At 37.3% G+C, this 72,089-nt stretch overlaps 3 protein-coding genes across 6 annotated transcripts; 1 reads left to right on the top strand and 2 right to left on the bottom strand.

Annotated features, from left to right (window-relative positions):
- The first annotated feature begins 24,418 nt into the window (after nt 1-24,418).
- On the top strand, nt 24,419-25,833 carry LOC112732584 (probable WRKY transcription factor 29). The gene is made up of 2 exons (XM_025781336.2): nt 24,419-25,001; nt 25,096-25,833. Exons 1-2 carry the CDS (start codon nt 24,625-24,627, stop codon nt 25,607-25,609), a joined length of 891 nt encoding a protein of 296 aa, XP_025637121.1. The 5' UTR covers nt 24,419-24,624; the 3' UTR covers nt 25,610-25,833.
- Nucleotides 25,834-36,101: 10,268 nt separating this feature from the next.
- On the bottom strand, nt 36,102-44,178 carry LOC112732583 (uncharacterized). Of its 4 annotated transcripts, none has more exons than XR_011869858.1 (9): nt 43,700-44,178; nt 40,973-43,579; nt 40,607-40,710; nt 39,919-39,988; nt 38,963-39,715; nt 38,082-38,273; nt 37,421-37,544; nt 36,933-37,139; nt 36,102-36,704 (listed from the first exon to the last, which is right to left on the bottom strand). XR_011869858.1 is itself a non-coding variant. In XM_025781334.3 (9 exons), exons 1-9 carry the CDS (start codon nt 43,838-43,840, stop codon nt 36,561-36,563), a joined length of 4,353 nt encoding a protein of 1,450 aa, XP_025637119.1. In that variant the 5' UTR covers nt 43,841-44,130; the 3' UTR covers nt 36,102-36,560. The 4 variants fall into 4 exon arrangements, 1 of the variants encoding a protein (XP_025637119.1); XR_011869857.1 differs by having other exon boundaries at nt 38,082-38,301; nt 43,700-44,157; XR_003168060.3 differs by having other exon boundaries at nt 38,099-38,273; nt 43,700-44,157.
- Nucleotides 44,179-49,136: 4,958 nt separating this feature from the next.
- On the bottom strand, nt 49,137-53,051 carry LOC112732580 (serine/threonine-protein phosphatase PP1). Its single transcript, XM_025781332.2, has 4 exons — nt 52,359-53,051; nt 50,422-50,981; nt 49,822-50,034; nt 49,137-49,516 (listed from the first exon to the last, which is right to left on the bottom strand). The coding sequence occupies exons 1-4, from the start codon at nt 52,534-52,536 to the stop codon at nt 49,496-49,498; spliced, it is 972 nt and encodes a 323-aa protein (XP_025637117.1). The 5' UTR covers nt 52,537-53,051; the 3' UTR covers nt 49,137-49,495.
- Nucleotides 53,052-72,089: the final 19,038 nt, after the last annotated feature.

Genomic DNA, 72,089 nt, shown 5'->3' with positions numbered 1-72,089 from the left:
AGAATAGAATAATTTAACTTCCCATAATAGGTTCAAAAATATAAAAATATTTTTTTAATATAAAGGTGAGATTCGGATTCAGTGGATTTTTCTGAGTGGGAAAATATTTTCTTTTGAAAATTTTTGCGTAAAAATGCGTACCGGTAGATTCGCCGGCAGTACCGGCTTAAGTCTATCCAGTACTGCGTAAGAGAGAATACAACAGTAGAAAATCTTAGAAAAGTATTTGAAATAACAAACTGGACACTCATTCTAAAGGTCTTGGCCCAACCAAAAATACTATGCGGTTGGACCGGGCCCAAGTTGGGCCCAAGCCCAACATATATAAAGTCTTAAATGAGCCAAGAAAGCTCATTTCAGCACAAAGAGGGAGAGAGGAACGTGAGATTGAGAGAGAAGAGTGTCCACCATTGACACTATTCATCATCTCCTTCTTTGAGCCATAACTTGAGCTACGGTGCTCGGATTGACGAACGGTTTACAGCCATGCGAAGCTCTCGCCGAGCTCTTCTTTTCTAAACCATCAAAGTTGGTAAAAACTCTGATTCCAAGCTCCTTTTCTCGACCCTATGTTATTTTTGAAAATAGCTTTTGGATTGTTGAGTTTCTTTGTATTCTTATTGTTTAGGTGTAATCTAAATTGGGCGAGTAGTGGGTTTTATCCCAAAACTTGTTGAACAAGGTAAGATATCACTAAAATCTTGTGTTTAGTTATATGTCATAAACCCTAGCTTTGATTCTTGTTGTTTTTCATGATATAGAGTGTTCTTGGTGTTGTTTGGTGTTGAGTGAAGGCTTGAAAGCTTGTGGTGAAGTGGTTTTTTACGTGGAGGGTAATCGGTCAAGGTATGATTTTGGTTTTCTTTATGTAGTATGTAATTTTTCGTGAACCTTAGGCTAGTGACCTTAGGATAGGATTAAAATGGTTGTTGATGATTGTGGATTTGATAATGTACGGTGAATTTGATTATTGTGATGATTTTGATGATTGATATTGATTAATGATGTTATTAAGAATTGTTGATGATTGTTGAGTTTGATGAGTATTGAGGAGGATATATATGTGTGATGGTAAATAATGCTTGTGAGGGATTGAAATTATGGAAATTGTTGGAGTTGTATGTTTGGAATTGAGATTTATTGGATGTATGGATTTATTGAGTGGAAAAGAGGAAATATTGAGTGAAATGGTTAGAAAGTGATTGAGGGACTTTGGGTCTGGATTTAGTATGTTTTGGTATTGAAATGGTTGAGTTTGGATTGTTTGGGTGGGTTTGGATTTGGTTTGGTTTTGGAAGTTTTCGAAACTAGAGAATTTGCAAAACCATATTTTTACTGAAATTTGGCGGATCATAACTTGAGTCTTGGACATTGAAATTGAATGAATTTTATTTCAAACTAAAGATGATTTCAAGAGCTTTAAAATGGTATGAAGTTTAAGAAAAATAGAATTTTATATACGGGTTTTAGAAGACGGTGACATAGGCTTGGTATGTCGGTTGGGTGGATTTGTCTTGTGATTTAATAGGGAGCCGGGTTGATGATGAACTTGAGATATTGATGATGGATGATGAGACTGGAACTTGAGAATGAAGGATTATGGTTAATGGAATGTATATAAACGGAATTGTGCTATGAGCTGTGCTGTATTACTAAATTGCTATGTTTGGTAAGTCGCTATGCGCCTCGGGCAAGGGCTGTGACATTCTCCCGTTTGTCAAGGTAGCGGTGCCGGCGTAGGGGTCGAGGCAGTCTCCCGCATATGTTAAGATATGAGAACTGTGGCAGTCTCCCGCTCACATAACCTTTCTGCCGCCAGAATGATCTCAGGTACAATAACCCGAAAGAGTCTGTTGGGCACTATAACTCACAGAGCGCAAGATAAAGTGCTGGGCACTAGAAAGAGTGAGCAGGGCAATATAACCCTAGTCTTGGCAGAAAGGCGACATCCTGGGGATGTGTCGTCTTGGTATTTTGAACCGACAAGTAATATCATGAGCCAAATAGGGTAGACATTCATCATATGCCTTTTCCATCTGCTTGTTTGCTTTGATTACTTGAGTTATGCGTATTTGAATAATATGTTTATATGCTAGTTGATTAAATTATTATACATGGATATTAATTGTGCTTTACTTGTTTGCGTTAAATTTGGTTTACTGACATTGAGGAGAATCGGGAGGCTGGGGCGACGGGAACGCACTGAGGTTAGGTTGACAAAGGCTGTGGGATACAGTTGTGTGATTAGTATTAGTCAGGAATCCACTAAGTTTAGATAATATTGTTTATGGCTTATGGTTTAAGTTATTTATTTTGTTAAGCTTGAATATTTGTGATGTGGAGTTCTAGGATTGCCTTTGGCGTCCCAGAACCTTATATCTTATATATTGGGCACTGTTACCATACTGAGAACCTCCGGTCTCATACCATTTGTTGTTGTTGCTTTTCAGATGCAAGTCGCAACTCACCTCGGTGAGTTTGCGGATAGTGACAGAGCGGAGGATCTTTTCCTATCATTGTATTTTGGTTTTTATATTGTAGTTCTCTCACTTTTGTTATTATACTCTGTTGCCTTAGTGGCTTACTTTGAGAGATAAGTTGTATAAGTTGTTTTAACTCAAAAATTCTGTATTTTCTATTGTAACTAGTCGGCCTAAACTCCACAGGATACGACTAGAGCCCTTTTGTTTATCATACTTATATATATCTATCTTGATTATTATTATATTACGTCTCATGTCTTATCTTGTGCCTTTACGCTCTTAGTTATTGTGTGTGAACGCTTCGCGCTTTGTAATTCCGCTTTATGCGATTTTTGAACTTTTATTCTTTCATTGGGCTTCTAGTATTACTATTTCATTCTATATTTATTACTGTATGAGTTTTAGAACTGTCGTTATGCTTCGTTATCCTTCGCTTTATGGCTAGAGGTAAGGCTTAGGGTAACGGGATGTTACATTTATGGTATTAGAGCAGTTCATCCTCATGAGCATGATGGATGGACCGATTGTGCTTCATTACATACTTTGGGTCAATTTTCTTTCATGCTATTTAGGTTATCTGCTTGATAAGCATAGAATGCTTGTTTGTGAGTACTTTTGGGATAATTGAAGCACTAAGCTTAAGATATTGAGACTGATCACCTTGATATCGATTGTTTGGTGTGGACAGAAAATTCAAATGGCGTCTCGCAAGCAAGGTCGACTACGTACTCGTGGAGAGAATGAGGGAAACCTGCCAAATGATAATTATGCTGAGTTTATGGCGGTGATGACTAACCTAGCTAACACCATGCAACCGAACGCTGTTGCGACTGCTCAGGCTATGAAGAGGATGGGACATGGGAATGGTAACGGCAATGAAAATGGAGAAGGTGCGGGAAACGGCTTGGGCGGTGGTGTTCCGATGAAGTTAGCGACCTTTTTGAAGGTTAACCCGCCAAGTTTTAAAGGATCGACAGATCCTACTGAAGCGGATAACTGGTTTCAAGCCATGGAGCGTGCGCTGCAAGCTCAACATGTTCCAGAGATTTAGTTCGTGGAGTTTGCAACCTATCAGTTTGATACGGAAATAAAAGATAAATAAGAAAATAAGGATTCAAACTGAATAAAAAGATACATTGAAATAAAAATAATAATAAAAAGGATAGATTGAAATTGAGTACAAAGAGAATCACTCTACTTTCTACCCAATTTCTTGACGCAACAAGAAAGGGACTCCTCAACCTAACTTGTCAACGCCATAGTTTGGAAATTGAATCGAAGGGACTCCTCAACCTTCTACTCAATTCCCCGATGTAACAAGAGAGGGACTCCTCAACCTCAATTGTGTACACCATGGTTTCATCACGAAACCGAAAAGGGGTTTTGAAACCTCTAAAAATTCTATACTATGACTACAATAGCTAAGGAGGTATTTATAACCTCTTATTAGGTTAAAACAAATAAAAATCCTAAAGCCCATAAACATAAGGCCCAATCTAGTAATTAAATAAACAAAATCAAAATACATTAAATTAAAATATTCTAAAAATATAAATTAATATCTTCTAAATAATACTTGAACTCTTCATATCTCGAACATTTGAAGCACGTATCATTCTCCTCCTCTTCAAAAAAGATTCGTCCTCGAATCTTGTAGGTGGAAAAAATAATATATGAAAAGGACAATAATTACAAGGAAGATAATTTCTTTCTTTTTTTTTTCCTTTTTTTTTTCATTTTATGCTTTTTTTTAAATAATAATGAAACGCAAACGAAAACAAGAACACAATAACTTAAAGAAAGACGCAACATACATTGGACTCTTTTTTTTTTAATGATAAAAGAAGAACAAATATAGATTAATAAGAATTAATCTAATACCTGAGCTCTAATACCAAATGATAAAGAAATAAAAAGATAAATAAGAAAATAAGGATTCAAACTGAATAAAAAGATACATTGAAATAAAAATAATAATAAAAAGGATAGATTGAAATTGAGTACAAAGAGAATCACTCTACTTTCTACCCAATTTCTTGACGCAACAAGAAAGGGACTCCTCAACCTAACTTGTCAACGCCATAGTTTGGAAATTGAATCGAAGGGACTCCTCAACCTTCTACTCAATTCCCCGATGTAACAAGAGAGGGACTCCTCAACCTCAATTGTGTACACCATGGTTTCATCACGAAACCGAAAAGGGGTTTTGAAACCTCTAAAAATTTGTTGGGTGAGGTACAGCACTGGTGGCAAGGGGAGTGCCGATTGATGTAACTTTAGAATGGGGACATCCCATGGGAACTATTTCAGACTCTATTATATAAGAAGTACTTTCCGGAGTCGATGAGGGAAGCAAGGGAATTGGAACTCATGCAGCTGAAGCAAGAGTCTATGACTGTGGCACAGTACACCAGCAAGTTCGAAGAGCTTTGAAGATTTTTTAGGGTATGTCAGGGAGCTTCTGAGTCCTACGAAGGATGAAAATGCATCAAGTATCAAAAAGGACTCATGGATGACATCATGACCGTTGTGGCTCCATTGGAGATTAGGAGATTCTCGGAGTTAGTAAACAAAGCAAGAGTTGTGGAAGAATATGCTAGGAAGGTAGATTGTTGAAAGATGCTCGTGGAAGTAACAACGACCGACTCTGTGGGGAATTCTTTCAACGAAAGGGGAAAAATTTCAAGAGGAACGGGCATGCACCTCAGCGTCCTCAGACTCAAGGCAACTTTAGAGGAGCTAACTATGACCAGTGCCGTCAAATAAGGGGAAGAGGTGTATGTTTTAACTGTGGACTACCTAGATATATTGCCAATGATTGCTGTCAGGGGAGGAATCAAGATACGGGTTGGAATCAGCAACCAAGTCGGGTGTTTACTATGGTTGCACGTGATGCGACAGGATCGGATCCTCCGATGAAAGGTAAGCGTATACTGTGGGTATAATATGTTGCTTGGACGTAAGGGTAGCTTAGTTCTATCTTACGGAAAGTCATCGTTAAGACTGCAAGAGCTTAGGGTTTTGTTGGAATAAGCCACGGGAAAGGAAGATTCTAGTGGATGTAGCTGAGGAATTTGGATTCGTGATGACGAACGATCGGGGTGACGCAGCGGAAGCGTGGTGGTTAGCATTTTCGCGGGCGAAAATCTTTTTTTTTTAGGAGGAGAGGATATAAGAAGCGGAATTTTTATGAAAAACCACTTAAGTAGAATACAATAATTTAATTGTCCGGAATAGGCTCGAAAATATAAGAATATTTTTTTAAATATAAATGTGAGAATCGGATTCAGCGGATTTTTCTTATTGGGAAAAATTTTTTTTTTGAAAATTTTTGCGTAAAAACGTCTATCGGTTTAAGTCTGTCCAGTACTGCATGAGAGAGAATAAAACAGTAGAAAATCTTAGAAAAGTATTTGAAATAGCAAACCAGGCACTCATTCTAAAGCTTTTGGCCTAAAGTTGGGCCAAACGAACCAGAAATGCTACGCAGTTGGACCAGACCCAAGTTGGGCCCAAGCCCAAAATATATAAAGTCTTAAATGAGCCAAGAAAGCTCATTTTCAGCACAAAGAGGGAGAGAGGAACATGAGATTGAGAGAGAAGAGTGTCCACCATTGACACTATTCATCATCTCCTTCTTTGAGCTATAACTTGAGCTACGGTGCTCGGATTGACGAACGGTTTACGGCCACCGAAGCTCTTGTCGAGCTCTTTCTTTCTAAACCATCAAAGTTGGTAAGAAACTCTGATTCTAAGCTCCTTTTCTCTGTCCTATGTCATTTTCGAAAATAACTTTTGGATTGTTGAGTTTCTTTGTGTTATTATTGTTTAGGTGTAATCTAACTTGGGTGAGTAGTAGGTTTTACCCCAAAACTCGTTGGGCAAGGTAAGATATCAATAAAACCTTGTGTTTAGTTGTATGTCATAAATCCTAGCTTTGATTCTTGTTATTTTTCATGATATAGAGTGTTCTTGGTGTTGTTTGGTGTTGGGTGAAGTCTTGAAAGCTTGTGGTGAAGTGGTTTTGTACGTGGAGGGTAATCGGCCAAGGTATGGTTTCGGTTTTCTTTATGTAATATATAATGTTTCGTGAACCTTAGACTAGTGAACCTTAGGATAGGATTAAAATAGTTGTTGATGATTGTGGATTTGATGATGTATGATGAATTTAATGATTGTGATGATTTTGATGATTGATATTGATTAAAGATGTTAATGAGAATTGTTGATGATCGTTGAGTTTGATGAGTATTGAGGAGGATATATATGTGTGTTGGTAAATAATGCTTGTGAGGGATTGAAATTATGGAAATTGTTGGAGTTGTATGTTTGGAATTGAGATTTATTAGATGTATGGATTTATTGAGTGGAGAAGAGAAATATTGAGTAAAATGGTTAGAAAGTGATTTGGATTTAGTATGTTTTGGTATTGAATTGGTTGAGTTTGGAATCTTTGGGTGGGTTTTGGTTTGGTTTGGTTTGGTTTTGGAAACTAGAGAATTTGCAAAATCATATTTTTACTGAACTTTGGCGGATCATAACTTGAGCCTCAGACATTGAAATTGAATGATTTTTGTTTCAAATAAAGATGATTTCAAGAGTATTAAAATGGTATAAAGTTTGAGAAAAATATAATTTTGTAGAGGAAGTTATGGGCGTTTGAATTTCGGTATGAAAATCTGATTTTCTGCAGCTTTATAATTTTTCTAATTCTGATACAGCATGCGTACGCGATACAGTGCATGCAACGCGAGCATTCTCCACTGCCTGGGGCTCTCGCGTACGCGGGCACTTGCGTGCGTACGCGAGTATGTAATTTCAAGGCATGCGTACGCGAGAATTTAACCTGCGACGTGAGCATCCTATTCGGGTTGGGACACTCGTGGACGCGACCACCCATTTTTAACCCTGTGCGTACACACCACAAGGGTATGCGTACGCATAATCCTTGTTTTGCTGAAAAATAATTTTTCTTCGTTTTCAAAGGATCTCTAGCTTTCCCAACTTCTTTAACTTTTCCTTAAGACTTGTGGCTAATAATTAAGCCCTAAGACTAGTATAGATGTGTTTATGTTTGAGATTAATAGATTTATATATGGGTTTTTTAAGACAGTGACTTAGGCTTGGTATGTCAGTTGGATGGATTTGTCTTGTGATTTAATAGGGATCCGGGTTGATGATGAACTTGAGATATTGATGATGGATAATGGGATTGGAACTTGAGAACGAAGGATTATGGTTAATGGAATGTATATAAACGGAATTGTGCTATTAGATGTGCTGTATTATTGAATTGTTATGTTTGGGAAGTCACTATGCACCTTGGGCAAGGGCTGTGGCATTCTACCACTTGTCGAGGTAGCAATGCTGGCATAGGGGCGGAGGCAGTCTCCCGCATATGTTGAGATGTGAAAACTGTGGCAGTCTCCCGCTCACATAACCTTTCTGCCGCCATAGTGAACTCGGGCACTATAACACGAAAGAGTGTGCCGGGCACTATAACTCATAGGGCGAAAGATAAAGTGCTGGGCACTAGAAAGAGTGAGTATGGCACTATAACCCTAGTCGTGACAGAAAGGCGACATCCCGGGGATGTGTCGTCTTGGTATTTTGAACCGACAAGTAATATCATGAGCCAAATAGGGTAGATATTCATCATATGCCTTTTCCATCTGCTTGTTTGCTTTGATTACTTGAGTTATGCCTATTTGAATAATATGTTTATATGCTAGTTGATTAACTTGTTATACATGGATATTAATTGTGCTTTACTTATTTGTATTAAATGTGTTTTACTAACGTTAAGGAGGATCGGGAGGCGGGGCCGATGGGATCGCACGGAGGTTAGGTTGGCGAAGGCTGTGGGATACAGTAGTGTGATTAGTATTACTTAGGAATCCACTAAGTTTAGATAACATTGTTTATGGCTTATGGTTTAAGTTATTTATTTTGTTAAGCTTGAATATTTGTGATGTAGAGTTCTAGGATTACCTTTGGCATCCCAAAACCTTATATCTTATATATTGGGCACTGTTACCATACTGAGAACCTCCGGTTCTCATACCATATGTTGTTGTTACTTTTCAGATGCAAGTCGCAACCCACCTCGGTGAGTTTGCGGATGGTGACAGAGTGGAGGATCTTTTGCTATCATTGTATTTTGGTTTTTATATTGTAGTTCTCTCACTTTTGTTATTATATTCTGTTGCCTTAGAGGCTTACTTTGAGAGATAAGTTGTATAAGTTGTTTTAACTCGAAAACTCTGTATTTTCTATTGTAACTCCGCGGGCTACGACTAAACCCGCCGGGCCGGCTCGCGTAACCCGCCAAAATAGGCGGGTCGGGCTGGAAAATTGGGACCGCCAAATAGCAAAAGCTCGCTTAACCCGCACCGCTTAAACCGCTGGTTTTGGCGGGCTTTGGCGGGGCGGGGCGGGCTTCCCCGCCGGGCTTAGTCTTTTTTTAGCAAGGGGTATTTTTATAATTTTTTTTACCAAAACCCAACTTCCCCAACCCAACTTACAAGAGAATGAAGATGAAAATTGGGTGTTTTAGATTATGTTTGTTTTGTTTTAGAGACAATATTGTTAATTATGTTTTGGATTATGTTTATTTTGCTTTGGAAACAATATTTATAATTACAAAGACTTTAATGTTTGTGAATACAAAAATTATAATTTGTTTATACTTTTAGAAATTATAATAGTTAAAAGTAAAAAACAAAAGAGATTTTTTTTATATCTTTATATATATTATTTAATAGTTAAAAGTAAAAAAAAAAAAAAAAAAAAAAAGAGGATATTTGGCGGGCTTAGCCCGCCGGCCCGCCAGCCCGCCGTTAGGCGGGGCGGGCTAGGATTCTGGGACCGCCTCACTAGGCGGGGCGGGGCGGGCCAGCCCGCCAAATGGCGGGCTTCTGGCAGGGCGGGGCGGGGTGGGGCGGGCTTCCCCGCTTGCCACCCCTATCTGGTGCTATAGGCTGATGATTTGGCGTTTAGCGCCACTATGGCAGCAGCTAGGGTGTGAGTTTCTCTTATTTTTTGTCTTCATAAAATCTGCTCCTTCACCCAAATGCTACCTAAAATCAACAAATCAAAACAACTCAAAGTAATATATACTAGGATATAATTTACTAAAATTCTCTGACAAATCAATAAATTATCATCTAGATCATATAGAAAATATATTTATGATGCTCATGTATCAACCAACAATATCATTTAGAAATTAATTTAAAGATCAAGTTATGTTTTAAGAATGAATTTGAATATCAATCCTATCTATTAGCAAAGAATTCATAAATTTTAAGTTATAAGGGCAAACATATAACATATAAGAATAATAAAAAAATTTCCTATAAATATATCAAAGTATATAAAATTTAATAACATAAATATTAAATATTAAATATTAGATATTTATTTATTTATTATAAATATTGGTATACTAATAGATACTAATGCGATTATTAATTTATTTGTTAAATTCATACAATAATGATAAATGTATATCAAAATGTTATACAGTTTAAACCAAACATTTTAAGATTAGTATTTTTAAAAAAAATAATAACTTGTAAAGATTTAATCACAAATTTTTATGATAAGTGTTGAGAGAACATTTTTGTTATTTTAGAGACAAGAAATAGAATGATAATTTTGTTATGTTTAAGGATCTGAATACTAGAAGAATTATACTATGCCAGTTTTGGACATCAATGAGACCAAGAGTTCATCTCAAAAATAGTGGTGCCAAAATGGCGACGACTCATAAGGTCCATTGGGCTAAGCGAGAACAGCAAGAAACCCAAAACGGTAATTCAAGTTTATTAAGAAGACATAAATTTGAATTTAGTTTGTTAGAATTATATTTGAATTGTTGTTAGTGATATCAAAAGATTTGATTTGATTTTGTTTTGTTTAGTAGTATTTTTAGGTGTTTTAAATTTAAATCAAATCTGATCAAATCTAATAAGATCACATATATATGATTTAAATTGGTTATCATATCTTTAGGATTTTAATTTAAATCAAATTTGATCTAATCAAATTTGATTTAAATTAGTTATTTTATCTTTAGGAGATTTATATTAAGTTATCTTATCTTTTAAACATTTTTGTGAGTCTTTCTAAATAACTTTTGATGAATAAAAATCTTTCGGTTGCTTTATGCACGTTTTTATTGTGATTAAGTGAGGTGAGTGATTTGTTTCACTTGTTGCATGAAGAAGATTGAAGAATCCAACACTAAGGTAATTCTGTGTGTTAGTCTCTTTCAATTTTCATTCCTCTGAACTAGATTTTCAATTTTCTATGATCTAAGTTGCTAAGAATAAATTTTTTAGAGGTTTAGTAGAAAAACCCTTCCAATGACCTAGATTGCTAAGAACATATTTTTTAGAAGTCTAATAGAAAAAACCCCTTATTTATTCTTTTATGTTTTTACTGTGTTTTTTTGTGTCGTCTTTTTCTTATTCCTGTGTCCTTCGTTCTGATTTTCTTATCATTTTATCTAAGGTTTAATTACTTTGTTGGTTCCTATAGTTTCACCAAATTTTTAATTAGGTCCTTATACTTTTTTTTCTTTCAATTGGGTCCCTACACTACTTTTAATTTTGTAATTACATCCTTTTCATGTTAAAAATATTAAAATTAACATAATATTTTTACCAAAATACATGCGGTCAAAGATTTAATTAAGTTTTTAATTATAAATACCTTCAATTTGCGAAGAAATGTTCAGTTAACTCTAATATTTTTTACACTAGGAAGGACTTAATTACAAAATTAAAGCAGTGTAGGGACCCAATTGAAAGGAAAAAAAGTATAGGGACCGAATTAAAAATTTGGTGAAAGTATAGGGACCAACTGAGTAATTAAACCTTTATCTAATATAAGAATTTAATTATAAATCTTTAAACAGTAAGGACTTAACTAAAAAATTAGTAAAATTATAAGGATTAAAAAATTAGATAAACTTATATATTTTATAGATTAGTTAATAATTATTCAATTATTTAATAAAAGAAACACCAAAGTTAATTTCTAATAATAATAATAATAATAATAATAAATTTAGTACATTATCAATATAAAAAAATTTTACACGTACATTTAATTACGTAACATTATTTTAATAAAAATAACTAATTTTTACATTGATTGCGTGAATAGTTATGTGAAAAAATTAAATAAATATGATTGAGTATAAACTTTTAATAATTTCTAATTCAATTTATGTTTAAAAATTAATTATTAAAATACAGATGCAGTAGAAAAATTTTCAATTTATTAATAAATATTAAAATTAAATAAAAAATTCAAAAATATAACTTCAACTAAATAATTTTTCTAACTGAATAATATCATAATATTTTATTTTTTGTTAACTTGATTTAATATATATTGTATTTTTTGATAAAATTTAATAAACAGATTTAATAAGAAAATTTTTACTATTGTATGAAATTAAATAATAAAATAAATTTTTTAACATAAAAGTTTAGCTTAATTTTTATTTTAATATGTAGGCAAATACAATCTTATAATAAGAATACATATATACATAAATATATATTTTCTAATACTTTTTAACAATGTTAGTGGGACACTTGCTCCCACAACATCATGAATAGATCCGTCCTTGCTATCCATTATCTATTGTTGACTTCTCCCAAAAGTTAGAACCTGGATTTTATTATTGGACACATTTTCTTAGTTAATTATCTACGTATCTCAATTGTATACAAGCAATGATACTTGAACAAACAGGATATAAGCATCTATAAAGATATTAAACATAAATAAAGGTATAAGAATAAAGATTAGTTCATCTTTAAACACTTTTACTGAATATATAAAGAGTATTTTGCATTTTTATTAATTGGCTAAATTTAACTGTTTATTTTGTTATGGTTTATATAAGTAATTAAAATTTAAAAGAGTAACTTACTGATTAGGTTAATCATATTTTAAAAAAAATTAAATAGGTTATATTTTAAATAAAAAAAATAAGAAATTTAAAGCCTATAACTTGCTATTTTTATTACCTCTAATAACAAATTATTTTTCAAAAAAAAAATTCACTCCATACTTTACTTATTTTCTCTAAATTTAAAATTTATGAATGAGAGGATAAAATCGCACCCAAATCACAATTTACAACTTTGTGAAATAAAAAAAAAATAAATATAAAAAATACTCTTTAAACACGTATATAAAAGGTATCAGATCTTGAAACTGATATAGAGCTTCAGCGAGAGAAAAGGGAAGAATCAGAGAGAGAGAAGAGTGTGAAATGTTATTGAATCAAGCCAATGTGTGCAGTTACAATTAGGGTATATATACAGTAGCTAAGCCTAACCAATAGTTGTTAAATTGGGCGTAACTGCCTAATAACTCTTTTTCTAATTTGTATAGTCTACATGCTCATCTATGTTGGTTATTGTGGACTCACATACACTATCATGCCCCCTCAAACACAAGGTTGGTGAGACAGCAACCTTGAGTTTGTCACGGTAATCAAGGAACAGTGAGGAAGGAACTGCTTTGGTCAGGATATCTGCAAGCTGAGCAGAGCCTGGAATATGGTTAACCGTCCCGAATGGTGCCCTTGTCAACATAATCCCGAACAACGTGGAGGTCTAACTCAAAATGCTTGGATTTAGAGTGCAGGATTGGATTAGCAGCCAGTAATACAGCACCTTGATTGTCACAAAAGAGTTGAGGAGTAGCAGTTAAGGGATATTGCAGCTCAGTTAGCAGGTTTCTGACCCAAAATACATCAGCCACAGCGACTGCCATGGATCGGTATTCTGCTTCAGTGCCAGAGCGCGCCACAACAATTTGCTTCTTGGATGACCACGAGACTAGATTAGGACCAAGGAAGACACAAGTCCCACTGGTGGACTTGCGATCATCAGGGTCACTGTCCCAATCTGAATCACAATACGCCATAATTGGCAGATTCTTCCCTTTCTTCAAATGCAGGCCGTGATGTAGAGTCCCACTCAAATATCGAAGAATGCGCTTGACCACCTTCCAATGGTCCTCGGATGGGGACTGCATAAATTGGCATACTCGATTGACGGAGTATGCAATTTCAGGCATAGTCATGGTCAGATACTGTAAGCTACCAACTACACTTCTGTATAAGGAAGGGTTATCAAAGGGAACACCCCCAGTGACAGTGAGTTTCAGTGTGGAGGGCAGTGGTGTGGAGTAGGATTTGCAACCTTCTAGCCCTGCTTTCTTTAGAATGTCCTGAATGTATTTTGTTTGTAAGAGGGAGAGACCTCCACCTGCTATCTTGATAACCTGTACACCAAGGAAATAATGCAGGTCTCCAAGGTCTTTGAGAGAAAAGTTGAGATTCAGCTGCTGAATGACTTGACTAATGGCAGGTTCAGAGTCACCGGTGAGAATTATGTCATCAACATAGACAAGTGCATATAGCCTGGACTGAGGGGTGATTTGTGTGAAGAGCGAAGTATCGGATTTGGTGGGGATGAAGCCCAGGCACTTGAAGGCACCCAAAAGTTTCACATACCAGGCCCGAGGGGCCTGCTTCAGACCATAGAGAGCCTTGGTCAGCTTACAGACCAGGGTCCCATCTTCCTGCTCATAGCCCTTTGGCTGGGACATATACACATCTTCAGATAAGTCACCGTGCAGGAATGCGTTGTTGACATCTAATTGCTTGATAGGCCAGGAGTGTGCAAGAGCAAGGGACAACATAATGCAAATCGAAGCGGGTTTCACTACAGGACTGAATGTTTCATTGTAATCCAGCACTGGTCTCTGATGAAAACCCTGGGCAACCAGCCTGGCTTTATATTTGTCAATAGATCCATCAGCATTGTACTTGATGCGAAACACCCATTTGCTACCAATGGGCTCCCGATTTGGTGGCAGTTTCACCAAACTCCAGGTGTGATTCTGCATGAGAGCAGAGTACTCAGCATCCATGACAGCCCGCCACTTTGGATCAGAAAGAGCCTGTTTCACTGAGGTAGGCTCGAGTTTAGCATGAAGGGCCCGGAGCTTAAAAATGCCCAATTTGCCTCTGGTAACCATAGGATGACTGTTTTGAGTCACAGGGTTGGTAGATGGAGGTAAGACATTTTCAAGAGACTGAATGGGAATGGGGACAGGCTGGACAGCCGGTGCATCTAAGAGTGTAGTTGCTGGGGGGGGTTAGATCCATACAATGAGGTATTTGTGGGTGAGGTTGTTTAGAGAGATGAGGGATTAGTAGGAGGTTGAGGAGTGGTGTGAGTGGATAGACTCTGTGTTATGGTGGAGGGTTGATGTTGTGCCAAGGGGTGAGCAAAAGTGGGGAGACGAGGAATGGTGGGGAATAAGGGATTGGCATCAGAGACTCTGGTGATTTTGGGTGTAGGCGGAAAGGGAGGAGTTGAGTCTTTGAAGGGAAAATGAGTCTCATTAAAGATCACATTTCTAGTGATCACAACCTTCCCGGATGACAGTAAGCACTTGTATCCTTTGTGCAAATTTCCATAGCCAAGGAACACTGCTGGTTCAGATCTAAACTGAAGCTTGTTGTGGTTATACGGCCTCAAGTGAGGATAGCACAGACAACCAAAGACCCTTAAGGCATCATAGGAAGGCTTCTTGCCAAACAAAACCTCCATTAGTGTTTGGTTTTGCAGTGTGGGCGTTGGTAGTGCATTGATCAAGTAGACAGCAGTTTGGAAGACTTCACCCCAAAATTTTGTTGGCATTCCAGCTTCAGCCAAGAGTGTGAGTCCCATTTCAACCACGTGGCGGTGCTTACGTTCAGCATTGCCATTCTGTTGAGGGGTATGAGGACAGGAGAACCTGTGAATCACTCCACGAGACTGTAAAAACTTTGACAAGTTAACATATTCAGGTGCATTGTCACATTGAAGCATTTTAAGCTTAGTATCTAATTGCAATTCTACCATTTGCTGAAAATGATTAAACACTGATTTGAGTTGAGATATAGATGTTAATAGGTAAAGTCAAGTGTATTTAGAGAAAGCATCAATGAAGTTTACAAAATAGACATTTCCATTAGAATCAGGGGAGGGAGCTGGTCCCCAAATATTCGAATAGACTAGTTGTAATGGAGCTGTGTACACTGTCTTAGAATCAATAAAGGGCAATTGATGTGATTTTCCTAAACAACAAGAAGAACAAACAGACTTAGAGAGTGGAATTGACTTGTTACAATTTTGAAGGACTGTAGAAAGAACTTTATTTGAAGGGTGGCCTAAACGAGCATGCCACAGCAAGGGATTACTAGCTGGTTCAATATTTGTAAAGAATGCTGCAGCTGCTTTAGCACTACTTTGAGTATTTGTAAGGTTGAAATTGAGAAAGCGGTAAAGACCATTATCAACAACTCCCTTGAGGAAAACTTCTCTAGTTTCCTGTGATTTAACACAACAACCATTATGATGAAATTCAAAATAAACATTGTTATCACAGCAGAACTTATAGACACTCATGAGGTTCTTGGTGATATCAGGAACATGTAAAAGTTTCTGCAATAATAGGTTCTTGCAACTCAAATAAGTTTTAATTAATGCATTTTCAACAAGATTAATATGCAAACCTGTATCGTCCCCAATTATGACTCGCTCATGACCTGCATAATCTGCCTGATCAGTCAAATTTCTTGCATCATATGTCATGTGATGAGTGGCTCCAGAATCAGGATACCAGTCTTGATCTTGAATAGGTGGTGAATTGGCCAGAACATTGCTTAAGTTGGCTCTTGGAGCTATGTTTTCTTGAGAGGCATATTTGGCATTGTCTGCCCCATCATATCTATACCAGCAGTGAACTGCAGTGTGACCTAGTTTGCTGCAGAGCTGACATTGAAATCTTGAGGATTGGCCTCTATTGCCTTCATATCCTCTTCCTTGCCTTACGTCATAATTTCTGATTTCACCATAGTTTCTATCATAATTTTTGTTTTTACCATAGCCTCGACCGTAGCCTCCTCGCATTGTTTTGCCACCATACCTGCCTCTTGAACCTCTAAATGCTCCTCTGAAATGCCCTCTAGTGCCTCCTCTGCCGTTGTGATAGGCCAAATTTGCTTGTATAAATTGCTCAGGCTTTATGTATCTCTCTAACATGCTTTCATGAGATAACAGTACTGCTTCCAATTCAGGAACTGTGATTCCTCCAGGTCTTGTTACAATTGATGTGATTAGAGTCACAAATTCTTCAGATAAACCGTGCAAAATAGCATTCACATGATCATCATCTTTTACCTGTTCACCAACTGAGATTAGGGCATCAACTGTGCTTTTTATCTCCAACAAGTACTCGCTCACCGAACCAAAGATCTTGATCGAACTGAGTCTGTTCTTGAATTGCATCACTTTTGCCTTAATGTGAGAAAAAAATGTGCTTCTAGTCGCTTCCAGACTTGATGCGTGAACACACACCCAACCATTCTTGTTGTAAATGGTTTGGTCATGGAAGCAAGCAACCAGGACTTCAACAGTGCATCCTGTCTCTTCCATCACGTATAGTCAGGATTGATAGATTCAGAACCAGCAAGATACATCGTTGGAATGTTCTCACCGGTGAGATGATCAAGGAGCTCGTTTCCTTCAATTGTTGATTCGGCTTGATCCTTACATTGTAAGAAGTTGTTTTCATCGAGTTTCATTGAAATTGGTACTCCTGTGAAAGTGTTTGATTGTGCAGCAGAAGCCATGTTATTCAGATCGAAGCTTTGATACCATGAAAGGTATCAGATCTTAAAACTGATATAGAGCTTCAGCGAGAGAGAAGGGAAGAATCAGAGAGAGAGAGAAGAGTGTGAAATGTTATTGAATCAAGCCAATGTGTGCAGTTACAATTAGGGTATATATACAGTAGCTAAGCCTAACCAATAGTTGTTAAATTGGGCGTAACTGCCTAACAACTCTTTTTCTAATTTGTATAGTTTACATGCTCATCTATGTTGGTTATTGTGGACTCACATACACTATCAGTATATAAAAATAATTATTATCATATATATATATATATATATATATATATATATATATATATATATATTATTTTACATATTTTTTTTTAAATAAAAAATTTAACACAATAAGATATAGCAAAAGAAAAGAAACAAAAATTTATAACGCTAAAAATAACAACTCCTAGTTATCTCTGGCATTGCCATTAACAACCACAATGTTCACTACTAATCCACTCATCGTAACTTGTAAAGGATCTGTTAATAATGTCCATCTCACTTGGACCTTGATTTTTGAATATTCTATCATTTTTTTTCTGGCCAAATTGTCCAAATGACCGCAAAAAAGTCAACCAACCACTGCTTCCGTTCCATCTTTCTCGCTGATATATCCTTCCAACTTTCATAGTGTTGCTTGAGCGTACTTGGAATAGTCCATATCCTTCCAAGAGCAAACAACCAAGCACACCACACCTGCCAAGTGAGCTCACAACCAATAAACAAGTGAAAAACATTTTCAACAGACTTATGACATAAAATACACATGTTATCATTTTGGCCAATAACACCTAACTTACACAGTCTTTCCCTTGTATTCACCCTACCAACCAATGCAAACCAAGTAAACAACTCAACCTTTGGCGGGACGAATCCTCTCCAAATAGTACTAGTGAAGCTATAGCTTGCGATATCCGCCGGAAGTACTATGCCTGCAATACCTGCATAAAGTAGTTAGTAGAATAAACACCTTTTTTTTTATCAAATTTCCAGACCACTCTGTCCTCTCTCTCTCAGTTGTCAGTTTCACTGATTGTAGAACTGCATGAAGTTGGTTTACTAGTTCCAGCTCCCATTGGAATAACTCTTATCGCCACTGAAAATTTCAAATCCACTCTAGCTCATTCTAGAATCCACAATCCCCTATGATAGATCCTTGAAGATTTGAGACCGAGAAAAATCTTGGAAAAGTAATTTTTAGAGCACCACAAGGTAACCAGCTATCCTCCCATAAGCAGATTATCCTGCCATCCCTAGTTCTATGGCTAAGCCTCTTATCATCTTCTCTCTTACTTGTGCCTCCCTGATTTGTAGTTGACAAATTTTCTTCCAATAACCCCCTCTTGTAGGTACAGTCTAATAACAAATCATCTCAGAATGATTCATGTTATTACAGGAACATACAATTTCCAAAGTGGACAATCCTCTTTCGAAAATCTCCACCACCAGTTGATCAGGAGCGCTGTATTCCGAATTACCGCATCACCAACTCCCAAACCTCCTTCCTTTTTGAGCCTGTACAACTTCCCATTTCACTAGAGGCATCCCGTCCCTCCTGTCCTCCTTACTCCACAAAAAGCATCTGTGTAAGGATATTATTTTTTCTCCTACTGCCTTCGGCATTTTATAGTAAATAGGTAGGCTATTAAGAAGATATTTAATGAGAACCAGCTTACCCGTATTATTCAGAGACTTTGCTTTTCACAGACTTAGCTTTTCTTCTACCTTGTCAATCACTGGTTTTCATGTCTTGACCAGCCTCAGATTCGCCCCCCGAGAAATGCCAAGATATTTGATAAGTAAATACGCCTCTTTATACTCCAACAGTCGACACATCTGTCGTGCCAAACTCTGCTCACAATTAACTGGGATCAAGTTGGACTTGTCAAAATTAATACTCAACTCTGACATCATCTCAAAGCAGCACAGTAACCTCTTATAGTTTCTGATCGTCTATTCTTCAGAAGGACAAAAAATCATCCGCAAACTGTAAATGTGACAACTCAATGTTATCCCTTCTAACCAACAACAGAGTAATGCGTCTATTCCCCACTGCCTCTCTGATCATCCTATGTAGAACATCCACAACAAGCACAAATAGAAAGGGAGAAAGAGGATCTCCTGTCGTAGACCCCTTTCCATTTTGAAGGGCTTAGAGAGAAGCCATTTATTAGGACCGACATAGACGCAGAACACACATACTTCTTTATCCACTCCCTCCATCTACGACCAAACCCCATCTTCTGCAAAACAATATCCATAAAACTCCACTTGACTCGATCATAAGCCTTTTGGAAGTCTAGTTTAATAATTTTCGAGCTCTTTTTCCTCAACTTCAGCCACTGCACATTTTCACATACAATCAAAGTCCCATTATGTATCTTCCTACCCTGCACAAAAACACTCTGTGTTTCTCCTACCAACCCTGGCATTATCTTCCGCATCCTCCGAACTAGGATCTTTGATATAACCTTATAAACACAACCCACCATACTCATTGGCCTAAGGTCCTTGATTTCTTTAGCTACGACAAACTTTGGCGCCAAAGCCACCCAAGTAACATTTGCATCCCTAGGTAAAACAGCTGACTGAAAGAATCCCATCACAGCTGCAGTGAACTCCCCACCAATAACACTTCTTAATGAAATTCATATTATACCCATCACTTTCTGGTGACTTAGTTGACTCACAATCCCAAATTGTATCCTTAATTTCCTCATTAGACGGCATCCATTCCAACTCTGCTTCCTCCTCCTCAGTTATCCGATTAACCAGCCCATCACAGAATCCTATCACTGGCGAGGTCTCCTGATGATATAAATTCTTATAAAAGTCTCTGATAGCAACCTTAATCCTTGCTTGATTTCTCACTATCCTCCCAAGAATCAGTAAGGACTCAATCCGATTGTTTCTCCTTTGAGCCGAGGCAAGATTGTGAAAATAGCGGGTGTTCTTATCCATCTCCTTGACATGCCTAGATCGCGACATCTTCTTCCAATGTAACTCTTTTCTGATATACCATTTCTTACAAGAGCTCACCAGCGCCCTCCTTCTTGCGTCCACAGTTCCATCAACAACCCCATTGCTAACTATATCATCTACTTTCTTTAACTCTTTTTCAAACTTCATCATTTTCATATTCATATCCCTAAAATTCTCCTTATGCTATTTACCCAACGGGACCGTCAAAGCCTTCAGTTTGTCAATGAATTGTACGTCGCCTAAATTCCTCCACTCCTCCTTCACCATCATCAAGAAACCCTCATGAGTAAACCAAGCATCCAGACTCCGAAAAGGTCTCGCCCCCCCCCCCCCCTCCCAATCTTGTAATATCCACTCAATGGATAGTGGTCTGATAAACCTCTCGGACATCGTCTAAGCCTTGTTTCAAGAAACACTTCCAACCACTCTAAACTAACCAGAACTCTATCAATGCGGCTACACGACTGACCCCTAAACCATGTGAACATACGATCAGCAAGTGCAAAGTCCAAAAGCTCCATATCCTGAATCCAAGATTTAAACTCAGCTACAGTCACTGTGAAAGTGGTAGCTCATTTCCTCTCTTCCACTTGAACAACCTCGTTAAAGTCCCCCAAATAACAAAAAGGTACTTGACAAAGCCAAGATAAAAAGCTCAGCTCTTCCCACACGACAAGCTTCTCTTCCCTTTGGTGCACACCATACACTAAACATAAAGCACACTTAAAATTATTTTTTAGCGCCACGCCATCCACACACAACCATCTCCCCTTCATAACAGTTGCTCCTCTAAAAAGCACCAAAAGCACCTTCCGACCCTACGTACTCGCATCCTACCACATTATTTTCCCATAGTTGCACTACATCATATTTGGTTACTACCTCTTTCTTTGTCTCTATTAAACCTAACATATTCAACTGAAATTTTCTCCTAAAACTCTTTACCATACTCAATTTTCCAACTCCCCCCAAACCCCTAACATTCCAAGAACTAAAAATCATTTTAAACCAACTGTACACACTTTTTTGCGATTTTTCGGCCGACTTCTTCTTGCCTTTTCCTTCTGTTTAGCTTGCCTTTTCTTCTGCGTAATTGCCTCATTTTGTGCTTTGAGTATAGTCACAATATCATCTTCCTCATTATACTGAACTGCTCCAGATTCTACTGCCAACTCCCGTGCCTTCTTGTTTTCCTGTATTTCATCATCCCATTTGGTTTTAGAGGATTCAGTCTCAGCTTCGCTGTCTTCAGATATTCTTATATCTTCCAAGTCCTTTACAACCCTCCCAGTCTCACCAATCCCTCCCTCCACCATATCAAGTCGTCTTTGTGTCGCATCTACCTCTTGGCCATCATCTTTTATCTCATTAGCTAATTCAACGTTTTCTGAACAACAACCTGGACAACTTTTTTTTGAATGTTCATCCCCATTATTCACGACACCCTTCTCTCATATGCCTTCCTTCAATAGCATCATATGTATCATACTTAACTGCAAAACCCACTCCCAGTCTGTCTTCTACCAAAACTCTGGTTGCCCGTAGAGAATTAGTGTCAATAGCCCTGCGTCCGCCCCTCCTACTATTGCTATTAATTTTCACCTCAGCCACCATCCCGGTCCTACCATAATCCCATAATTCAGTTCTATCCGAATTAGCATCCTTATTACTTGCTGCAAAACTCGATTGATCAGCCCTCAGCACACCTTAATTGATTGACCTAACTGTTGTTCTTGCTGTTTTCAAATTTAAAAAATTGTTTCTCCACTCATTTAAATCCTCATGTTGAATTACAACTTTACATTGTCGTTGATCCTCCTCCCTAACCGTCATCGCCATCAAAGCTGCTGTTGCATCCCATTCCGACAGTTGTGTATTACTGTTATTACCATCCCCTGTGATTTCCAGGCTCTCCCATAGCACATTTTTCTCCCATAGAAAATCCATCAGTGCCTCCCAACACATCCTTCATCACACAAGGCAGTAAGCCATCGACTTCAGTTTCCGCTTCCTTTATGAACACATCGAATCCAACCGTGCTTACAGTAATCTGTACCCATTCATGAATGACCTCGAACATGCATGTGACAATCTGCACTCGTCCAACACTAAATGACTGACATGATTTTGTTGTATCGTCACAATTCACCACCTCCCCACTGTTCACCGATTGTACAGAACGCAGCTTCTGTCCAAGTATGTAACGGTACTCCGAAGCACTCGAGGCACACCCTTATAGTTTTGCATCGTTCATTCTCCTCCCACTTCCACACTCTATAGAAAAACTTCAACAGTTTTTTCCCGTTAAGTACGAGCACCGCTTCCATACTGCGAATGCTATCAAAGGTTAGTAAGGCTTTGTATACTCCCATCTCACAAACCTTGATCACGTGAGGCCACTCCTTACTAGCTATCATGTTCAACAAACCAAAGTCTATAACTGTCATCATAATAACGATAACACTCTTCTGTAACCAGCTCAAATTAGGCTGTACCATTGAGACGTCCATCTTCTTCGTCCCACATTTTTCATGCTTACCCTTCTCAGTGTCCATGTTTTTCTGTTCTTCTGATTGTTCCCCCAGAGCACTGGTTTTTCGACGTTCCACAACCCCATCATTAGTCCACCTAATCGTAGTGTCCACAACCACCGCCTTCTTCCCTTGGTCAGTATCTTGTCTATACCTCGCCTCTCCCACAAAAATTTTCTGACCTCGCAATCGCATTCAATTCATTTTTGAAATTGCTTTCATAGCTCCTCTTTTTATGGTGTATCATATGAACACAAAAAGGTATACCGCACTATTTCTCATCTTCCTTGATAGATATATGTCAATGATCCGCCCTGTCCACTAAAATAAGCTAAATAATTCACGTTTCGATATATCTTCTGGTAACCATCCACAAACATGCTAAAGGATTTCTTCTCCAAACGGACGTACACTTCTCGGTTCCAAATCCTTGAATCCTTGACTTTGGATCATAACTGCCTAAACCTACCCCAACCTGTATTTTTCCAATCCACTTTCTCTAGCTCTCTTTCTCGTTCTCTCATGCTGATTAGAGTACCTAAAGAGTACCGGAAGTAAAATCTAAGAATAAGGTTAGGATTTTCGATGTTGTCACCAACTTTATTTTATATATTTTTAATATATATTTTATATTTTAATATATATTTTATACGAATAACAATTCAATGATTAATCTTCAATATAAATGGTTAAACAAATTAAATATAGTATAATTTTTGAAATTTAAGTTTAAACTTTAAACCTTTTAATTTATAGCCATCGCCGATAGCTAAAATTGACAGTATGGTAGTGGAATGGAATGCCCAAATAAGGGGAATTATAGTTTTAAATCTCGTGCATAGGGTTTAAAAGTTAGAAGCTTAATTATATTATTAGAACTAGTTACAATGATAACGCTATGAAATCCTATGCAAGGGTGAAGGGTGTCGTACATGTTATAGCCGTATAGGTGCGGTATGTAACAAACTAATAATTAGAATTGCCCACTCCACTTACAGTACAGTTGTTGGCTAAAACCATAAGCAATTGTCTTGTTTCCAACTCCCTCCCCATCCCTAAAAAGAAACAAAACCAGCCAATTTAGAAAAAAGAAACCCTCAAACTAGGATGCAACTCAGATGAATTGGAAAAAACCAAAAAATCTAACTATATTTCTCATGCATGACGTAACATAATCGTATAGTAATTAACAAGACTTTAATTTCCTTTTTAGTTCCATATTATTTTTTATGAATTTGCTTCGTGAAAGGAATAATAATATATAGCAAGAAGGCATGCAACAAAGTGAAATCGTACCTTTATTTATGATATTAAATTTGAAATTATTGTCCTCTTTACGTATGAGAAGCTCCAACCAAAAGCGTGGTATTGGCTTAATAACCGCGAGATTATTGATCCAATTGTCTTTGTTCTGATCTGGTGCCGTGTGATCGCCTACAATCCCAAACAAACATACAAGAAAAGAAAAAGGTCAGCACCGAATTGCTGAAAAAAGAAAAACATGAAGGCTTCCTCACTTCCACTTGCTCTCCCATATTGACTTTTTTTGTTAGTCAACTGAAATGAAAATGAAAATGCTATTGCTACTTTGAACTTTGAACTTTGAACTTTTGAATTAGAAAAATTAATATTAAATCACTGTGTGCTTCCATTAACATTTCACGTATATATATGACACACATACTGGTTGACATTTCTCAAAAAGCCTTTGCCAAAAAACAAAAAAAAAAAAATCATTGGATTAATTAATTCCTTTGCAATTTGTTTTGTTAAGGCATCTGGCCCACCACATCTTTTATTAATCTCTTCTGATTGGTGGCACCTTGATCTGATTTCTCCATAATTATTATCTCTGCCTACCTGACTGCTATTGATGGATGAGCTTGCTTGCTTCATGGACTGGGATCTGGAATCCATTGTGAGAGGGTGCCCATCAACTGCCACCACCATCATGGAGCACGATCCAAACCCTAATTTCCTTTTTCATCAACAAGATTATGACCTACTTTTCAGTACTAGTAGTTTTCCTGAATTCTCAGAAACCACAAGGGTCCTTGATGAATTGGACGAGCTTTACAAGCCTTTCTACCCAGTTTTCCACACTCTTTCCCCTCATATTCAAAACAATATTAATGAAGATGATAATAATAATCATCATCCCCTACCGTTACCAATAATCCCCAAAGAACCCGAAGATGCCATCAAACAAAACTTGCAGCAAGTTTCCACAGTTTCTAAACCTAAAAAGAGGTACGTTTATTCAGTTTATTTTACTTACTTAATTATGAGGTTAATTAATTAACTAGTTGTTGAACCCTAACATAATATTAATAATGATATGCAGCAAGAAGAACATGAACAAGAGGGTGGTGAAGGAGGTTACAGCGGCGGATATTGGAGTTTGCGACGCATGGGCGTGGCGAAAATACGGACAGAAACCTATCAAGGGTTCACCATATCCACGGAGCTATTACAGGTGCAGCAGCTCGAAAGGATGCGTGGCGAGGAAACAAGTTGAAAGGAACCATCTGGATCCAACGATTTTCTTGGTTACATACACCGCTGAACACAACCATCCCTACCCTACTCGCCGCAACTCTCTCGCAGGGATTTCACGCAAGAACAACTCCTTAACAACAACTACTACTACTACTACAACTTGTTCTTCTTCTTCGAATTCCTCGTCCATGGAAGAACATAAGGGATTCAAGAAGCAGCATGGACTTCTTTGTGAAGCTGCTGAGTTTGGTGATGTTTGGTTTCCAGACACAACAGACATCGATCATGAATTTATGAGGCTTAATAATAAACAAGAACTTGAATTTCATGCTGATGATTTCATTGCTGGTAATTATTAGTTCGTCAATCTTCGTCATTAATGAATGAATCTAACGTACTTAATTAGAGCAAGTTTTTACAATATAATCCCTAGTTCCTCTTTTCCCACTCTGATTTTGTAGAATTACTTTTCTTCTTTTTTGTTTTGTATGTTTTGAAGCTTATAGTTATTAATCTTCTGTTCGTCAATGTAAACAAAGAAGCAAAATTTCAATGCTAGATACCTCAGTTTCTTAGCTACCAATGGTTATTGTGGGCGATCTTATATTTCACCAATTGTGCTTAAATTACGATCCATTTTGTATTGCCGTATTGAACTATTTAAACTTAGAAACCAAATCTTTCAATTCCAACCATACAATATTTGATTTGAACTTTCAACAAATTAATTACCAAACATCATTGTTATCCAATTTTAATAGCTCTGAAATAATACCCAAACGAAAACTGTATCTGCATACCAGAGTTCGCTTGTAATAACTTTATATGCACCTATTTTTACTAGTGAATGCTATCTAACCTCTTCTAAAATAATATGTAAGTTACCTTTTATGATGGGTCAAATTTTAATTGGTCATTATCTTAACCATAGTTGAATTATTTTGTAATTTATTATTTAAGATGGGTAATAGTATAATTTATTATTTACGTCGTCGTCATCTACTATATTCTCACGCAATCTCTCTTTCTTCAATGCATCATTCCTTAACTACATTCTCGTCCTTCTTAGTATAGCTGGCGCCGATGTCATTGCTATTTCCCGTCTTCTCTCACTCAATTTCTCTTTCTGTTATGAATCACTCTTTATTAACATAATTAATGGTTAATTTGATTATTAAATTTTTTTATTAAAAAAATATATCTTTATTTAATTACATAATAGAACATATTTTCATATGTAAAATATAATATAATAAAGTAAATCTATTTAGAGTGCTAAAAATATAATTAAAATCATGAACATATAAATATAATAGTAAAATTTGTACTCTAGTAAACATATGCTTTATCATATATAAATTATTTAAAAAAATTGAATAAATTGTTAAAATTAATAACAAAAATTTAAAATGATAAAATTCAACTTTCTTATCATATTTTTTATAATATTTAATTTATTAGTACTTTATTATTTAATTAATGATTAAACAAATATAACAATTTAAAAAAGAGACCAATATAACAGTTTTAAAATAACATAAAAATAATATTTTAAATAAAAAATTCTTAATATTTAAATTTTTAAATACAAAAATAAATTGTATAAATATTTAACAGATAAATATAAAATACATGCCTAAAATAAATAAAATATATAAATAGAAGTAGTCTTAAGAAATAACGAATTATTTTTGTCTGTTTTATTTATTTTAGACATATATTTCATATTTATCTCTTAAATATCTATACAATTTATTTTTGCATTTAAAAATTTTAATATTAACTATTTTTTATTTAAAATATTATTTTTACGTTATTTTTAAATTGTTATATTGGTCTCTTCTTTAAAATAATACAAAAATAATTTTTCATGAAAATAATTTGTTTAATTATTAAGTAAATAATAAAGTACTATTAAATTAAAATTTAAAAGAATAAAAATATTATAAAAAATACTTGTAAAAAAGTTAGATTTTATCATTTTAAACTTGTGTTATTAATTTTAACCATTTATTTATTTTTTAAAATAATTTATGTATGATAAAAGATATATTTATTTGTTTAAAATACAAATTTTATTATTATATTTGTATATTCCTGATTTTAATTATACTTTTAAGTACTCTGAATAGATTTATTTTATTATATTATATTTTACATACGAATATATGTTCAATCATGTAATTAAATAAAAGTATATTTTTTCAATAAAAAAATTTAATAACCAAACTAACCATTAATTATGTTGATAAGGAGTGATCCACTGCAAAAAGAGGGATCGAATGAGAGGATAGGAGATAGCGATAAGGTCAGCACTGGTTATATTGGGAAGGACGGTAAAGTTACGATGAGAATTTAATGACGTCACGACGACGTTGGCGCTTCTTGTCACGACGACGATGCTTGGAAGGACGAAGCTACGCGATGACGAAAGAATGGAGGAGTTAAAAGGTGCTTCAATTAACGAAAGTGGGATTTTGATATTTTAAAAAATTATACAATTACCCATCTCAAATATGTACAAGATGTCTCTGGTACGGGTTGAGAGATGGATCGAGAACTTGCGGGTTGAGGCAGATGTTGGATCACTTGACTGGAGCAATGGGGAGAGGTACCTGCAAAGACACTCCGACGCTCAAGTCAGAATGGATCTGAGAGGTATAAGGTGTGAGGAATAAATGAATACCTGGAGGGACCTGGTTCCTCTATTTATAGGTGATGGTGAATATCTTATCTTATCTTATTTGGCTAAGATAAGGAATACATTTGAATTATCTTATCTTATCTTACTTGATTAAGATAAGGGAGACGTTTAAATTTGAAAGTTGGTTAGGAGCTCTAGTTGGCCAGTTTTGGGCCTTCTGGAAGGGCGAAGCGGGTCAGACCCGGGTAACCAGGTTCGGGGACCGTTCCGAGTATAGGATCCGTAGACCGGATCCGTAACAGTTGCTCCCGGAGCGAGAGAGTGAGGGTGCTCGGTCTCATCGCTGGAGGAACCTTTTCCTTGCCGTTGTGGTTTTGCAAGGAGATCGTTGTTTGGTTTTTCCGGTCGAGGTCGACGATTTGGGGAGTTCCTAGCCGTTTCATGGTCAGGCGAGGAGCGCGTTGTTTGGGCGTTTCATCACATGTCGGGTTTGATAACCGTAACAGTTGCCCCCGGAGCATGAGAGTATGCTTTCTTAGTCTCAATGCTAAGTTGTTGGAGAGTCTGATCCTCTATAGTTCGGGAGACTGTGAGGGGCCTGAAAAAGACGTGACGTCATCCTGCACCAATTGGTAGGATGTTGGTCAGTCTGACTTTCTGCGAGTTGGAAGACCGTCCTCATGCTTGTTTTGTGTGGCCTTTTTTTTGGGCCGTTATTGTGAACTTATTTTAGACCTCTTAGTGGGCCGATTTCAAAACTTTGTTTATTTAGCTTATTTGGATTTCCGTTTTGTTGGCTTTGCGGGTGATCGATTCATGAGTCATTATTTTTGTTATTTGGATATCCGTTATGTTGGCCTTAGAGTAATCGATCCCCGTGCTGCCATTTTTTATTTGGATACCCGTTTTGTTATTTGGATATCCGTTTTGTTGGCCTAGGGGTAATCGATTCCCGAGTAGCTGTTTACTTATTTGGATATTCGTTCTGTTATTTGGATATCCGTTTTATTGGCCTCGGGTGATCGATCCCCGGGCCGCCATTTTTTGTTATTTGGATACCCGTTTTGTTATTTGGATATCCGTTTTGTTGGCCTAGGGGTGATCGATCCCTGGATAGCCGTTTACTTATTTGGATATCCGTTCTGTTATTTGGATATCCGTTCTGTTGGCCTCAGGGTGATCGATCCCCGGGCCATCATTTTTTGTTATTTGGATACCCGTTTTGTTATTTGGATATCCGTTTTGTTGGTCTAGGGGTGATCGATTCCCAGGTAGCCGTTTACTTATTTGGATATCCGTTTTATTATTTGGATATCCGTTTTGTTGGCCTCGGGGTGATCGATCCCTCGGTAGCCGTTTACTTATTTGGATATCCGTTCTGTTGGCCTCAAGGTGATCGATCCCTGGGTGTCGTTTACTTATTTGGATATCCGTTCTGTTATTTGGATATCCGTTCTGTTGGCCTCGGGGTGATCGATCCCTGGGTAGCCGTTTACTTATTTGGATATCCATTCTGTTATTTGGATATCCGTTCTATTGGCCTCGGGGTGATCGATCCCTGGGTGTAGCCGCGTTTAGTTCGTGTCGTCGGATAAGGCAATGCTTTTGAAATAATGAATTTCATTTGTGGTTTGGGCCTCGTTAAAACCTCCCGATGTAGGTAGGAAAGAGTGCCCAGTAAGAAAATATACGATTGAACAACTTAAGCAATAAATGAAAGTGAAGAAGGCAAAATATAAAAGGTAAAGAGATAGTCTTAAACGACTTCGATCTTGTTGCTTTGGAAGCATGTTTCTACATATAGTAGCGCTGTAAGTTGGTGGAATTTCAGGATCTTGGGAGCTTGGTCCCATCTAGTCTTTCGAGCCTGTAGGCTCCTTTTCCGATTACCGTCTTGATTTGGTAGGGACCCTCCTAGTTGGGCGTGAGATTCCCTTTTCCGGGAGTGGGTAGACTGATGTTGTTTTGTCGTAAGACGAGGTCTCCTGGTCCGAAGTCTCGTCGTACCGTGCTGCCATTGTACCTTAGGCTTATTCTCTATTTTAGGGCTAGCTTCCGTAGGTGTGCTATACTCCTGACCTTGTCTGTAAGGCCCTACTTTGCTTCTTTGTCGTTTTCTCCCATGATTCTGCGTGGACTTTGGTGTGCATCGAGGTCGGAAAGGAAGATACCTGCCGCATCTCGGGATCTCTTGCGTAAGACTAGGCTGGTGTTGTCGTATTCTACCGCGGTTTCCCGGCCTCCGTGGATGGTTCCGACGGAGCCATCTTATGCCGTGAACTTCATTAGAAGGTATTTGGTAAAGATGACGGCGGAGAGGTCGTTGATTGTTTTTCTTCCAAGGATGACGTTATAAGCGATGGAGTTCTTGAGGACCACGAACTCGGACAAGATTGTCTTCCTCTGGCTTCCTATCCCTATGGTAAGGGGAAGAATGATGGAACCGTCTAGCTTGAGGAAGTTGTCTCCGAGTCCGGTTACTCCATTGCGGTGTGTCTGGAGGTTGTCGTTGCGGAGTCCGAGCTTGTCGAAAGCTCCTCTGAAGAGGATGTTGGAATCTGCTCCCGTGTCCACCAGTATTCTTCTTACTAGCCCGGTTCCAATCTTTGCTGAGATGACGAAGGGGGCGTCTTCTGTCGAGGTGCCATGCTGGCAATCCTCGGGGGAGATGTTATCGCTCTATTGGTGGTGGCGGTTGGGGTTTGGTCTCTAACTGCCAGGATCTTGAGATCCTTCTTCAGTGCTGATTTTAATTTTCCTGGGGTGTCTTTCCCTGTGATGACGTTCACGATAATGGTCGAATCTATTTCAGGGCTTTCCCTAGAGGCTTGTCTCTATGTCCTCGTGTTACGTCCTTCTTATTCTGGTGATCTGTCTTTTTCCGCGCGTCTTAGTTCCCTGATGATTTTGGCAAACTCGGGGAGTTTGCCGTCTCGTATGGCTTGCTCGAGGGCATCTTTTAGGTCGAAATAATCTTGTGTCCTGTGTCCGCATCCTCGGTGGTGCCGCCCATTCTTTCCTTGAGTTGTTGGGCCCTCGGGAGAATACCTTGATTGGCTATTTGGTGGTATACTCGGTGATCGGGGCCGTCAGAGGTGTGTAGTTAGAGAATTTTTCGATTCTGGGGGTTGGTTTACGTTTGCTGGTTTGGGATGTTCTTTATGGTTTTCTCTTGGTGGGGGGTTATGTCGAGGTGCTGTGCTGCCATGTCGTGTGCTGTCGTGATGCCGTTTATTGGCGGCTATGACTTGGCTTACTTCCTCGTCGTTTATGTACTCCTTTGCAACACTCTGGATCTCATGCATGGTCCACACCGGTCTGGTAGTGAGGTGTTTCCGGAAGTCTTCATTCATGAGCCCGTTAGTTTGGCAAAGGCTTGCGACTGAGTCCGTGAGTCTGTCGACCGTTAAACATTCATCGTTGAAGTGATCAAGGTATTTTCTCGTGGACTCGTCTTGTCTCTGGGTGACTCCCAATAAGTTGATGGGGTGTTTAGCTTTGGTGATTCTGGTGGTGAATTGGGCCATAAACTTCCGTGAGATATCGTGGAAGCCAGTTATGGATCCGTTAGGGAGGGCGTTGAACCATTTAATCGCTGGCCCGACTAGGGTTACCGAGAAGGCCCTGCCTTGGACCGCGTCAGCTGCCCCTTCCAGGTTCATCCTGGCCTTGAAGGCCGTTAGGTGCTCCTGGGGGTCCTTGGTTCCGTCGTACTTCATATCCGTAGGTTTGTCGAAACCTTTAGGGAGTTTTTCTTTCAGGATTCTTTCAGTGAAGAGAGTGGCTCCCATTATCACGTGGTCACTTCTTGTGAGTTTGGCCTCTCGATGTCGTCGGTTGTCGTCCGTGTCATGTTGATGAGCCAAGTTGCGTGAGACGCTGTGATCATACCTTTTGCCGTGTTGTCGTTCAGGCATCCTGCCGTCCGTGGTCACGGGAGATGCTGCGATTGTATCTCTTGGCATGTCGCCGTTCTGGCGATCCGCCGTGCCTGGTTTCATGGTGAGATCTTGATCTGGAGGTTGCGTGACTTCTGTTTTCGGCGTTGTGCTTTTCTTTGGGTGTAACTCGGCCTTTGAGGTCTTGCACCCTAAGGCACAACTCTTGGATTATCTGGACCGCCTTCTCTCCTAGGCCGTCGGGTGACTGGGCTTCAGTGGGAGGACGGTTGTCCTCTCTTGGTTGTTGCTGGGTTGGGGTTGGTTGGCGATGTGCCGCGCTTATTATCCTCCCGTGGGTAGGAGAAGTGTTATCTTGGAGTTCGGGAGTTGGGGTGTTGGGTGGAGGATCGCTCCTCGAGGTTCTCCGTCATGCCGCCACGATTTGGCTGTCCCGCGTATCTGTGCAAGAACCTTGAGAACTTTCTTTATCTCTTGGCTCGGAGCTTGGCCACGGTGGTAGCGTTTAAGGAGGTCGCTCATGATGAGCTTCCTTGTGAATTTTCAGTAAGGTTCAAAGGAGGATCATGGCGATAGAGTTGTCATAGGCTAGAAGGCGGATGGCAGAGGTTTGGAACCTGGTGTTGAAGGAGGTGACCTCGTGGGTTTGGAGGAAGAGCTTGAAGAGTTCAAAAGAAGAAGAAACCACGATGGGCATGGAGCCAAATTAGAGGAAGAAGATGGGGCCATGGCGCTTGGAGAGACGGATGAGGGAGTGGTGAATGAGAGGGTCCAAGAGGTGGAGGTGTCCCACTAAAGGGAGGCGAGACTTTGGGCTCGGAGGATTTGGGATTTCACCGTTGGAGTAGGGCGAGGGTGCATAAAGAGTGTTATCACTAAAAAGGTGATTGCAAGTCGAAGAAACATTGTTCCTTTGGGATTTCGCCGTTGGAGTAGGGCGAAGGTGTGTTATCACTGCAAAGGTGATGCAAGTTAAGGAAACATTATTTCTTTGGGATTTCGCCGTTGGAGTAGGGCGAAGGTGTGTTATCACTGCAAAGGTGGTGCAAGTTAAGGAAACATTATTCCTTTGGAATTTCGCCATTGGAGTAGGGCAAAGGTGTGTTATCACTACAAAGGTGATTCAAGTTAAGGAAACATTATTCCTTTTTGCTCTCAGTTATACGCAAGAAATCTAAGTTTGATGATTGCTCTTCTGGGTTATCCGCCATGCCGCCACAACGTTGCAAAGTCCCCACAGACGGCGCCAATGTACAAGATGTCTCTGGTACGGGTTGAGAGATGGATCGAGAACTTGCGGGTTGAGGCAGATGTCGGATCACTTGACTGGAGCAATGGGGGGAGGTACCTGCAAAGACACTCTGACGCTCAAGTCAGAATGGATCTGAAAGGTATAAGGTGTGAGAAATGAATGAATACCTGGAGGGACCTGGTTCCTCTATTTATAGGTGATGGTGAATATCTTATCTTATCTTATTTGGCTAAGATAAGGAAGACGTTTGAATTATCTTATCTTATCTTACTTGATTAAGATAAGGGAGACGTTTGAATTCGAAAGTTGGTTAGGAGTTCTAGTGGGCCGGTTCCGGGTCTTCTGGAAAGGCAAAGCGGGTTGGACCCGGGTAACCGGATTCAGGGATCGTTCCGGGTATAAGATCCGTGGATCGGATCCGTAATAAAATAATAAACTACAAAATAATCTAACTATGGTTAAGATGATGACCAATTAAAATTTGACACATGATAAAAGATAACTTACATGTTATTTTAGAAGATGTTGGGTAGAATTCACTATTTTCACCGCAATATAATCAATCGCTACTTTAGTACTGGTGAATTATTAGCTATTCAAATTAAGTAATTGGTCAGTTGTTTGAGTTAAATCATTTACGAAAACAAAATTATTATGTCAACTAAAATTAACAACTAAAATTAGCTACTATATATTTGTGTAAATATATGCATAATTTAATTTGTATTTCATATTTTAGTGTATATTTTATATTAGTATTTAATTGTAGTGTATTCTACCATAATTATTTAGCAAAATCTATGTTTGCTTGCGTAGATTATAAAGGGAGCGACATGAAATGATGCCTAAGAGAAGCAAAAACAATCTAATATATATATATATATATATATATATATATATATATATATATATATATATATATATATATATATATATATCATTTTTGTGTAAATTTTTTTGTATAGTTTTAATTTTAGTATTCAAAGTGATTGATAAGAAATAAAAAATTATCTTTTATATTATAAAAAATATGTAAAGAAGTGGTATAAATATTATTTTTTATATTACAAATATAACTAATTTAAATTAGTAGAATAGTTAATTTATTTGTCTATGTAAATAAGTCCCATATATATGTTCAAATTTTGTCTCCTATATACAAATCTACTTGAGTTAGAGAATTTCGTAAAAAAAAGTGATTACTATGATGTTTACATGTAATTATCTACTAAAAGAGTTAAAAATTAATATTTAATTTAAAATATAAAAATAAATAATTTTTAAATTTTTAATATTTGTTGTAAAAGACAAATTAAACAAATTCAACACTAAATTTAAAGACACTAAAGAATTTGGCAAAAAAATATATTACAAGTGTCACTAAACTTTGCACTAGTACTAATTATTTTTAACGAGTGTCCATAGTAAAATCCAAAATTGTATTATGCAGTAGTGAAATATATGATAATTCATGTTGTTCCGGCTACAGTCATCCCGTTCTTATAATAAAACACATCTAAAGAAATGCTTTTATTTAAGAATTCTACGGTTCCCAAGTACATCGCGGTATGTTTTTGAGTCCTTTTTCGTAAAAATTGGGTGCAAATTTAGATGAGCCGCCCTTTGGCAAAGCTTGGTGTAAATACATAACGACTACTGGAATGACATATTAGTTAAAGGATAAAGTATATTTTGTTCTTAATATTTATAATTTTTTTTATAAATATTTTTAATATTTAATTTTATTTAATTTTATTCTTAATATTTTTAATTGATTCAATTTTTTTAATATTTTTTATTTGTGTCAAAATTATTCTTAAAAATTTTTAATTTTGTTCCTAACATTTTACATAGAATGAACTTCCAATGATAATTTTAACACAAATAGAACACGTTAATGACAAAACTAAATACAACTAAAGATTAGGAATATTTTTAAAAAGAATTCATAGATTTTAAAAACAAAAATATATTTTATCTGAAATTAAAAACATGAGAAAGGTTAGACTTATTATATTTTATTTTATATGCATTGAAGTCAAATTTTATTTTACGTATGAGTTTTAATTAAGTTACAGTAAAAAAACGAAAATGAATCTTAATTTTTTTTCAATTTTTTTATAAAGTATGATATTTTATTATACACTTTTTAAATAGAACTACGAGGGAAAAAAAATATGAAAAAAATGTTAAACAATGAAAAATTACATTTTACAAGAAAATTGAAAAGAAAATGGTGAGAATCCATTTTCGAAATGAAGTAACCTAACGGGAGTGGATCCTTTTCAGTGAATAAAAAACTGGATGGTGTGCAGTGTTTAATCTAACTATTCATCATATTCTCTCTCTTATTTATTTCTGGTCCCACTATTAAAATCAAAGATGAAAGATTACACTGTATTTTGTCAAGTATTGAAAAAACTGGAGAAGCTCCATTTCCTCATCCATATGCCTAAGCCCTAAGGAGAGACGTTTCATTTGTTTAAAGAATTTGGGATCCAGCATCCAAAAAAAGATGGTGTCTGCCACGTAATCTTATTTTTGTTTTTTATTTTTTCAAATATCATCATTTTATTATGATAACAGTTGTTTGTATCAAAATTAAAGCTATTGTTGTTTTCTTTCAGGGAAAAAAAAACTAGTGTTATTATTTGAACATAATTGTATTTACCCAAGTCTGTGAACGGCGAGCCAAGTGGAGTATTTGTTTATTATTCTTTTTACATACAGATGGGCGTTAATCCACCGACTGTCCAGCTCAGCTGCCGACCCTTCTCAACCGTAAGGAAAATGACATTTTTGACTTACAAAATTGGAACAAGTCTCTGGCGGTGTACAAATATATCTTATATATGATTTTCAATCTTCTAATCTAGCGAGTTTGGATTTGACACGAAACCGTGTTCTGATTGATTAATAATGATGCCAGAGCTAACATTGTACGTTAACCAACCTGCTCCCCGTAAATGAATATGGAATAAGTTTAAGTGCAAGTCATCAAGAATGGATGTTAATTAAATATTATGCCGAGCAAGACAGTAGAAAGAAAGCGGAGCGGACTCAATGTCACTGGTATTGTATTTCGTATAAGCCGGTGTCCTGTACAAAGATTCTAAGAATAAAAACACTTCCGCAAAATTGTGGAGACATCAGTGTAATTTCCGTAACTAAATATCAATACCCCTTCTCTATTTCCTAATCTTTTGGGGCTCGTAGAAACCATTTACTTTGGCTTAGCGACCAAATACTCATAGTGGTTATTCATTTTGAAATTCATAAACCACACACTTGCGATTATTTGGTCCCTAACTGTAGTGCTCTTTGGATCCATCTGCTGTGCCGGTTTTCGAGTTTCAAGTTGTAAGCGCTCCAATGAATTTACTCAACACGAGGAAATAAGAATATCTTCCGACGCTATTGCAATCAGCTGGTCATTTCACAATAGAATCTCTATTAAAACAGAAGCCACGGAGAATTTCGACCAAGAATTTTGGAGAACCATCGCTACTTGCTGCTTATAACTGAAAAGTGCCCAATTCCTGGCCATGTCTTGTAAGGAGTATTTTCCTATCACCTACCCATTCTAGCCTATAAGTAAGGTCCAGATTATGAAGCAATTGTTTCATACTGTCCCCGTGATTTGAATCCCTAGCATTGTCCTACAGAAACAAATACAGCATCAATTAATTGACATGGGTGTAACAAAAGATCATGGAAACTGCGTTGTTTATGAGCCGAAGTTTTAGTACAAGAAAGCTGAAGTAATATTTTATCCGATATAAACATTTTTTCTCCTTTATGAGAGATTTCTGCATATCCAAAAAAATTGGATGAATTGGTCCAAACAACCCTAGACAAGAAAAAAGATAAAAAAAAAAAAAAATTACCAGAACACTCAGCTTCCTGTCATTTTCCAAAATGTTGGCGATTATGCTTGACCTGGATGAATTAGGTGAGAATCCCTCCCATGGCGGGACAAATATAAGTTTGGTGCACTGGACAGGAATAAAGTTCCGGCTCAGTTTCTCCCACCAGACAGATCCTAGTGACCACCATCTAATCATTAGCCCATGTTCAGAGAAAGCAACTAGCCCCTGTCATTGAAAGGAAAAATTTATCTGTTTGAGATTCTTGCAGAAAGCACCAAGATTCTACGGTGACAAATTCATCTCTAATAGTAACACAGTGATCAGTAACATACTAACATATGATATGCTAGCCAGGAGCACCTATTATTTGAGTCACGGATATCTCACGACATAGTTTCCTAAAGTAACTAAGGATGAACTTTTACATATCCCTATTTTGTTTTCTAGTCCAAAATCAGGTAATTGGATGATATCAAGAAACACTACATTATCACAATTCTTAATACCTCTCCATCAGGAGAAAAGCTAAGAGCTGAAATTGCAGCAGTTAACATTGTTCCTGATGCTGGTGTGAGCAAACTTGGAAGTCCAGGAGGCCCACTTGCATCCAAAACCTTTATCATTGTCACACTGCATCAGAAATGAAGGCTCTCCTTTTTAGGAAATTACTGTGTCTATGATTATTCCACAGAAGAAATATAAACAGACCAATTTGAATAAAAAATTTCAAGAGAGAAGTATATAAGGTGGCGATATAGAGATAGATAGATCAAGTAGACAAGATTAATAAATGCTGTGATCATTTAGGAAATAAGCCAGGCCCACAATAACTGATGGTATTCAATGTGCATTGTTATTCACACAATAAACCGTTACTCCATTTACTTACATACGAATATTTTGTCACACAAGATTTGAAATAAGCAGCAACAATAGGACCACCAAAACCTCAGTTTCAATATTTTGTTCATAAATATTCCTCCCAAAAGTTAATTCCAGCTCCATTGCATTTGCATTATTGTTATTCTTTTTCCTTTCGACGATGCATAAATGACACAAAATCACAAGTTGAGTGAAATTCTGTAAACTACTTGTCTGAGACAGTACTCCAAGTGGAAGGGTAATCACACATTATCAGCCTAAACCCATTATGAATTCAAAACTTACAGTTTATCTCCTAATACCTTTGCATATCATAGACCCTAATGCTTGAGGTGCTAATTTCACCAATCACATCCCCAACTGCAAGTCTTGTCCATGAATCATTGACAGCAACCATAGGATACACACGTACAACCTCCTTTAAAGTTGTCATTGAAGTCTGGTAACATGCTTTCCGCATAACTGAGTTGCTAGGATCTACAGTATGTAAAATGAAGTTTACCACCTGCAGATTTGACCCATTGTTGCATAAAATAAAAAAAAATCCTTGCCTTTGTTGTCACAAGTAGGCAGTGTAAAACATATTTGAAGAGTTAACTACTTATCAGATCCTTTGTTCAGAAATATTCAGGACAAAAACACGTCAATCCCTCATATAATAGAGAAACAATGCTCCCAACCACCAGTTATAGAAAATAAATATGGTAAGCTATAAAAGAGAACAAAGAATGGGGATTTGTAAGTAAGCAAACCCAAACAAACACACCCTTAGATCTAAACAGATTTCAAGGCATTACATTTAACAGTATCTGATGTCAACATTTGTGCATTATTTTAACACGAGTTCAACAAGTAAAATATCTCATAGATTAAAAATAAAATGTATTTCAAATGATGAAGTATTATTATTTCTTGTTCCAATATGTTCTTTCACTTCTTTGGAATCAAAATCTCCAAGAATAAGAAAAGCTAAAATCTTCAATGTCAAGCATACATATCTAACACATGGAAATTTAATCAAACAAGGATGGGGAAAAATAGTAAATGAACCACTTGAAGTAGAAAGTGAAACTAAACATCAAGAGAGACAAAGAATTCTGCCTAGAACTAGAGACAAAACATCAAAGAAAATCATGTTAGTTGTAGAAATAAACTGCTTTGCAAACCTTGTCAAGGAATTGAGCCAAGTTTCTTGGAGAACCACGCATAATCCTTATAAGAGTCAAGAGGGACACCAAGTGGACAGACGAATCAGATGCAGTAGACCAAATCTGTCTCTCTATTACAGACAAAAAACCTGGTATATCAACCATAGCTAAACTTGGAAGAAGAACTTCAACCAAAGTCTTTTTAATAGCAAATGATGAAGCTGGAATTTCTTTGGCAGTTGGACCACTCAACTCTACTTGGAAAAAAATATCCACAATCAGATGAGGTATCTCAGAGGCCATGCATCCTTTCCATGTACTCTCCATGCCCTCTGCAAGGAGCTCGGCCGCAGTGGAGCTATATTTCTCATTCATGGCCATAGCCAACTTCATCAGTGGATGAACAACTAAGGTGGCAAGACTTGGCTTTACAAGACTAGGATACCAGATAGCCAATGCAGCAGCAACAATTATGTGAGATGTCATAGCATCTTGACTTGTTCCCCCAACACAAGAAATCCAATCTTGCACTTCAAATGATTCCAACCAAGCAACTATATTGGATTCTTCAACATGGGAAATTCCTTGTTTTTCTGACCTAGGAGATATGCTTTTGCCTCTACTTCCAGATTGGGAGCTTGTCTTAGTTGACTCAGGTGGTTTTGTATTGCATAGAGGTAGTGGAATAGCATGAGAGGCAGCACAATGAAATATAGAGCGTGCTGCTAAGCGCACATGTTCACTCTCATCTTGCCAAAAGGCCACCAGAAGCTGCAAAAAGTTGATAACCTTGAGTAATTGATATCAAGCAATAGACTGGTGTTTTGATAACTTATGGATGTTGTCAACCAAAAAAAGAAATACCAAAATATGAGTCTGGCATTGGAAGAGTATGAACATTGTCAATCAAGAAAATACTATAGGGACGTGTTAAATCAAAAATACATTGAAAAAGAATTGATAAAAAATATGACCTGTAATGAAGGTGGCTTCATATCTGAAAACTTTTCCATGAAATTGCGGGTATAGAATGCTGCTAAAGCACTGCAAATAAGATTACCAATTATCAGCAAAAATTTTAAATCCAGGATAATGCAGAAAATGGAAATACACATTAAGAAACCACTATGAAACAGAGAAATTGTCAAATTGAAATTATTTAGGAGGAAAATTTCACAAAATAAAAGTGAGTATTTTTTTATTTTAAATGAATAAATAAGAGAGAAAAAGCGGCGGTGGTAGTGGGGTGCGGGGGAAATAGCACTAGACTCATGACATCAAGAACGATTCAAGACACAAATGATTATTCCAGTTTGCGAAAAAAAACCTCAAATAGGATCTGAGACTTGGGATGGTTTCAAGATTTTTAATTTTAAATATCCATCCAAAGGAGTTCAAGACACAAGAATGATTATTCCAGTTTATAAAAAAACCTAAATAGGGTCTGAGACTTGGGACGGTTTCAAGATTTTTAATTTTAAATATACATACAAAGGAGTTCAGTACAGAAATTGTTTTGGCTTCCTTCATAAAATAAATAAATAAATAAGAAAAAACATCCCTAGACAAAGATCGATGTCATTAGAAGATTTTCATTTAAAAGGAAACAAAACGTGAAAGGGCTTCTATGCCTTAGTTCGATCATTGTGATTGCCGCCTTACCTGCTTGCTGCTGAGCCAGAGCGAGATAAGCTAACCAGACGTTGGGCAAGGGATACCATTGTCAATGATCTCATTGCACAAAACTCAGATGACGATTTCCAGAGCTGAAATGTGTTTTTCATGTCTCAGGGACTATTGAAACAAAGCATATAGAACAGAGGTTGAATTTTATGCACTGTGTCTAAAGTGTTTTTATGCTGTCACAATCACACAGAATGCACGTGTGACCTTTGAGTAAGAGTCAAACACAGTGGTAATAAGGAAAAACATGATTGAATATCTATGTAGAAAACCTTTTACATGGATAATGGATCAAAATTACATTATATTTTACAGTAATAGGTCCCAATATACAAAGCAAATTACCTCTAGAGTAGCACTCAGACCAGGAAAGGTCAATGTCAATGATCCTTTATCCCCCTGTAGACCTGAACCTACTATAAAATTCTCTGGTTTCCTCAGCTTCATGTCACTTATCAGCAAGTTATCAAGGTCACTGTCTACATTCCATAAATGTAAAATAGACAGGCTATATCGAAGCAAGTATTCTTCATACTGGTCGCCAGAATTTTGACCCTGAACTTCTTGCTTCTTCAAATTGTAATTACCATTTTCCATGAATTCATTCCCCCAATAAGAGAGCATCAGCGAGGCAAGATCAAAACTCAGAGACACAACGCCAGGAAAAGGGCATGCGCATTTGACAGGAAGCTTGTTACCCCAGAGATTAAACAGAGAAGATGAAGTTGGCTTTGGTGAATTTCCTTTGCCTCCATTTCTTCTGGAATAATTCAACTCAGTCATGTTTGAAATATTCGGTGATGACTTTGAAGAAGTGAGTGAGTTCTCTGACAGGTTGACAGGGGAGTTAGAGAGCCTTGCATCATCAATTACCGGAAGAAGTAAAGAAGAAACTGATGTATTTCCATTCAGCAATTTGCCAGATATGGAATTCATGCTAATGTTTTTACAAAAGTGATTAAACATTGAATGCGCAGCTGTCCCACGCAGGACTCGCTCGCGAGAACCTGTCTTTACATCCCAAATGTACAACACATCAGTAGCATCAGAAGTTCCATAATGTGTTTGACAGAGACAGGCAATATAACCTCTTGATCCATCCCATACAACTTTTGATGGATAGTTCACATGTCCAGGGAACATTCTCTCCACCCGCAGAGTCTCTATAGAAACAAGAGCTACACATGCATCCTCTCCAACTGAGAGGAAGCAGTCACTCCAAGGATGTCCAGTCAAAGATGGGGGAAGAATAATTTGACGTAATGGAGCCACATGATGATGCATTACCATAATAAGACGGCTAGTGTCAAGATCCCATATACGAATTGTACAATCCGCACTTCCAGACACCAAAACCCGTTTTAGATTTTGGCCATTGGCATTACCCATCATTTGATGTGCTGCCAAACAAAGTACAGCGCCTGTATGTCCTGAAAAGTGCTGCTTGCATGTGATAGACTTTTCATCAGGGTTGGAACTTGCATCATTAAAGCAAATCCCTTGAAACAGATCAAATCTTAGAAGCTCTATTTCTCCGCTTACAAAACCATATACAACAGCATAAGGAGTGAAGAGGTTCTCAGAGATAATCATGGAAGAAGAGACCATCTTTCCCTTGTTAGCACAATAATCACTAATGTTATCAACATGAATGGTGTTTATATCTTCTGAACTTTGATTTTGATCAAAAGATTTAGCCTCTAGACTATCCAGTCCTTCAAGCTGAGTAGACTTCCCAAAACAGTGCACGAAAGATTCACCATCACTGATCATCCTGTATTGACGGTATAATTTACCAGGCTTATCATCAAAACTATGCAGTGACCAGATTGTGACATGTGGTCTCCATAGCAAAGGTTCCTCAAAATGAAAGCAAATTGACTTGATGCAGACAAGATAATGATTTATTTGTAGGAAAATAACAGATAATCTCATATCAGATTGACAAGGAGTAGCAGGAATCTCAGAATGAGGTTCACATTGAAAAACATCATTCTGATTCATTATCTTATAGATAACTGCAGACCCTATATTATTCCAAACAACAAAAGTTACTGATATCAAGTTGCTGCTTTCAACAAAATTGACTGAATTCCCTGCATCATCACTTTCAAGAAAAAGGCCACCCACAATATGTGTTTGATTCAAATGCCCATCTAAACAGATCAGATTGCTGTCAAAGGAAACCTCTCCAATGGTAGTATCACTTGACAATAACTTGAATTCACAGCGATTTTCCAGCACATAAGCAACAATACCCCTGTAAGTTAAAACTGAAACAACACGATCCACACCACTCAATCCGTCAGAGTAAAAAGAACTCTCCAACTGAGATGTTTCCTTGTGTGGTTCCCCACGATCAAGGGGGTCATCTGATATCGAAACCATTTGCCTTTTGCCAGCAGAATCAGCCACAAGTACAGAATACCCCTTTTCATCACTATCACCTAACACTAAAGCCATAAACCTAACTGGACCGATAGATAAATTCCCATGAAACAAAGTCTGAGTAATGGAAAGCGAGTACGTGTCTACAACAACAATGGTACATTTAGAAGGCTTCCTGGGGTGAGTCTCTTCATTTCCCTCCACAGATTGTTCCATGTAGGAACAAGCAATGCACACATATCTCGGCCTCGAGGGCAACGGCCGAATGATGCGCGGTGTTCCGACCCAAGGTGGCAGTTTCCTCCGGCAACGGCAATGTCCACTGCTTTTACTCCAAACACACAAGAACCCATCAGAACAAGCGCTTACCAAGGCGCTACTAAAATTACTACTTGAACTACAATTCACCGCTAAATCACTCGAACCACGTTCACCACCACCACCACCACCAGCATCACCATGATCGGCGGCAGCAGCTTCTTCTTCGACGGGAAGAGGGCTGCAAGTGCTAAGATCAGTGATGGAAGCTGCGTGACCGCACAAGAGGGCCACTGCTTTAACTTGCTGTGAAAATCAGAAAAATGTAAATGGAAATTAAGATGTCTAAATAAATCAAAATTGAACGAATGAAACAACAATAAAACTGATGAATGAGTACAATAATACAAAAGGGGGGAGAATTACGGGGGAAATGGACCACCAGATGATGGAGCCATCGGATCCGGAGGTGAAGAGGGAGGGCGGGGAGGAGAAGGCGGCGACGGCGGTGACACGGTGGGGGAAGGGGGTGCCAGACCAAATGCAAGCCACCGATCGGCACTTCATTGATAAATCGAACAAATCGTGACTTGGTATTTCCTTTCAGCTCAGTGCCATTTCAGAAATACATACTGTCACTGAGAAATGCGATTAATGGAATTCGGAGGTTCTCGATACTGGATTCCGACTCACTCAATCCTCCCAAGCAGAAGCTGCACTGCCAGCACCGCATTTTTATATCCATTAATAAATAATATTGGGTGCATCTGAAACAATTGGTAAAGAATTTTCATCCGTACGTTTTTATCATTTTAGAGACTCATTGTGCTTTCCAAAAGGTGGCTGTCTTTTGGAACAGATTAGGTTATACTCCTATTCATATTGAAGAAGCTCAGGGGCACAGTGGTGGTATTTGGGTGCTCTCTGCATGGCCTGGAGTATCTTGTAATGTCGTGGCAGCGAGTTCGCAAGTGGTGTGTGTTGAGTTTTCGAATGGCGGTTTCTCATGGGTCTGTGCAGCAATTTATGCAAGTCCCGTTCCTAGCATAAGGGAAGAAGCTTGGAGGGTTTTGACAGATTTTTCCAGAAATTATTCAGGTCCTTTATTAGCTATTGGAGATTTTAATGAGATCCTTCTTTCATCTGAGGTTAAAGGTGGGAACTTTGTCTCTCGAAGGGCAGTGCGGTTTGGAGCTCTCCTAGATGAGTGTGGTTTGATTGATTTGGGAGCTCATGGATCCTTGTACACTTGGTTCAGACATATGCAGGGTAATCGGTTCATCTCAAAGAGGCTGGATAGGGCTGTGGCTACTGATGCTTGGTGTTTTCGTTTTCCGGAAAGCTATGTGGAGAATTTGGCGAGGATGTATTCTGACCACTGTCCCATTATGGTGCGATGTCAAGGTAATGATAGAAGAGTCGGGGTAAAACCTTTTCGTTTTCAAGTAGCTTGGTCTTATCACCCAAGTTTTTCGTCGGTGGTCAGGGGTGCTTGGGACAAGGGTAGACCCAATCCTATTCATTGCCTTTCTCAGGTCAGAGATGATGCTTTGGCCTTTAACCGAGATGTCTTTGAGAATATTTTTAAAAGAAAGAGGGAATTGGAGAGGCGTGTGACCAGTATCCAACAGAGAATGGAGAGAGTTGATGCTTTATCCCTTATACAGTAAGAAAGGGAGTTACAGGCTGAATATAGTAATCTGCTTATGCAAGAGGAGTTGTTTTGGTATCAAAAATCCCGAGAGCACTGGGTCAGATTTGGAGATAGGAATACTAAGTTCTTTCATATGCAAACCATTATGCGGAGGAAGCGTAACAAAGTTCAGGGGTTGTTTTTGAAGGATGGAAGATGGAGTACTGATCCGCAAGAACTCGAAGAATGTGCAATTGGATTTTATAGAGATCTTTTTTGTAATGTGGAACAGGTAGATCTTGATGTGATGGGGGATCAGGAATTACCTTCTTTATCTCGTGAAGCTATTGAAAGTCTCACAAGAAATGTTTCTAAAGAAGAGGTTAGGAAGGTGGTTATGGGCATGAACTCTTTTAAGGCCCCAGATGCCGATGGTTTTCAGGCTTTTTTCTTCAAGGAATATTGGGAAGTGGTTGGTACAGAGGTATGGGAACTTGTTAAGAAGGCTTTCGCTGGGTTTGATCTGGATAGTGCTCTATTTGACACTTTGGTGGTGTTGATTCCTAAAGTTGATAACCCGTCTCGCATGAAAGAGTTTCGTCCTATCAGCCTCTGTATTGTCATATACAAGATTATAACTAAGGTGATTGTGGAGAGGTTACGACCTTTTCTACAAGATATCATTGGCCCTCTACAGGGAGGGTTTATTCCTGGAAGGGGTGCCCCAGACAATATCATTGTAGCCCAAGAAGTTCTCCATTTTATGAAGAAAACCAAATCAAAGAAAGGTGTTCTTGCTTTTAAAATTGACCTAGAAAAGGCTTATGACAGGGTGAGCTGGGAGTTTTTGGAGCAATCTCTCCTAATGTTTGGCTTTCCAGGTACTATTGTTTCTCTTATTATGAAATGTGTAAAGTCTTCCTCCCTTTCTCTAATGTGGAATGGTAACCGGTTGGATGGTTTTCAGCCAAAGAGGGGTTTGAGGCAAGGAGACCCGATGTCTCCTTATTTATTTGTTATTTGTATGGAGAGGTTGAGTTGCCTCATTGCTAGGTAAGTGGAGGTTGGTAGATGGAAACCAGTGACCGTGTCTAGGGGAGGTCCTGTAATCTCCCATCTCCTTTTTGCAGACGACCTTATCCTTTTTTGCAAAGCGAAGAAATCTCAAGTGCTTCATGTTTTGGACATTATGGCCACCTTTTGCAGAGCATCTGGTATGAAGGTGAATTTTGACAAATCTCGTGCTATCTGTTCTATGAATGTTTCTAGACAACGCAAGGATCTCTTCACTGGTATTTCTTCTATCCGATTTGCTAATTCTCTGGGAAAATACCTTGGTGTCCCCCTCAAGCATGGCAGAGTTACTAAAGCTGATTTTAATGATGTGGTTGATAAGCTTACTAATAGGCTAGCATCTTGGAAAGGTCGCTTCCTTAATAAAGCTGGTCGGATTTGCCTTGCTAAATCAGTTTTATCTTCTATACCTATTTATAGGATGCAAGTAAGCCTTTTTCCATCAGGTGTGTGCTCTAACATTGATAAGATTACTAGAAGTTTCATTTGGTGTTGTAGTCATAATCACCGTGGTCTTCATTTAGCATCTTGGAGAGTTTTGACGACTCCGAAAAAAGTTTGGAGGTCTTGCTTTGCGGGAGTCGCGGTTGGTCAATTTTTCTTTATTAGGAAAGCTAGTTTGACAAATTTTGATGAATCAAGAGAAACTGTGGGTCAAGATTATGCTTCAGAAATACCTCCAGAATAGAAACCTATTTGCAGTTAAAGCAATGGGTTCTTCATCGTATATATGGAAGTCTATTGTGCACTCAGCTTCCGTATTAAAGGAAGGGTTTGTTTGGGAAGTGGGAGCTCTTTCTAAGAATTTCTGGTTTGACTCTTGGTTGCACTCTGGGCCAGTAGGAGCGAGGGTTGAATTTCTTGATATCTGTGAGGCTGCTTTGACCATTGAAGATGTTTACCGTGATGGAGTTTGGCATTTGGAGAGGATTTACTCTTTTATTCCTAGGGACTTAAGGGAAGACATTCTTAATTTAGTACATATTTCGGCTTCTGGTCGTGATTTGGGTTGGAGTTGGGAGCACACTCTTTACTCTGCTAAACAAGGATATTTATGGTTAATTCAGAATAAGTTGAATTGGGATAGGAATATTAATTGGCTTTGGCTTTGGAAGGCGCAGGTCCCTGAAAAGTTGAGGCTCCTAGTGTGGCTTTGCCTTCATGATGCTGTACCAACTCAATATCTGCATTTTCGGCGACATCTCTCCTCCTCATCCTTATGTACACGTTGCAATCAACTTCCGGAGACAATTCTTCATTGTTTTCGGGATTGTGAAGTGGTGCGATCAGTTTGGGTTTCTCTAGGTTTTTCTGATGTGTGTTTCTTTGACTCTCACGAGGTGCATGATTGGTTCAAGCATGGCCTCCTCAATGAAGGTTGTTCCAAATTTGCAGCTATAATATGGTCAATTTGGCAAGACAGAAATATGGGTAATTTTCAGGGAGTTTTCGGATCTGCTGGGTCAATTGCATACAAGGCTCGCGGGTGCATGGTGGATTTTGAATATACAACTCAGAATCGAGTGTGTTGCATCCAGGGATTAAAACCTCTATCTTGGTCTCCGCCAGAACCTGGTGCTTGGAAGTTAAATTGTGATGGGAGTGTGAACTTGGGGGATAATTGTGCTGGTTTTGGGTGGGTAATTCGCGATAGCTCCAGTCAATGGGTAATGGGATGCTCAGGAAATTCCTTTGGATCTAGTGTCATCAAGATGGAGTTGTGGAGTATATGGAAAGGTTTGGCTTGGGCTTGGGAGGCGGGTCTTAAGCTTGTTGTCTGTGAGACAGATTGCGCAGCAGCTTTTGAGCTAGTGACTGGTTGGCAAGTTCCACTCTGGCACCTTGAAAAAGAAGTAATACAACTGATCTTTGACTTGAAGTTAAGAAGGGATTGGGATATTCGTTTTGAGCTTATCCCGAGAGAAGCTAATGTCGTGGCAGATCGGTTGGCAAAGATGGGATCTGGAGGTAGCGGAACTGATGAGGTTCACCTTTGGCACCAGCCACCAGAGGTGGTTTGTCCTCTCTTACTGTTAAGAACCTGATTTCTTTTCTTTTTCTTTTCTACTCTTTTGTTTTTTCTCTTGGTTGTTCACCAAAAAAAAAATTAGTTACAAGATGAAAAAAAAAAAAAATACAATTTGACTCATCATAGTATTTTTTCAGGGACAAATTGTGATCTTTTAAAAACCAAATTGATACAAGTATAATTTTCCATGGATACTTTTACTATTAACCTTAATGATATTGCATTCAAATTCTTTTTTTTTTCTCCAATAGTTTTATTCGACTTTTGTGTGTGTTGTGTTTTACATTAGAGGGGGGAATAGAAAGTGTAAACTAAGTTTATTTTAATTTTTTTCCTTAACTCCAATTTATTAAGGATTTCAATTAAAATGTAGATAACGAAATTCGCAGAGACTATTAAATTTAATATTATGGTTATTTTTTTAATTAAAAAATCTTAAAAATGTAAATAATATTGGACTTTTGCAATTAATATTATAAAAGAATGTTTTACAAAACTAAACATATAAAATCTCTTAGCAAGTTATATTACTAAAACATCCCCAGGTCTTCACACAAAAGTTCAATTACAAAATCATTTTTAGGTTCTATCTGACAAAACATGAATGTAATTGACTGAAGGTTGCATTGAATCGGAATATAGAAACACACAACTACACGACTAATCAGAATTTTACTCGATCAACTCATAGTTAAAAAAATGCTACTTAAAAGCCAAAATCAACTATCATATATTTATGTATAAATATATATGATTAAATTTATTATTAACATATGTGATATTTTAATATATATTTTATACTAATAAATTAATAGATAATTTTAATGTTCATTTTGTAAATTCATCATTCATGTATTCATCCGGAATTATCAAAAGAAGGCTCTGGACGCAATCTAAATCTTGTTCAATTCAACCTACGTTGATGTCTGACTTTAAAAATCCTCGTTGAAAAAATTATACGCTCATTGAAAAACATTAAATTTTCCGTAAAATTAAATAGTTCTAGTATGAAATGCAATACAAGATACTTCTTTCATGAATAACGTTAAACAATTTGTTTTATCTTTGTCTAGATCATGCATTAATAATTAATTAAATCAACATCTCAACTAGGGGGTCATGACTCATTTTAGGATAAACTTTAAAGCTGACCCTATTCATAAATAAATAAAACTTTCGCATCACCATAACATAATCAGGATTTCCCCTTATGGAAGTTTGACTTTCCAATTTCCATTGTACATTAAAAGCAAAAATGAAAGCTATATAGAAAAAGAAGAAAGAAATTAGAGACAAAGGGGAGAGGTCAATCAAAGTTGCACAATAAAATGTGCCTTGTCCCTCGCTACAGTGTATTTTAGTTATCCTTTCCAGGGAAGGAAGGCAGGAGTCATGCTTTATATATTTGTGACAAGTCGTCTTTGACCTAATTGGAAGAATGAGGGCCTCCGTCAAGTTCACCAATCTTAAATTTAGCTCCGGAATGTCAATTAAACACCTTCCCACCCTGGAACAAAACGATACAGCAGATGTTACAGAAATATTGGAAGAGGCCAGCGTAATTAACATTCAGCAAAGATATGTGGCAAAAAACTGAATGAGAATTAGGGAGGGGGGAGGGGGGTTGAGTCATCAACTCATCGTCATATATATGATATTGACTGCCTGTCATTTTAGGGTAACTAGACTTTTGACATATTAGCATCAAACATACAAACAGACCCAAATACATGAATAGAACTGCAGAAGTGTTGATTATGTTAAGTGTCAAAGCACAAGTGCAACATTATAAATGATTCTGATACTTCATACCTTGTGAGGAGGAGTTCCCGGTCTTGAAGTGTTGTTGCCAAATCCACCTTTACCCTTCTTGTCAGAAGATTTAAGTATTTGGAAAGAGCATGTCAAGGTGTCATCCACGCTCATCATAGCACCGGCATTATCAAATTCCCCACAGTAATTTGGTGCTGAAAATATAGTCACCAGCTGGCGCTTGGCAAAAAACTCATATCCATCTTCTACAACCTGATATGCAACAACCAGAATTTTAAAAGGAAAATATCAGATGAGCCAGGCAAAAGCCCGAAGGCCCAGTACACAGAAATAACCTGATATTATGAGGTGCTCTACATGGTGATACATAAAGAGTAGAGAAAATCCCAAGTGTTGCAAGAAAACCAAATTTGATCGTAATTAGTCTCATTCATGTCTCCCTTTCCCCTTTGATACAGAGTCATCATTATCATTATTATTTATAAATCTACTCAAGCAAATAGTTACTTCTCATTTTACAATGTAATAGTTAAAAATTCCACATACATCATGCATGCACTACTCTATCATGAATGTATATGTATGTATGTATAGAACTAAATTAGATACCATCTATGGTAAAAGTTGAGGTCCCATTACCTGATGAGCTCGGCAAATCAGATCAAGATCATGCTCTTCAAGAAATTCAACCACCTTATCAGCACCAAATGTAAATGACACACCTCGGTCATTTTCTCCCCACCCATCAAGATCTTTATCAGGATCAGCCCACAGCAGGTCACAGAGAAGTCCATGATCTGGTACGTCAACTGGACGAGCAATATTCCTTATCTGATCTAAGTGTTTAAGCTCAGGAGATAATCCACCATGCATGCAAAGGATTTTCTCATCTATAAGAGCAGCAACGGGTAGACAGTTAAAGCAGTCGGTAAAAGTCTTCCAAATGCGAACATTAAACCTCCTCTTGCACTCATCATAGAAACCATATATACGATTAATGGAGGCACATTCATGGTTGCCCCTAAGAAGAAAGAAGTTCTCCTTGTATTTGATCTTGTATGCAAGGAGTAAACATATCGTCTCTATGCTCTGTTTACCACGATCAACATAATCTCCAAGGAATAAATAATTTGCCTCAGGTGGGTATCCCCCATATTCAAACAACCTTAGAAGATCTGAATACTGGCCATGAACATCTCCTACAACCGAATAGTTTAATCAAGATTCGTCCACTGATAATCATTTATACATCACAAGGTGGTCAAAAGCAAAAGCAGACCTTGAAGCTCTAGGAACTCAAGTCCTTGAAGCATGGGGCAGTAAAAGCACCAAAATGAAAAGAAGAAACCATAAAATTTTAAACTGTTTTAACATGATTTTCTATATAATCAACTAATTCAAACATTACATTCATACTAATGCACCAAACAAACATTACATTCATATTAAAATTAACCTGTAATATCACTCACGTGAAATCTTGACAATAGGCTAACAATAGACTCCATAGTCTACATTTTACAAACAAAATAAATGTGGCAGCCATCATTGCAGCCCTAGAAAATTAAAATTCATGGCAAGTTAGCAATTTAAGCCAAATATGACATAAATGCCATCGACGCAAGCAACTCACCTGAGCCCATAAGGCCAACACTGAAAAAATCTGGATACCAGAAGGAAGGGGTCCAACAACAACAACAAAAAATCTCTCGTCTAGCCTCAGTATCTTATGAGTTCCCCTCAGTATCTTATGAGTTCCCATTGCCTCTTCTAAAATTCAAATGTACTGATACCTCGATGTGCAGACCAATAAAGCGCCTACTTAAGTAAAAACAATAAGGTTTTTCCAATAACACATCCAAACAGCCTATTCATATGCACTACTACACAATTTCACACAAATGACGAGTTAAGGACTGAGTGCAAGGAGTCCAGCTTCCAACCTGTCCATTCTTAAGCTGTGTACTTTACCTCAAGGTACTACAAAGTTGCAGAAGTAATAGCTCTAAGCTCCATCACCAAACAAATCGCAATTCAGGAGGCTTATTAGCCTAAATAATAATTTTCCTAAACATTTTGAGCTTGTTTGGAATGCTAGGAATTAAAATTCATTCAAGAGTTGAATTCTTTTTCTTGCTTTGGAACAACTAAAAATGAATGATTTGAATCCCTTTAAAAATTCCAATTCTCATTTTTCTTTCATTTGTAAATCAGACCAAAAGGGTTCTGATTTTCAAATCAACTCCCACACTCTTTAAACTTGAATTCTTTCTATTAATATATTATAGTCATTCCAAATCAATTGAGTTTCAAATAGAAATGAATTCTTTTAAAAAGAAATGGAATTCTTTTCTCATGTTAAATGATTTCCGAACAAGCTCTTTGTCTCCAGTCAATTCAATTAAAGAATCTTCACATGACAAATTCACAATAAACAACACTAGGTCAAACAACCAAGCAGCCAGAACAAATCAATTCACGTAATCGAAGTGCAGTCACACGCACAAGTCACAAGCACAGATAAAATTAATCAAGTGGAATAATTCATAAAGAAACAAGATAAAAAAAGAAATTACCGCAAATCTTGATGGGAGCTTCGAGCTCGAGAAGATTGGGTTGACTGAGGAAGATCTCCTTGGAAGTAGTACAGAGCTGTCGGATTTCTGACTCAGTGAGTTGAACCTGCTTCGTCGTTCTGCCGTTCTTCGCTGCAAGAAGCCTCCGAATGATGTCGTCGAGGACGCTCTCATCCATCTCACAGAAAAAAACCTAAACCCTAACGATCCGATTCTAAGTCGTCACAACACAGAAACGACGTGTCGCTTTGCCTTTAACACAACGCAGAGAGAGAGAGAGAGAGAGAGAGAGAAGAGGTAAGTGAAGATAAGAGAAAAAGAAAAAAGGTGTCTAGTCCGTAAAGGGGAAAACGACTAGCGACTGAGCGAGTATTGCTATGGCCGCCGTGTCCGTTTTCCCGCTTCCAACTCACAGAAATCACTAACAAAACGGAGTTCATAAAATATATATACAGAGAGAGGGAGAGAAAGAAGGAATCAACACACTCGCACAGGCACACGGCGCAGGTAACCGGGAACCCTTTGGTTGGAGCCCTAACCAAAGTTTTTTTGGACTTAAAATAAGAGAAAAGAGAATGAGAGAACCGAAAATAAAATAAAAAATTTTGTGTGTTGTTTGGATGGAGAGAAAATAAATAAAAAAAAAATTTATTTAGATAAAAAAAATAAAAAAATTTATAAAATTATACAAAAAATCATTCTTAAGTCTATATTTTTTCATATTAGTCTTGAAAATACTCACAGAGCTTATACTATAGTGTATATTTTTTGTCGATGATACAGTCGGAAAGAGCTAAATAAGAAGTTGGAGTTATGGAGAAAAACTCTAGAAGTGTATGGTCTAAGCAAAAGCCGTAGCAAGACGGAATATATGGAATGTAAGTTCGATTTGCGAAAGAAAAATTCCTATATTGAGGTGAAAATTGGATATAGCATCCTACGGAAAGTTAAGAGTTTTAAGTATGTTGGGTGCATCATACAGGATAACGGAGAGATTGAAGAGGATGCAAATTATTATAGGATTCAAGCAGCAGGTTGGTCAAAATGGTGGAGTGCGTCTGGTTTTATATGTGACAAAAAAATGTCTTTAAAACTTAGAGGTAAATTTTATCGCACTGCTATCAAACTGGCTATGCTTTATGGAGAGTTTATGCCATTTAAGCTATTATTCATTGGTTTTTATTTTATTTTATTTTTCTCTTATAGTAACAAAAGAATACATTTTTCATATCCACATGAAGAAAATGCAAAAAATAAATATCAAATAATATTATGGTGGTTAATTGGTTCCCATGTATTTATTCCTAATCCTATCCGAAAATTTGAGGGAGGGAGGGACTAGGGAGTGACCGAGTGAGGGACTATCCCCTTGCACGTGCACCGAGTCCTTACCATAAGCCAACTCATTTCATCTTTCTGCATTTGCTTCTTTTTCTTTCTTAAGTGTTTCCGCCGAGTCAAGTCCAGAGTGATATCTGGGGTTTGCACCCTAAACCAAAATGGTTCTTCAAATTTTAATTGCATTGATTATAAATGGACAAAAATATATTAATATTTTTATCTATTTTTTATTAATAATATAAAGTAAAATATTAGGAACTAATTGTTTTGGGTGTTTTTATTTTTATTTATGATGAAAATATGATTGATTAAATGTTTTAAAAATATTTTTAACGAAAACATTTTTTAAAAAGAGTACAAAATTGAAAATGATATTTTTTAGTTTTAGACTATTCACCACTTTTTTAATATTTTATCCACCAAAATTAAATATTCACTTATGTATCGTAAAAACTATAGTGATAAGAATTGAATCGGTCGGTTCGACTAAAAAATTAATAAACTAGACTCTCAACTGATAAAAATCATAGTTGTAAAAATCTAATTTTTTGTGTACCTACATATTTTTTTTAATACTAAACTATATTGTTTCTTATTATTTTAAATGTTAATAATTAATTATATAGTAAATATGTATAATAATTTTTTTAGCTATTATTTTAATTTTATATTCACTTATATTTAAATAAATTATATTTTTTTATTCATAATTATTAATATAAATGTAATTAAATATATATAAATAAAATATCAAATATTTTATTAATTACAATATAATTATTTTTTTATAATTATATGATATTTATTAATATTATTTTTAATAAATACATATAATATATAATAATATAATAAATATAAACTAATTAGTTAGTTATTAAAATAAAAAATATTTACTTTAATATAAAAATAAAATTAAAAAAATGTTATTATAAAAAAATTAAAATTTTATATACTTATTTAATAATAACGAGATTATAACTTGCTAATTATAATTTGTTGAAACTTGATTATTTTTAAAATATTAGTGAAGATATATATTTTTTAAATTTTAATTATATGTTTTTAACTATTTTATATTTTTTATTTACGTAGAACCGATTCTATCGGTTCAACCAATAACTCATCGATTAAACTAATAAACCAATAAACTATTTAACTTGATCGATTCAATTACCAGTTCGATTCTAACAACTACAATAAAAACTACAAAGTCAACGCCTCCAACTCTGTAGTTTTCTTTCATTTTCTTCCGTCCACTCTTCTCTTCTCTTCCGTCCATTAGAAGGTAAAAGATTAAAGAGTTCCATAAAACTTTGTTCGACTTATTTGAAATTTTCTATTATTTTTGTAAATTAAATTGAAATATTAAATAGTATGAAATTTGAGTTTTATTTTTTTAACATTTAGCCATTTTTTATTTCAAACTCCTTTTTATCTTCAATGTCTTTTAATTTTTTTTAATATTTTTTAAAAAATTTTGTGCTTTTTTATTTTATGAAAATATAATAATTTTTCTGCTAGTATATTATTTCCTATATATTTTGGTGTTTCTTATTTAATTCAAAGAAAAGAATATGTGTGAAATTGATAAGGGACATAAAAATGTCAATGTAAGATTTATTTATACTCTTACTCAATATAATCCCTTTTTTTCATCCGTATTTGCATTATTTCAAGGTCAAATTCAAGCATACTCCTATTTGTATATGTTTTATTTATTTTATACTTGTACCTTATATTTATTTTTAATATTAATATAATTTATTTTTATATTTAAAAATATTAATTTTAAATATTTTTATTTTAAAATATTTCTTTCACATTATATTTTCAAATGCTATGACCGTCTCGTTCCTTTATGCACTATTTTTTAATTTTAGTGGTGATTTTATTTTGTCTATATATTAAAAAATAATATTATCTAGACTTTTATTATTTTTTTAGTAAATAATCTCTTTTTATTATGAATACAATTAATTAATTTAAAATAACAACTTATTTCATATTTAATATTCTATAAAAATTAGTGATAACTTAATAAATATTAAATAACTAAAATTATAATTGAATAAAAAATATATTTTTATTATTTTCAACGTGTAGAAATGAATTCTCTTTTCACAAACCAATCATATTTTCTAAAATGTGAAAAGTTAAAAATAAAAATTATTTTCAAAAAATAAAAACATAAAATATTTTCGTAAATCAATTAGCTCCTTATTTTTGTCTCTAATATTTAAATAGTTCCAAACTTATTCATAATATTTTAATCATTCTATTTATATTTCTAACATTTTAAAATTGTATTAATATTATCCTACCAATAATTTTTAAAAACTATTAACGAAATATATAAAAAATAAAATAAAAATACATAAAAAAATAATTTTATAGAAACCACAGTATTCATTTTTTTCCTCCCTTTTTTTCCCTCTCTCTTTTCGGTTGGTCTTACATAATCTGATGCTTCTACTAAGAGGCAAGAGCAACTCCAATGGTACAAAAATAAAGTTTTTTATCTGACATACAAGAACTTTGAAGTACTAGCAGAAGACCCGTGCAACGCACAGATTGAAAATTTCTGTTTTGTGTTTTGAATTTGTCTTTTAGTCTTTTTCGATGGTCACTTTTTACGTTAATAAAAAGTATTTTTGTTGTTCAATTCTTAATTAAATGTAACAGATTTATTTACTCTATCATTACTCAATACATAAGTATTTTTTCCTAACTCTTCATAGTTTGCATAAGTATCGTTGCTTTTCAAAATATTAATTTTGATGAGTACGTCTTAAAATTGGCTATAGAGATCTTGTCCCACAGAGCATTGTATCTTGTTCAATTTCATAAATTATGCAACAACAAATATAACTTAAAAATATAAACAACACAATTCAGAAGATAAACATAAATAAGAACCAAAACCAATATAATTTATGTAATATAAAAAAAATTCTTTGATCGCATTAAAATTTAAGGAAGGGAGCAATTGAAATTGAACCGTATAGGATTTTATAGGTTTTTTCACGTATTACAACAAAAGTATATTATTATTCAAATGCATAAAATTAGATCTTCTAACATTGAGATAAATAAGAGTCAAAATTAAGAAAAATCACATCAATAATCCAAAATGTAAAAATTGCTTTAGGTTCATACTTGAACCTAAAAGAAATATCTGATTTTCAAATAAATTAAAAAATGTTATCAGTAAGACATAATAATAACACAAAAAAATTCATATTAGTTATTAGTTATAAGACAAACAAATAATATCAAGTTTAAAAAAAATTTCATACATATACGCAAGTCGCAAATTTATTGACCTAAGATCTCAAATGCAAGTAATTCTCCTAAACAACCAACTCCATCAATTCCAGTAACTCCACCGCAAACAGCACTTTAAAATCAGTGTACTTGGATACCAATATAAAAAGAAAAAAAGAATAGTTAATTCATATATACAGGAAAAATATCCAAAAAAATCCTAATAAATTACAAATGATCCTAATAAATCCTAATAGTTGATATAAGACCAAATGAATAGGACAAGATATTTACCTTAATTCTTTGGGAGAGCTGCTTCTCCCAAACCATCTGTTAGAAATGCATGCATTAATTCCACAAATCATATGCTAAAAATTCTTAATTAGAATATAAACTCCACTCTTTACTAATAAAGTTACAACTGAAATTGTAGGTTACTCAAATAAAAGAAAACATCTGAATTTAGAAGTTCAGCAAGTAAAATGTTAACAGAATGTCTAAGTCTAGCCAACTTACAACAACCCAATTCAAAAAAACTACAATACTATATCTTTAACACAAAGAAACTAAATCACACATTGTAACCAAACATTCTAGGCAAATTACATTAGCAATAACTGAATCTGATCCTAAATATTCATAGATGACGATGCCTCCTCATTATCATTCCAAGTTTCATCTATACTCCTAGAAAAGGCATCTTCAAGTTTTTGTTTCATAGGTCTTGGTACATCACGGTATGGGGATGCCAATCTCTTGTTGCAAACAATTTCATTCACCACACGAATAGATTTGTGCTAAGAAATAAGACAACAAAAATGAAATCTGTTAAATTTACTCAAATTTAATAAAAGAAGAAATACTTAAGCAATAACGAACCAGTTCTACAAAAATGCGATATCAAGGAATAATAGTCGAAAATACAACATAAAGATGAAAACTTACAGCAGGTAATACTGAACCGGAAATATGTGAAACAGGGTCTTTAATAGAAGCCACATTTGAAACCACATTTGAAGCCAAAACAATAGCACGCTAATTATACATGTTTTGATAGAAAAGACAATAGCATTGTTACGCATAATACTAAAAAAGTGAATAAACACTTATTAAAAAATAACTTGGAAGTCAATAGAGGAAACTAAACGAACCGCATTCAAAACACGATTCTTAATACGTTCAATTATCTTTAACATGAACTCATGAGTAGAAACTTTAAAAATATTATACGCAGGGCATATTGTATCACTCTCAACGGGCTGAGGATCAACCATGAATACCAATTTTTTCCCTATCAATTTGTACAAAAAATTGGATGCATCCAAGTGAAATTGTTCATTCTAATATAGAAGAATAGAGAAATTAGTATCTGAATATACAGAGAAAAAAAGAATAGAATATCAAACCCAAAAAATCAAAGATACAAAAAGAGAACAAAATAAAGAGTAGTAATGATACACATGACGTAACTCTAAGATACAAATTAAGGAAACCATCAATTGATATCACACCAGAGAGAATTTTACAGAATTTTTCACTTTTGACCGCAACAGTTTTTTCCACTTTAACAAAGCAAGTGTACACAAAATGGCCATGTCCCACTTCTTTCCAAACACAGGTAGAAATTTTAAAAATCAATAGAAGAACACTCATAATTCACAATATCATATTACTATGAAAAGAGAAATTACACAAAGATATTAAGAAAAAAAACCTTTAACCGTATATAAAAGAGACAATTTTCTCATAATAGTGTTTATTTAACTCATTTTGTGCACTGTAATAAACTTTCTTATTCCCGAATTGATTCCCGAATTTATAGTTATATACTTTAAATATTAAAATTAATTTTAGACATTATACTTCTATTATTGCTGTAGTTTTTTTCAACAACAAATTGAAAAAAGAATCTAACAGAAAATCGAAAAAGAATCTCTCTTCATGAAGACAGAGTTCAGAAAAAGAATCAAAATTATTCAAGGCTACTATGAATTACATATTAGAAAATCAAATTCAATCTGATGCTTACAATTTCTAGGATATTCGGAGAGCAATTGAAGTGTTTTCATATGGAGTGTATATAGCTCTTATTATGTGCTTCAAGATCATTGTGTTTTTTTTTCACATGCTTCTGTTTCAGTTGCTGCTAGAACCAAAAAAGTAGCCACGTTTTAACTAACAAAGCTAAAAGAAGTATGCATTTATGTACAACAAAGGTACGTTTCTTTAATCTCTAAAGAAAAATTAATCAATTAGGAGCAAAGTCTATAACACTTTTAAGTTACAAATTTTATTAAAAGCTGTTTCAGGGTTCATGATCTTTTAAAGATCTTATTTATAATGGTAAGAGGATATTATTCATCAAATTCTTCTCATTTTCTGAAGATAAATAAATTTTAACTGAATATATTCTCTGAGAAAAAAACACAATAATTCTTACCTTAACACACTTAACACGACCCTCCTGTTGTTGCACCCTCTTCACTTTATCCTTTTGTTTCTCCTTTCCTTGTAACAAAAAATCGAAAAACAATATCTCTTCATTAAGATGGAGTTCAAAAAAATAATTAAAATTATTCAACACTACTATGAATTACATATTAGAAACCCAAATTCAATCTAATGCCTACAATTTCTAGGATACATGAAAAATTCTAAGATACATGAGAAATCCTAAATCAAGATAAACCTAACTAACCTTCGAGATCTAATCGAAGATCTTCACCGCCTACATCATCAACTCTGAGAATCGGAAGTAACAGAGAAATCAAACTTATAAAACTAAATATCTTTCGGTCCCTCCAACAAATCTCTCCTAGAAATCAGTACTCATCTCTCTAAACCCTAGCCTAATAACATGGTAGAGCATTAGCAGAAATAGATGTCAAATAATAAAAAATTAAATCAAACAACACAAGAACAGAAATGAAAAAAAGGAATAAACGAATGAATCAATCAAAATAGAATGCTTACCAGCCTGAGTGAAATTACACGACACCGATTCTGAAAGAATTTACCACTGTTTTAACACAACAGTTCTTCAAAATTAAATGCGTAAAAGAGCATCATTCATCAATTAGAAATATAAGAGATAAATAGCTCAAATGTGAATCAGATGGTGAAAAAATAGACAGAACAACAACACTAATTAATTACTTAGATCACTACCCAAGAATAAATAACGCTGAAATAATTATAGGATAAAAACTCAGTGATGAGTCATGTACAGTTATATATAAATAAGGAACAGAGAAAAATTTGACTTTGAAGAGAACATGATAAAAAAAAGCACACAGGTGACTTTGAAACTCAATTTGGTTGTGACAAAAATAAAAGGACAAAGAGAAATAACGAAAATAAAAAATAGTAAGGAGACAGGTAACGACTTCTCAAGATACAAAATGAGGACAACAGTATTTGAAATTGAGCCATATCAAATTTTATAGGTTTTCTCACTTTTTACAACAAAAGTATTTTATTCTTCCAAAGACATCAAATTATATATTTTAAAAATCGAGAAATAGAAAGCACAAAATTAAGAAACATGGTGTAAGACCCGGTTAATTAACGGCTAATTAACCCATAAATGAGAATTTATTCTAGAAAGCCAAAAATATTATTTTTATGGCTAAATGTGATAGAGGAGATTGAGACGAGAATTTCGGTACCAATTTTATAGAAATCGGACCAAGATTGGACTGAACGGGCCAAACCGGTCCAACCGGACCCAAAGTGGGCCCTTGGCCCAACTAAACTAAACCAAAACCCTAGTTTTTAGCACTCTCTCTCCTTACAACACACTCAAACACGCTGAAATTGGTATGGAGGGGGGAAGAACACTCTCTCAAGTTCTCTCCCTTGGTTGATCTTCAAACCACCATAACTTTTGATCTAGAGCTCCGATTGCCGCTCCGTTTGCGGCCACGCGTTCACCGCGGAGAGCTCTACAAAACCCATATAATTAATCTTGAGGTAAGCCACGTTTTACTGTTCGAAATTCCAGCCCTTGATTTCGAGTTTCATGAGCAAAAATGTTGAGATTTTGGGTTCTTTGATGTTATAGGACCAAACTCTCTTGAAGGAGAAGGTTAATCTTGTCTCCTTGGATCTTGGGTGTGGTAAGATTCTCAACCCTAGTGTAATTTGTTGTTCTATGAGGTTTGGGCATTGAGATGTTGTGTATAGGTATGATGATTGTGGCTTAGGTTGTGTATATGTGAATATTGGAGCTTGATTGGTGATTTTGAAAAGCTTGGAAAAGGGTTTTGTATGACAAAATATGTTCTTGGAGGTGTTGAGACCTTGAGAGCTTGAGGAAAAGTGGTTTGGAAGTGCTCCGGTTGAGCTTGGGAAATCGGCTAAGGTGTGGTTTCGGTTTTGTGGTTTTGTATGAAAATATGGTTTTTGGGTTGAAAGTGGCTTGTTTTGAAAATGGCACTTTGTGGTTTTGTATGAAAATATGGTTTTTGGGCATACTTTGACGGGACATAACTTGGACTACGGATCTCTGATTTGTGCCAAATTTATTTAGAAATGAAATTGGATCCGGGATGTCCATGCCGTTCGAAGAACGGGTGAAAAATGATTTAAAATGAGGAAGTTATGTCCACCGGAAGATTGGGGGTTGAATCTGTGAATTCTGCAGCTTTTAACTTAGAAAAATTTTAGCAGAATCACCCCCCGCGCGTAGGCGCACTTGGTGCGTACGCGCCGTTCTTCCAGGAAGCGCCATCCACGCGTGCGCGTGATGTGCGCGGGCGCGCCGAATGTGCTGCACCCAATGCCCAGCCATTTTCCAGAGAGTTGTGCCAGAGTTGTGCCAGTTTTGTGCCTGGGGCGCAAGAGTATCCACGCGTACGCGTGGCTGACGTGTGCACGTCGTTTGGCTAATTTTCAACCCACGCGTTCGCGCGTATGACGCTTACGCATCGATGAGTTTTAAGACCATCCACGCGTGCACGTGGAGTGCGCGTACGCGTGGCCCTGTTTTCATCCCAAAGTTGATTTTTGAGTTTTAAAGGCCAAATTTCATACTTCTAAGCCTCCGATCTCACCACTTATATCTTAAATCATTATGATATGCCTAGCATGGGGAAAAAGGGCTAGTGAATGTGGTAACTTGCGAGTGAAGCAAGCGGAAAAATGAATGATCATTGAGGATCAAAGATGAAAATATGAGATGTGGAGAATGGCGGTGGAAGTGCTTGTTATGCCATGGGCCGAAGGGCCATAATTGTTAATGAATTGGCTGGTTATGAATTTAACCGTGAGCCGGATGGCTAGATTATTGCCGTGTTACGGCGGAGCATGTTTATGGCCAAGTATAAATGCATATATGCTGTTGATTGAATTGTGAATGTTTGTACTTCCACCATTGGAGATGAGGGTTTCCCTGGGTAGTAGCAATGGCTAGCCACCATGTGCTCTAGGTTGAGACTCGAAGCTCTGTTAACCCAATGTCGTAAGTGTGGCCGGGCACTGTGAAAGGCCCGGATGAGCTCGCCCCCATAAATATTCACCAGTGATGGTGATGGATAAATATTCACCAGTGAGGGTGATGGATATGGATCATGATTATGATCAAGTTTATGATGAGTATAACTCGAGTTGGGGATGCACGACAGAGGGACAGTCCAATGGTTAGCTACTAGGACTTGTCGGGTTGGCTCTATAACCGACAGATGATATCATCAGCCACTAGGACAGGCATGCATCATAAGCATACTACATGAATTGTTTGAGATTGCCTATTTGACTGCATATTACTTGCTAATTACCTAAATGCCTTATCTGTTCCTATTTATAAATCTCTTGTCTGATATAACTGTGTTTGCTATATTATACTCCTGCTGGTGGTTGGGAGGTCTGAAGGAATTGGAAAGGGAAGTATTAGTTAGACTGAAGAATCTTTAGTCAGTTGCCACTTACGGTTTAGCTTGTTTATAAGCTTTGATATTATCTGGAGGAAGTTCTAGGATTGCCTTCGGCTTTCCTCTATTATTATGTATTATATATGTGGAAGCTGTTACCGTGCTGGGGACCTCTGGTTCTCACCCATGCGGATTTTGTGGTTTTCAGATGCAGGACGCGAGGCTTCTCGTTGAGGCATGCTGGAGACTTCTGGATTAGCGAAGATCCTTTGTTTTCGGGACTCTGTTTTGGTTTATATATCTTATTTAGATACTTTTATCTCCATTAAATAATATAAACTGTGATGACTCCTCTTATGGGAGATTTTGGAGAATAGGTTTTATGTATTTGTGTCCCTTTGGGTTTCCTTTGGGGTTTCCTTATTTTATTATATGTATATATTAATATGCTCGGACCGGTTATCTTCGCAACCGAGTTTTGAGTCTTGATATTCCTGTTTTTGACACTCTTTTGTATATATATGATCTCACGTTGGTTTATCCTTTGCTCGTTCGTTATCGATCGGAGTGTTGCGCGTTCGAGTTACGGTTTTTGTTTACCCCCTTTTTCTACAAAGGCTCCTAGTTATAATCGATCATTCCTACTACTATACGTACTAAATTTTTGTTTTAGAGGTCGTAATACCTTGTCATCTCTGAATTATGACTTAAGCATAAGACTCTGTATGGTAGGGTGTTACATTATGGTATCAGAGCAGTTCGTTCCTGTAGAGCCTGAGGAATGGACTGACTATGCTTCTGTGCATTCTCTGTATGTGTGTTATGTGCTGTTAGTATATCTGCTTGATATAATTGGCATAAACGTTCATGAGCATGCATTTAGGACTTTGAAGCACTAAACTTCCGATATTGAGACTGATCAACTTAATATCGATTGTTTGGTGTGTATAGGAACCAGATGGCGCCTCGTGGACGCGGTAGAGGTCGTGGGAGAAGACATACGAATGCTCGTGCGCCGGAGACTAACCCTAATGATCCAGTGAACTTTATGACTGCGTTGGAGAACATAGCTGCTGCTATGCAAGCCACTGCTGAGGCTCTTGGTCAACAGATGAACAACCATGGTAATGATGGAGGTGGAGTTCAGGGCCCGATGACACTGGCAAACTTTTTGAAGGTTAATCCACCGAAGTTCAAGGGAACTACTAGCCCGACTGAAGCCGATACATGGTTTCAGGCCATGGAACGAGCACTGCAAGCGCAGGTGGTACCTGAAGGGTAGCGTGTAGAGTTCGCTACCTATTTGCTCACTAGGGAAGCGTCGCATTGGTGGCAAGGAATCCGACGCCTCCTGCAGCAGGGTGATGATTATATCACCTGGGATGTCTTCCAAGAGGAGTTCTATAAGAAGTACTTTCCGACTTCTGCTAGGACGGCCAAGGAGCTTGAATTGTTGCAGCTGAAGCAGGGTACTATGTCCGTATCTGAGTATACTGACAAGTTTGAGGAGCTGTTCAGATTCTCTCGTATGTGTCAAGGGACTCCGGTGGAATATGAGGAGTGGAAGTGTGTTAAGTACGAAGGAGGACTCCGGAGCAATATTTTCGGTTCGGTGGGGCCAATGGAGATTAGGACTTTCTCCGAATTGGTGAACAAGTGTAGGGTTGCTGAAGAGTATGTGAAGAGGGCAGCCGCTGAGAAAGGAAGTCACAAAGGATCATTTCCACAGAACCGAGGGAAGAGCTTTGCACCTAGAGGTCCGTCTTTCAAGAGGGGAGGTTCTTTTAGGAGGCCCAACAACAACTACTCCCAAGGGAAAAGGTTTGGGAAGCAGCCTCAGAATGATCAAGCTTGTACTAGGTGTGGAAGTCACCATCCGGGAGTACCATGCAAGGCCGGATGGGGTTTGTGCTACAATTGTGGAAAAGCGGGGCATAAAGCCACAAGTTATCCGGAGAAGCAAAAGCAAGGTGCTGGGAAAGCACAACAGACTGGTCAGGTGTTCACCACCTCAGCTGTGGATGCAGAGGGATCCGAGACACTCATTTGAGGTAACTGTGAAATGGCTGGTCAAACTTTAAATGCTTTATTTGATTCGGGAGCATCACATTCATTTATTGCATTTGAGAAAGCCCATGAGCTAGGATTGAAGATCGTAACCTTAGGTTAGGACTTAAAAGTGTATAATGCTACCCATGAGGCCATGGTAACTAGGCTAGGATGCCCGAAAGTTTCGTTTAGGTTCAAGCAGCGTGATTTCGTCCATAATTTAATCTGCTTACCGATGATCGGTCTTGATCTTATCTTGGGATTGGACTGGTTATCTGAGAACCATGTCCTGCTTGATTGTTCTACAAAGTCGGTGTACTTTATGCCGGAGGATACAGAAGGGCCGGTCGTGGTGAATAATTATTACTTGAATTTGATGATGGTGAACTGTTCTGGAATCGAATGTCAGGGTATCCTGTTGTTAACCGCTGGTGTTTCGGGTGATGATCAAAAGTTGGATCAGATTCCGGTAGTGTGTGAGTTTCCGGGAGTGTTTCTCGATGATATTGAGGAATATCCACCTAACCGAGAGATCGAGTTTGCTATTGAGTTGGTGCCTGGGGCGGGACCAATCTCAAGTGCTCCTTATAGGATGTCACCGTTAGAGATGGCCGAGCTAAAGTCTCAGTTAGAGGAATTGTTGGGTAAGAACTTTATCCGACCAAGTGTTTCCCCGTGGGGTGCTCCAGTGTTACTGGTAAAGAAGAAAGATGGAAGTATGCGGCTCTGTGTGGATTACAGGCAGCTGAACAAGGTCACCATAAAGAATAAGTACCCATTGCCGAGGATTGATGATCTCATGGATCAGTTACAAGGAGCTGGGGTTTTCTCTAAGATCGATTTGCGATCCGGTTATCACCAGATAAGGGTGAGGGGGGAGGATATCCCTAAGACCGCTTTCAGGACTCGTTATGGTCATTACGAGTATACTGTGATGTCTTTTGGGTTGACGAACGCTCCTGCAGTGTTTATGGATTACATGAATAGAGTATTCCGTCCGTTTCTGGATAAATTCGTTGTTGTCTTCATTGACGACATACTGATTTACTCCAAGACTGAAGAAGAGCATGCGGAACACTTGCGGACCGTGTTGCAGATTTTAAAGGAGAAGAAACTCTATGCGAAACTGTCTAAGTGTGAGTTTTGGAAGAGTGAGGTGAAGTTTTTGGGTCACGTGGTGAGTAAGCAGGGAATAGCCGTAGATCCAACTAAGGTGGAAGCTGTGATGGATTGGAGGCAACCAACCACAGTAACTGAGATAAGGAGTTTTCTGGGTTTAGCTGGCTATTACCGAAGGTTCATCAAAGGCTTTTCGCAATTAGCTTTGCCGTTGACAAAGTTAACCCGCAAAGACACTCTGTTTGTTTGGAATCCTGAGTGCGAGGAGAGCTTTCAGACATTGAAGAAAAAGTTGACCACTGCACCTGTGTTGGTGTTACCTGAGCCGAACGAACTATTTGAGGTGTACTGTGATGCCTCACTAAAGGGTTTAGGATGCGTGCTGATGCAGTATCATAATGTGGTGGCGTATGCCTCACGACAGTTGAGACCTCACGAAGTTAGTTACCTTACGCACGATTTGGAACTCGCGGCGGTTGTGTTTGCCTTGAAGGTGTGGAGACATTATCTCTATGGGGTTAAGTTCCAAGTCTTCTCTGATCACAAGAGCTTGAAATATCTCTTTAATCAGAAAGAGCTTAATATGAGGCAAATGAGGTGGATGGAATTATTGAAAGACTACGACTTTGAGTTGAATTACCATCCGGGAAAGGCGAATATAGTGGCGGATGCGTTAAGTCGGAAGTCGTTGTATGCGTCTTGGATGATGATTCAAGAGGAGAAGTTGCTCAAGGGATTCGAGAGTCTAAAAATTGGTGCTCAAGAAGTATCTGGAACCTTGTGTTTGAGCCGATTAGAAATCTCAAGTGACTTTAAGTCTGAACTCCTAAAGGCTCATGAAAATGATGAAGCGTTATGGAAGGTATTACCGGCTATCGAGCAAGGAAAACAGTGGAGAGTGTCGGAAGAAAAAGATGGGTTATGGAGATTCAAGAGTAGGATCATTGTGCCGGATATTGGTACTTTGAGGCAAGATATCTTGAAGGAGGCACACAAAAGCGGATTCTCCATTCACCCGGAAAGTACTAAGATGTACCATAATTTAAAGGCGATGTTTTGGTGGCCGGGTATGAAGAATGATGTGGCGGAATATGTTTCAAAGTGCTTAACTTGTCAAAAGGTAAAGATTGAACATCAAAGACCTTTCGGGATGTTGCAACCTTTAGAGATTCCGCAATGGAAGTGGGAAAGTATTGCAATGGACTTTGTGTCGGGATTGCCAAGGACTAGGACTGGTTTTGATGCTATCTGGGTGATTGTGGACCGACTGACGAAGTCAGCTCACTTTTTGCCCATTCGGATGACTTACACCCTTGAGGAGCTAGCACGGTTATACATAAAGGAGATTGTGAGACTTCATGGTGTACCTGCTACTATAATCTCTGATAGAGATCCTCGTTTCACTTCGAGGTTCTGGGGTGCATTTCAGAAAGCTTTTGGAACCCGATTAAGCTTGAGTACAGCTTACCATCCTCAAACAGATGGTCAATCCGAGAGGACGATCCAAACACTAGAGGATATGTTGAGAGCTTGTGTTTTGGACCAACCGGCGAGTTGGGATCGGTATATGCCGTTAGTGGAGTTTGCATACAATAATAGTTACCATGCGAGCATCGGAATGGCTCCGTATGAGGCGTTGTATGGGAGGAAATGTCAATCTCCGCTATGTTGGTATGAAGCTGGAGAGAAAGGCTTGTTGGGGCCGGAGATGATAGCTGAGACCACTGAACAAGTGAAGAAAATCCGAGATAGGATGCTTACGGGGCAGAGTCGCCAAAAGAGTTACACCGATCAGAGGCGGAAGCCCTTGGAATTTGAGGAAGGAGATCATGATTTCCTTAAGGTTACTCCGACCACAGGAATAGGTAGAGCGATTAAAGCGAAGAAGTTGAATCCTCGATACATTGGTCCATTTCAGATCCTGGAGAGGATTGGACCAGTGGCATATCGGATGGCTCTACCACCTCATCTTTCGAACCTGCACGACGTGTTTCACGTGTCGCAGCTTCGGAAGTACACCCCTGATGCTAGCCATGTGTTAGAACCCGAATCGGTTCAGTTAAGGGAAGATTTGACGCTTCCAGTAGCTCCAGTAAGAATTGATGATACTAGTATCAAACGGTTGCGTGGAAAGGAGGTTTCATTAGTCAAAGTGGCTTGGAGTCGAGGCGGTGTTGAGGAACACACTTGGGAACTTGAGTCGGAGATGCGAACGGATTATCCGCACTTATTCTCAGGTAATTGCATTTGAATTTTGTGGGCAAAATTCCCAATTAGGTGGGTAGAATGTAAGACCCGGTTAATTAATGGCTAATTAACCCATAAATGAGAATTTATTCTAGAAAGCCAAAAATGTTATTTTTATGGCTAAATGTGATAGAGGAGATTGAGACGAGAATTTCGGTACTAATTTTATAGAATCGGACCAAGATTGGACCGAACGGGCCAAACCGGTCCAACCGGACCGAAAGTGGGCCCTTGGCCCAACTAAACTAAACCAAAACCCTAGTTTTCAGCACTCTCTCTCCTCACAACATACTCAAACACGCTGAAATTGGTATGGAGGGGGGAAGAACACTCTCTCAAGTTCTCTCCCTTGGTTGATCTTCAAACCACCATAACTTTTGATCTAGAGCTCCGATTGCCGCTCCGTTTGCGGCCACGCGTTCACCACGGAGAGCTCTACAAAACCCATACAATTAATCTTGAGGTAAGCCACGTTTTACTGTTCGAAATTCCAGCCCTTGATTTCGAGTTTCATGAGCAAAAATGTTGAGATTTTGGGTTCTTTGATGTTATAGGACCCAACTCTCTTGAAGGAGAAGGTTAATCTTGTCTCCTTGGATCTTGGGTGTGGTAAGATTCTCAATCCTAGTGTAATTTGTTGTTCTATGAGGTTTGGGCATTGAGATGTTGTGTATGGGTATGATGATTGTGGCTTAGGTTGTGTATATGTGAATATTGGAGCTTGATTGGTGATTTTGAAAAGCTTGGAAAAGGGTTTTGTATGACAAAATATGTTCTTGGAGGTGTTGAGACCTTGAGAGCTTGAGGAAAAGTGGTTTGGAAGTGCTCCGGTTGAGCTTGGGAAATCGGCTAAGGTGTGGTTTCGGTTTCCCGTATCTAATATGTAATGTGGTAGGAAATACTTAGGCTAGAGGCCCTAAGATAGGCATTGAATTGTTGGTGTTGTTGAATGGTTGAGATATATGATGTGTTCATATATGTGATTATGAATATTGATGCCTTGATTGTGTGATATATAAGAAATGCATGTTGTGATATATGCTTGATGGATGATTAAGGTTGAATTGGTGGGTGGTACCATATTGATGGTGAGTATGATGTTGATTATGTATAGTGATTGTTGATTGGAAATGGTATTGTTGGAAATTGGGATGAGGAAGGATGTATGACATGATATTGTGTTTGTCCTTTAGCCATTTGATAGAGAAGTGTTAAAATGGTTGGATGTGGTTTTGGGAATTTTGGTAAAATGTCAATGTGTGAGTTGAGGATGGCTTGTTGTTGATTTTGGTACATTTTGAATGATTTCAAAGAGAAGGGTTGAAATTGGCATGTTTTGATTGATTTTGAAAAGAGTTGAAAGTGACTTGTTTTGAAAATGGCACTTTGTGGTTTTGTATGAAAACATGGTTTTTGGGCATACTTTGACGAGACATAACTTGGACTACGGATCTCTGATTTGTGCCAAATCTTTTTAGAAATGAAATTGGATCCGGGATGTCCATGCCGTTCGAAGAACGGGTGAAAAACGATTTAAAATGAGGAAGTTATGTCCACCGGAAGATTGGGGGTTGAATCTGTGAATTCTGCAGCTTTTAACTTAGAAAAATTTTAGCAGAATCACCCCCGCGCGTAGGCGCACTTGGCGCGTACGCGCCGTTCTTCCAGGAAGCGCCATCCACGCGTGCGCGTGATGTGCGCGGGCGCGCCGAATGTGCTGCACCCAATGCACAGCCATTTTCCAGAGAGTTGTGCCAGAGTTGTGCCAGTTTTGTGCCTGGGGCGCAAGAGTACCCACGCGTACGCGTGGCTGACGCGTGCGCGTCGTTTGGCTAATTTTCAACCCACGCGTTCGCGCGTATGACGCTTGCGCGTTGATGAGTTTTAAGACCATCCACGCGTGCGCGTGGAGTGCGCGTACGCGTGGCCCTGTTTTCATCCCAAAGTTGATTTTTGAGTTTTAAAGGCCAAATTTCATACTTCTAAGCCTCCGATCTCACCACTTATATCTTAAATCATTATGATATGCCTAGCATGAGGAAAAAGGGCTAGTGAATGTGGTAACTTGCGAGTGAAGCAAGGGAAAAAATGAATGATCATTGAGGATCAAAGATGAAAATGTGAGATGCGGAGAATGGCGGTGGAAGTGCTTGTTATGCCATGGGCCGAAGGGCCATAATTGTTAATGAATTGGCTGGTTATGGATTTAACCGTGAGCCGGATGGCTAGATTATTGCCGTGTTACGGCGGAGCCATGTTTATGGCCAAGTATAAATGCATATATCCTGTTGATTGAATTGTGAATGTTTGCACTTCCACCATTGGAGATGAGGGTTTCCCTGGGTAGTAGCAATGGCTAGCCACCATGTGCTCCAGGTTGAGACTTGAAGCTCTGTTAACCCAATGTCGTAAGTGTGGCCGGGCACTGTGAAAGGCCCGGATGAGCTCGCCCCCATAAATATTCACCAGTGATGGTGATGGATAAATATTCACCAGTGATGGTGATGGATAAATATTCACCAGTGAGGGTGATGGATATGGATCATGATTATGATCAAGTTTATGATGAGTATAACTCGAGTTGGGGATGCACGACAGAGGGACAGTCCAATGGTTAGCTACCAGGACTTGTCGGGTTGGCTCTATAACCGACAGATGATATCATCAGCCACTAGGGACAGGCATGCATCATAAGCATACTACATGAATTGTTTGAGATTGCCTATTTGACTGCCTATTACTTGCTAATTGCCTAAATACCTTATTTGTTCCTATTTGTAAATCTCTTGTCTGATATAACTGTGTTTGCTATATTATACTCCTGCTAGTGGTTGGGAGGTCTGAAGGAATTGGAAAGGAAAGTATTAGTTAGACTGAAGAATCTTTAGTCAGTTGCCACTTACGGTTTAGCTTGTTTATAAGCTTTGATATTATCTGGAGGAAGTTCTAGGATTGCCTTCGACTTTCTTCTATTATTATGTATTATATATGTGGAAGCTGTTACCGTGCTGGGGACCTCTGGTTCTCACCCATGCGGATTTTGTGGTTTTCAGATGCAGGACGCGAGGCTTCTCGTTGAGGCATGCTGGAGACTTCTGGATTAGCGAAGATCCTTTGTTCTCGGGACTCTGTTTTGGTTTATATATCTTGTTTAGATACTTTTATCTCCATTAAATAATACAAACTGTGATGACTCCTCTTATGGGAGATTTTGGAGGATAGGTTTTATGTATTTGTGTCCCTTTGGGTTTCCTTATTTTATTATATGTATATATTACTATGCTCGGACCGGTTATCTTCGCAACCGGGTTTTGAGTCTTGATATTCCTATTTTTGACACTCTTTTGTATATATATGATCTCGCGTTGGTTTATCCTTTGCTCGTTCGTTATCGATCGGAGTGTTGCGCGTTCGAGTTACGGTTTTTGTTTACCCCCTTTTTCTACAAAGGCTCCTAGTTATAATCGATCATTCCTACTACTATACGTACTAAATTTTTGTTTTAGAGTTCGTAATACCTTGCCATCTCTGAATTATGACTTAAGCATAAGACTCTGTATGGTAGGGTGTTACACATGGCATGAGTAATCCAAATATTAAAAAATTATTTGATATCATCGGTGAAACTAAAATAAATATCTGGTTTTCTATTAAAGTTAAAAATTTCATGACAGAGAGAAAAGAATATTTTTCGAGAAAAAATAAACAATTCATAACCAAAAACAGAAAAAAAAACTTCAATAAATGATGAGTATCTCTGCACTAAAAAATCAAGCAGATAAGAAAATAAAAAAAGAGAGAAACAGACACAGAACATAACAAAGAATATTATTCTCAACTA

This window comes from Arachis hypogaea, chromosome 13, assembly GCF_003086295.3.
Source record: "Arachis hypogaea cultivar Tifrunner chromosome 13, arahy.Tifrunner.gnm2.J5K5, whole genome shotgun sequence".
Taxonomy (NCBI): domain Eukaryota; kingdom Viridiplantae; phylum Streptophyta; class Magnoliopsida; order Fabales; family Fabaceae; genus Arachis; species Arachis hypogaea.
The sequence above is the reverse complement of the archived record's forward strand: the minus strand, read 5'-3'. Positions and strand labels throughout refer to the sequence as shown.

Coding starts and splice junctions, on each gene's coding strand:
- LOC112732584 (XM_025781336.2), top strand. CDS start 24,625: ATGGATGAGCTTGCTTGCTTCATGGACTGGGATCTGGAATCCATTGTG. Junction 25,002..25,095: donor GTTTCTAAACCTAAAAAGAG/GTACGTTTATTC, acceptor AATGATATGCAG/CAAGAAGAACATGAACAAGA.
- LOC112732583 (XM_025781334.3), bottom strand. CDS start 43,840: ATGAAGTGCCGATCGGTGGCTTGCATTTGGTCTGGCACCCCCTTCCCC. Junction 39,716..39,918: donor TGAAGCCACCTTCATTACAG/GTCATATTTTTT, acceptor AACTTTTTGCAG/CTTCTGGTGGCCTTTTGGCA. Junction 37,140..37,420: donor GCTTTTCTCCTGATGGAGAG/GTATTAAGAATT, acceptor TTTCAATGACAG/GGGCTAGTTGCTTTCTCTGA.
- LOC112732580 (XM_025781332.2), bottom strand. CDS start 52,536: ATGGATGAGAGCGTCCTCGACGACATCATTCGGAGGCTTCTTGCAGCG. Junction 50,035..50,421: donor TGATTTGCCGAGCTCATCAG/GTAATGGGACCT, acceptor GTTGCATATCAG/GTTGTAGAAGATGGATATGA. Junction 49,517..49,821: donor CGGGAACTCCTCCTCACAAG/GTATGAAGTATC, acceptor GTTTTGTTCCAG/GGTGGGAAGGTGTTTAATTG.